Below are 72,089 nucleotides of genomic sequence, written 5' to 3' on the forward strand. Positions count from 1 at the left end.
CGGCAGACCCCAACGCCGGCCACGAGGCACAGAGCCGCGAACCGAGGCGCCTCCCTCAGCCCTCCCCCGGGCCGCGAAGCAGCCAATCGGATCGCACACCAGCCGCCAACAGCAGCAGGGCCAGGAGCCCTTTAAATCCCCCGCGGCGACAGGAAATCACCCTCTTACCTGCTCCAGCAGCTCCGATCGTGAGAGGCCTGCGCAGCCGGCGCCGAGACCCACCGGGGTAAGGCCTAGATCGAACCCTTGCCCCCGGCAGACCCCAACGCCGGCCACGAGGCACAGAGCCGCGAACCGAGGCGCCTCCCTCAGCCCTCCCCCGGGCCGCGAAGCAGCCAATCGGATCGCACACCAGCCGCCAATAGCAGCAGGGCCAGGAGCCCTTTAAATCCCCCACGGCGCCTAGGCGTCGCACGCCGAGCGTCGCACGCCGAAGGAGCACGCCAAAGGGGCTGGCCCCTTTGTGCGCTCCTTCGTGCAGCCCTGAAGCCAGGTCACATACCAGCTTGCTCTTCAAGGTAAGACCGACAGTCTACTCCGTCAGCGCCAGCGACAACAGCGCCCTTTCAGCGTTCTAGCCTGCTAGCTCTTGACGAACGCACAGTTCTAGGTCGGAGTCTACCACCCTCTCCTGGACTCCCTAGCCTAGAGGGTACTCCAACCTGCTGCCTACACTCCCACTTCCTGCCACCATGCCTCCATTTTCTATCCCCATCATCTACAACCAAAGGTGGAGAGCTCCCAAGCTCCCTACACCCCACCTTAACCGCCAACAGAGAATCAAGCCCATCATGCTGACACCCATAACCCAATGTCTTGGCCTGGCTCTCCTTTCACTTACACTGTTCAATGCGCAATCCTTATCCAAAAAAACCGCCATACTCAATGACATCTTATCCGACTCAAAACCTGATATTTGCGCTATAACAGAAACCTGGTTACAACCCACCGACATTGCACTAATTAACCAGCTTCCTATCCAGAACTACGATATACTATCCATACCCAGACGTAAGAAAAAAGGAGGAGGCCTTCTCCTAGCAGCCAAGAAACCACTAGGCCTGACATTGCAGACATCCAATTCCACAGCAAACATAGAATTCGCACTATTCAACTCTAAACATCTGATCATTGCACTAATCTACGCTCCCCCCGGAATTCTTGAATCAAACCCTTCCCCTATCATAGAGCTAACAGCAAAACACTTGAACTCCGGAAAACCAGCCATCTTGATGGGCGACTTCAACCTCCATGTGGATGCCCAACCTCAATCCTCAAACTGTAAAACTCTCCTCTCCTCCCTCAACCATATGGGCTTCAGACAAATAGTAAAAGATCCTACCCACCAAGCAGGTCACACCTTAGACCTTATCTTTATAAATGAAGCTCTCTCATCTCACTCCACTCCTACCTGTTCCACAGTACCTTGGTCTGATCACAGCATCATCACATCTATGTTAGAGATATCAGATCCTCCCCCCCATACAACACAAACAATCTCCATTTCGGTTAGAAAACAATGCTCAGGAGACTACCTCAGCAAACACTTGACCAAGGAACTAAGGAATCTAGACCTCATAGACTCCAACTCAGCTATATCTTCATGGCTCAACATCACTAAAAAGGTAGCCGACCAGCTATGTCCCATGAAAACAAAGATCATCAACCCAGACAAAGACAACAGGAAGCCTTGGTTCACTACAGAGCTGAAGTCACGCAAACACGAACTTAGAAGCAAAGAAAACCAATGGCGAAAAAACCCAACTAAGGCATCCCTCCTTAACTACAAATCATGTCTCAACACATACAGAAACGAAATCAACAAAACAAAGAAAGATTTCTTCTCCAAAAAAATACACCACTTCTCATTTGATTCTAGAGCACTCTTCGCCTATGTCTCAGCCCTCACAACACCTCCTGGTCCGCGCATCCCTGATGACCAAGCTCACAAAAAAGCCAATGATCTAGCCATCTACTTTGATAATAAAATTACCACACTCATTGCCCCTCTCAAAGGGACACCCCCGCATACAAACAGCACCAGCCTCCACAGCTCGCAAGCATCTATAGCCCCAGCTCCTCAACCCAACACTTACACTGCAGAGCTTACTTCGCTCGAACCGACATCCGCCTTGGAAATAGCAAACATTCTCAAAAAGATAAAACCGTCCTCTCACCCCCTAGACCATATCCCATCAAACCTGCTGAGTTCCATCCCTGACACCGTGGCCAAGCCACTTGCAGATATCATTAACCGCGCTCTTGCCCAAGGACAAGTTCCCGATCAACTCAAATCTGCAAGGCTCAAACCTCTCCTCAAAAAACCTAACCTTCCCACGACAGATCCTGCCAACTACAGACCGATAGCAAACCTTCCTATGTTAGCCAAAATTATGGAGAAAGTGGTTAACCGACAACTTTCTGAATTCCTAGATGACAACAATATCCTCACCAATAACCAATTTGGATTCCGGAAGAAAAAGAACACCGAATCACTATTAGCTACCCTAGCTGACACCATTATCTTCAATCTTGAAAAAGGCCATCCTTGCCTTCTCGCACTCCTAGATCTATCAGCAGCATTCGACACCGTGAATCACACCAGCTTACTACAACGACTCACAGATATCGGCATCACAGGAGCAGCGTTCAATTGGTTTAAATCCTTCCTGGAGAACAGAACATACAGAGTAAAAATAAATAACAAGGAATCTCATCCCATACAAGCCAAAATGGGGGTACCACAGGGATCCTCACTCTCCCCCACCCTTTTCAACATATATCTTCTCCCACTCTGCCACCTGCTCACCAACCTCAAGCTTAACCATTTCATATACGCGGATGACATTCAAATCATCATCCCCATAACGGACACCTTACACAAGACCATGTCCTACTGGAATAAATGCCTCTCCACCATAAAAGAGCTTCTGACCAGCCTCAACCTGGTTCTGAACACTAACAAAACGGAAATCCTGATAATAGCACCGGAAAAATCTACCCTGCTGACCACAAACAACTCTCCAGTCACCTTAGGATACACCACCTCACCGCAAGTCAGAGATCTGGGTGTAATACTAGACGACAGATTCAGCCTCAATAATTTCATCAACAACACCACCAAAGAATGCTTCTTTAAATTACAAGTTTTAAAGAAACTAAAGCCACTTCTACGCTACAGAGATTTCCGTACAGTACTCCAAGCCATCATTCTCCCGAAACTGGACTATTGCAACTCTCTTTTGCTGGGACTCCCCGCCTGCTCCACCAAACCCCTCCAGATGGTACTAAACTCCACAGCAAGAATACTCACCAACGCCAAAAAAAAAGACCACATCACCCCGATCCTCCAGCACCTCCACTGGCTCCCCATTAAATACAGGATACAGTTCAAAAGCAGCATGATGATGCATAAGGCACTTCACAGCTTATCCCCACTCAACTTAACCTTCAAACTGCAACTACATACTTCAGATAAGCCGACCAGAAGAGCATATCAAAATAGAATGATTACCCAGCCCGCAAAATCCTCCCTAAGAAAACGCGCTCTATCAACTGCGGGCCCGTCCCTCTGGAATTCCCTACCACCAGACCTCCGCCTTGAGCCGTGCCACACTACTTTTAAGGCGAAACTAAAGACTTGGCTCTTCCTGCAAGCATTCCCAGAGAGCTAAGAACTAGAAGATATAACAACCCCTGCCCTTTGGTTCTAATGTACTTATCCAAGATTATAAATTGCCCTATTTATATGTTTAAAGTTGAGACTAATTAGTTTCTGTCTTCTTATTACTTAGATTGAGTATTCTGATTTGTTCCATGCAAATGGCCATGTTAACTGTTCCTCGTAAACTGTTCCTTGTAAACTGTTCCATGTAAACTGCCACCCGGCAGTAATTATTACTGTTCTCTGTGAACCGGAGCGATATGTATTGTATACAGGAGCTCCGGTATATAAAAACCATAAATAAATAAATAAATAAATAAATAAGTCACCTTCCGCGTTTGCCTTAAGTGGTTTCAGGAGACGGTTGGCACAGTTACTGCCTGAGTAAGACGGAGAGCCGAGATAACCATAGAAAGGGCAAGGACTCATTCATAGTGCTGCCCTGTCGCAATGAGATTAGAGGTACAATGAAGCAGTGGATAAGCGTCTGTCATTCACTGACCCTCTTTCCTGAACTGAGGGCGACCTGGGTGGACTTTCCCCCAGCATAATGTCCCTGGTGACAGCTGTCTGACGATGCATATTGCAGAAACCTGGGTTGAGTCAGGCTCAAGCTAGAGTTTCACAGGACCACTGTCCTTGACTGCTGGTGTCGGAGGATCCTTCAGTAAACTGGAGTTCAATGCTAGATATGATACCAGGGAGTCATCCTGAGATGATAGCGCTTTCGTAGGCTGACACGCCCTGTCCGATGCAGTTGCCCTTCTTGCACGGCATGGGAGAGAAAATCTTCTCCACGCTTCCTGGGTAGCAGAGAAGGTTCGATCAGTGTTCTCCACGCCACCTTGCGTGCTTGGCACAGTTACTATGGTAGTCCTTCCAGGCAAAGTACTTACTGGAAGGCCCCCTATGCTGTGCTTCCGGATCGGTAGGTTCAATTATGTTGATGTGTCCAACCTCCCTAATGTTGGATGCTAGCAGGAGTGCATCAGGTGGAGGAAGGATCACCCTTCCTGACAGCAAATCTCGTATATGTCCATGGGCATTAGCTTCCCAATGTGTTTGCGAACCAGGTAAGCGTTCTATGGTCTCTATGGACCATCGAGGTCCTGAGTGTGATACCAATCCAATTCAAGCTTCGTCTGAGTGGTTCTCGTATGTGGGATATGAGGAAATTATACGGTAGTCTCTTCGTCTCTGGGAAGAGGGAATCATCTTGTACTAGGCGAAGCTCATGTGGGCAGACAGGGGAGCCTGGATTCCCTATTGCTTTTGATGACCAAGGCATACTAGGGCAGCCCCCCGCCTGACGAGGTAACCTGCCACTGCGTGGCTAGATTCACATTCTCAGGAGTAAGGTGTCACCGCATCCGTCTACTGTGGAATCCCTGCACAGGCTGTGGCTATTCAGAGTGTGAGGCCTGGGCTCCTGTTTACTGCCAGACGAGTCTCACTTCTTGGCGGCCATCTGTGGAGTCGATTCTCCTCCTTCGTCTGTATAGGAGATCATCCTCTGGCCACCCGTGCGGGCCACAATTACCGCCCTCACCAGAATCGCTTGGATTTGAATCTGATGTGCATGCCCCCCCGGTCTTTTTTGGAGGCTTGGTACATCCGTTGGCAGATGGCCCTCCTTTGGGTCACCATGGAGGACGACTAGCACCAGAGTTACCACATCTTACATATGTTGATCTGGCCTGGTGAGTGGGGTAGGCACTGCATCCCCGTGTTGCCTGCCTCAGTTATTAGCTGGTTATGTATAAATCACATGGCTGACGCCGCTATCATTTTCCGACTGGTTAACACTTGCTGGCTGGGCATTGCACCCTGCCACTAATCCAGCCGCAGACTATGGTCCTTGGATTTGGGTAGTCACATTTTGTTTTTCTTTATGCCAACTGTTGCCCAGGGCCGCCAAAGAAATTTCATGAATTTGGCTCTTCGTTTTCCTGGTCTGTAACACATTCTCCAATGAATTGAAGGGTTTGGGCCCCATGTGACTGAGAGAAAGTCCAGCTTCCTCAGTGCTGTGGCAGGATCACTGGTGCCCCAGTCACAACTAACACTGCTTCATTGATATTCGAAGCAGCAACCTCAATCGACCTGACCGATGCACTGGACAGGAGAAACAATCTTCCTCCTTAGGCAAGAGGATGGTTCAACCCCAAGTGTTTAAGCAAGATGGACTGACAGCAGTGCAGAAAGAACAAGACTGAGGCAGGATGGGAGTCACATGGGAGATACTCCCACACGGGCACAAAGAGCATAGTTCTGTGTGCTTTGAGAAAGGTCCGCCACCTAGAGGACCGGAGGATGTTCCCCCAAAGTCATGGCTAATTCAGCCTGCTTATCTGTGGAAAACCTTTTCATACCAAAAGGGTATCAGGCTTAAAATAAGTCTCTCTCAGGCCGATACAGTAAAGCGTGGCTGCAGTTACCCTGTTTTTAACCCGCTTTGGACGCACATTTTGGACGCGTAAGGCTAACCCGCGATTCAGTATCTGGTGTTATGCATCCTTACCGCTTGCCGAAATAGATGCGCATCCGTCTCTGCCCGCCGCATGTATATGATATGTTAATGATCGATTTAGCTATTCCCTCCGATACAGTAACGTGCGCCCAGATTATCACCTTTTTAACCAGCTTATTTGCTGCGTCTTTAACCTGCATATTTACTGCCTACCCTGACCCTGGCATTAGTGTGGTGTTCGGTCAGCTTCGTACTAGACAGCGCCTTGGACAACATGTATATTATTGCTCTGGCACTATTTTTCATTCGGTTGAGAAGCAGAATGAGAAATGCTCGAATGAGAAACGCTCAAAATGCTCGGCAGATTGGAGAGGCGAACAGGGGAGCCCAGCAGCAAGGAGAACCCATCCGACCGGAGAACCCAGCAGCAAGATCGGAGGAGGTATGTAATATGTTTTAGTTGAACTGTACCATCCATCCATCTCTGGGCGTCTCTGAGGCTCTGGACATGGACACCTCTATGGACGCCGGAGAGATGGTTATCCGCTAGGCGTCCTGAGGCTCCGGGTCCAGCGGAGACATGGACGCCTCTATGGACGCCTATACGGAGTCTCTATGGACGCCTATACGGAGCCTCTACAGAAGGCTATACAGAGCCTTCCTCCTGCGTCTAGAATAAGGCTGTAGTAGATGCTGAAATAAGAACACATAGCTGATTTAAGACTACAAACTTGAGAGTACAGTATTGCAGATCCATGTATGTACATCTCCTCCTAACTCATGTCCATGCTTCTTTTTTCAATCTGTATATATTTTCTGTTTTAAAATGTCACTGATTATGTTTCACTTATATCTACACTGAAATCTATTTAAAAATAATTGAATAACATTGCTGTGAGTAAAGTTTGATAGTTAACTCTGAACAGTGGAGGAGGTTTATCTTTCCCTTTCTTGCCCCATTGCTCTGTTAAATAATTTTTATGTACTGCCATTCAAACTGTACACCAGAGAGTCCACAGTGTGGCATATCCATGTATGTACTGGGAAACTTTTTCTATTTGCCTGCTATTAAATCTTGGTGCACCTGAGAATCCACAGCGTTGCATATCCATGTATGTGTTGTTAAAGGATTTATATGTGTTCATCTATTAATTTGAATTTCATGTGTTTGCCTCTGTTGTATTCCATGCAGGCAGAGCACCGTGCCATCGGCAGGCCAGGCCATCAGCAGGCCATCGGCAGGCCAGGACGTTTCATTCGCACACGGACAACTCTGTTTGGCATGTGTGAGCGAGATGTTGTCCGAACCTACCGGCTGAGCTCACGGGCACTCTTGTTCCTCTATGAAGATCTGTGCTGCGACCTAGACCCCCAGACCAATCGCCACCATGCTGTGCCAGGGTTGACTAAACTTCTCGGTGCCTTAAATTTGTTTTGTACAGGAAGTTTTCAAAACCCCGTGAGTGTCGTTGCAGGTATAACGTAAGCCTCCGTTTCACAGCATCTGTCACAGGTGTTGAAGGCCATGATGAAGCGGATGAGGAAGTACATTGCCTATCCTACGGATGCAGCTGGGCTGCAACAGATTCACAGTCGGTTCATGGGTATTGCGGGGATGCCGAACGTGTTGGGTGCTATCGACTGCATTCATATTGCATTTACCCCCAAGTTGGATGAAGAGAGTGCGTTCCGGAATCACAAGCACTTCCATTCCATGAATGTGCAAGTGGTTTGCGATGCACACCTTTGGATTCTAAATGTTGTAGCGAAGTATCCTGGAAGCTGCCATGACGCTTACATTCTCGCACATTCATCTCTGGGGACCCAATTCCCAGAAGGAAAGTATGGTGAGGGTTGGATACTTGGTAAGTGACAATGGCTACTGCCTGGGATTCTATCTGTGATGTGTTCAGGTCTGGGGATGTTCTGGATGATCGGTATACAGTTATGTTTATGATGTCATGTTATGTTTATGATGTTTGGTACTGCGAAGTTGTTTTTTATGCATTCCGGATTATTGATCCTATAGGTGATGGCGGCTATGGCTGCAAGCCCTGGTTGCTAACTCCACTCCAGACCCCATGCACAGCAGCCGAAAAACGCTACAATGAGGCTCATGGCAGCACCAGAAATGTGATTGAGTGCACTTTTGGAGTTCTGAAGGGGCATTTCCGATGTCTGGATCGCTCAGGGGGAGCCCTGCAGTACAGTGCAGAAAAGGAGGAAGCATAATTGTTGTTTGCTGCATGCTACACAACATTTGTCAGAGATTTGGTGTGGATGTAGAGGTAGCCGAAAACTTGCCACCAGATCCACCTGTGGAACTGGCAGCTGTAGCAGGCAACACTGCATGGGGTCATGAAGTCCAACGAAGGATCATCAAAAGTTATTTCTCTTGTAAGTTATTAAATGTCATACATTCGTTTCCTAACTGCTCTTATAGCACCACTCTTGTCTACAGTGCCCCATAATGATGTGGCGCTTTCATTGTAGTTCATTGCTGTGATTAATTGTAGATATTTATCATTTCTCTACCTGTACGGCCTATTTACTCTTGTCTTGCTTTTGGTTTTGTTTCAGAAGCTGAGATGGATGTATTTAACAATTCACCCCTCAGAACAGAGCATAACACAGGAAGATGACCCCTCCATCAAACTCTTTACAATTCACAAAGGTTTTCATTCTATCCATATTATTTTTATTGGTATTTGTCGAGGTATGAAATGTAAAAATGTTAAAACTTTGTCAACCCATTGAAACCTGATTTTATTTCTTTTCTCTTGTATGGATATCTAGTCGCTTTCCAGCAATCAAAATATAATTCATTGTCTTCTGTTTATTAGGCTTTTTCTTGAAGTATGAAATCTAAATCCTTTGTCAACCCAGTTTTCTTTCTTGATTCCTGTATGAACATCTAGGCCTTTTCCAGCCACCAAAATATTAACAATAGTCTAGGGTTTTTAATGGTGGAATTTATATCCCTTGATGTGTTAAATCGATATAAAGTTTATAAACATTTAACCGACATCTATTTTTCCTTGTATGAATATGAAAGCTTTTCCCAGCAATAAAAACATAATTGTGTTCTGTTTTTCAAGGTTCCATTTACATTTCGTGAAGTATTACATCAATAATGTGTGTCTACCCATTGTATACAACTTTCTTGTCTTTCCCTGTCTTTTATACTCTGGCATGTGGAGCGCCCCTCCAGTGCCAAGGATTAACCCCCCCCCCACACACACACACACACCACTACCACCACCACCCCCAGGCCCTACTCCTGCCATCTGTGAATTCATGCCAGACCTAGGGGATAGGGTGACATCGACATTGACATTATGAACACAGTATGTCCCCCTGCCAACTGCAATGACAATGATGCTCTTATTCCCCCATACTGCAGGGTCTATTCCCTTGCCATACCCATCCTATCCCCCATGTATAAACCTCTAACAATTTTAAAATTTGCTATTATGCTATGTTGTAATATTGTCATCTTTGATTACTTAACCCTTTTCGTACATATTCAGTGATGGATGTGACATTAAAGGATATGAAGGTAAATTGCCAAAAATAACTTATATTGAACATTTTAAGATTGGTTGGCGGAACTATAAGCTGAGGCTAGTTCTTGAATTGTGCCTATCAATTCCGCCATAGTTTCTCTAATTGCAGTAACTTGAGCAGCCATCCCAGACTTGACGTCGGATCTCAGCAACCGCACTTCCTGGAGGAGATGTTCATTATGTCGATCCTGATGCAAGGTTATTCCACTCAAAAATTGCTCGCTCAGGCGATCATTGCCAAAAAGTGACAGTTTGAGGTCCTGCGCCACTGCTTCAGTTTCCGGGATCAGCAGAGCATCAGCCAATAGCCGGGATGGTTGCGAATCCAGAAATGTTTGCAGGGGTGCTGAATCCTGGGGGTCCAGGGGAACTTCTGGTGCTTGGCTGAGAGAAGACACATCAAACAGGTTTAGTGTTACCACGTCCTCTATTGACATGTGTTGGCTGGGGGAGTCTGTGCTCGACATCGGGAAGATGAATTCATCAGGGGTGGGGATGGATTCATCACTGGTAACATTTCCATCATCCACTGTATCTGTGGATAAAGATATAGAAAGAGGTTGCAGTCATTGTAAGAGTGCATCGGAATTTATAGCAGTACCGTTGTCATATTCCCAACATTTGGCTCATTGAATCATGTCTTAACTGTATCCCAATTTTCAATGCATGGAACAAAACAAAATACTAAATTTCGATATATATGTTATCGAACAAGAATTCTTATAACAGGAAAAGCCTAGAGAGACATGACATATTAGCAAAATTCTATCAGATAGTATTACCATAAGTATGGTGACGGTAGGGCAATCAATCACGCACATCTCCCAAGAACTGCTGGAAAAAAGTGAAAACCAAGGAAAGAGAAAGAGTGATCACACATCAGTCGACCACTCGTGACCCATAAAGTTAACATGCAACACTAACCAGATTTATGTACATGCATACCTCCACATGCTGCCGAGTCAGCACCATACTGCGTCTGCACACCTACCACGACCTCCGGCCTGACAGTTCGGAGAACCAGCTCCTCCACAGGTGTGAGCACGATGTTACATGGTGGCCTTCCACCGGTCCTTTTTGCAGAGGCGTCGATTTTAGCGGCCTTCTCTTTGACCTCTTTTCTGGTGTCACGCCACCGATGCTGCACCTGTTTTACATCCCTGGGCATGACAGAAAGGGAGCTCACATCCTGAGCGATCTTTTCCCAAATCCTTTTCTTGCTGGACCACGAAACCTTCGACTGGAAAAGAACTTTATATTTCTCACAGATGGCATGGCACAATAGTTATTTCTCTTCATCTGTAAAGCAAGCATTACGGGTTCGCTTTCTGGATGCCCGGCTCGCACTTGTGCGAGAATTAGAATGTATAGAAGTGAATGATGACATAAACTTGGCATCTCAGAGACATGGTGGAAAGAGGATAACCAATGGGACAGTGCTATACCGGGGTACAAATTATATCGCAATGACAGAGAGGAGCACCCGGGAGGAGGTGTGGCACTTTATGTCCGGGATGGCAGAGTCCAACAGGATAAACATCCTGCATGAGACTAAATACAAAATTGAATCTTTATGGGTAGAAATCCCTTGTGTGTTCGGGAAGACTATAGTGATAAGGGTATACTACCATCACCTGGTCAAGATGGTGAGACGGACAGTGAAATGCTAAGAGAAATTAGGGAAGCTAACCAAATTGGTAGTGCAGTAATAATGGGAAACTTCAATTACCCCAATATTGACTGGGTAAATGTATCATTGGGACACGCTAGAGAGATAACGTTCCTGGATGGAATAAATGATAGCTTTATGGAGCAATTGGTTCAGGAACCAACGAGAGAGGGAGCAATTTTAGATCTAATTCTCAGTGGAACACAGGACTTGGTGATAAAGATAACGGTGGTGGGGCCGCTTGGCAATAGTGATCATAATATGATCAAATTTGATTTAATGACTGGAAGAGGAACAGTGTGCAAATCCAAGACTCTCATGCTAAACTTTCAAAAGGGAAACTTTGATAAAATGAGAAAAATTGTTAGAAAAAAACTGAAAGGAGCAGCTACAAAAGTAAAAAATATCCAAGAGGCGTGGTCATTGTTAAAAAATACCATTCTAGAAGCACAGTCTAGATGTATTCCACACATTAAGAAAGGTGGAAAGAAGGCAAAATGATTACCGGCATGGTTAAAAGGGGAAGTAAAAGGCTATTTTAGCCAAAAGATCTTCATTCAAAAATTGGAAGAAGGATCCAACAGAAGAAAATAGGATAAAGCATAAATCTTGGCAAGTTAAATGTAAGACATTGATAAGACAGACTAAGAAAGAATTTGAAAAGAAGTTGGCTGTAGAGGCAAAAACTCACATAAAAAACTTTTTTAAATATATCCGAAGCAGAAAGCCTGTGATGGAGTCAGTTGGACCATTAGATGATCGAGGGGTTAAAGGGGCACTTAGAGAAGATAAGGCCATCGCAGAAAGATTAAAAGATTTCTTTGCTTCAGTGTTTACTGAAGAGGATGTTGAGGAGGTACCCGTAATGGAGAAGGTTTTCATGGGTAAGGATTCAGATAGACTGAATCAAATCATGGTGAACCTAGAAGATATGGTAGGCCCGATTGACAAACTGAAGAGTAGTAAATCACCTGGACCAGATGGTATACACCCCAGAGTTCTGAAGGAACTAAAAAATGAAATTTCAGACCTATTAGTAAAAATTTGTAACCTATCATTAAAATCATCCATTGTACCTGAAGACTGGAGGATAGCAAATGTAACCCCAATATTTAAAAATGGCTCCAGGGGGCGATCCGGGAAACTACAGACCGGTTAGCCTGACTTCAGTGCCAGAAAAATAGTGGAAAGTGTTCTAAACATCAAAATCACAGAACATTTAGAAAGACATGGTTTAATGAAACAAAGTCAGCATGGCTTTACCCAGGGCAAGTCTTGCCTCACAAATCTACTTCACTTTTTTGAAGGAGTTAATAATCATGTGGATAAAGGTGAACTGGTAGATGTAGTATACTTGGATTTTCAGAAGGCGTTTGACAAAGTTCCTCATGAGAGGTTTCTAGGAAAAGTAAAAAGTCATGGGATAGGTGGCGATGTCCTTTCTTGGATTGCAAACTGGCTAAAAGACAGGAAACAGAGAGTAGGATTAAATGGACAATTTTCTCAGGGAAAGGGAGTGGACAGTCGAGTGCCTCAGGGATCTGTATTGGGACCCTTACTTTTCAATATATTTATAAATGATCTGGAAAGAAATACGACAAGTGAGAAACTCAGATTTGCAGATGACACAAAATTGTTCAGAGTAGTTAAATCACAAGCAGATTGTGATAAATTGCAGGAAGACCTTGTGAGACTGGAAAATTGGGCATCCAAATGGCAGATGAAATTTAATGTGGATAAGTGCAAGATGATGCATATAGGGAAAAATAACCCATGCTATAATTACACAATGTTGGGTTCCATATTAGGTGCTACAACCCAAGAAAGAGATCTAGGCTTCATAGTGGATAACACATTGAAATCGTCGGTTCAGTGTGCTGCGGCAGTCAAAAAAGCAAATAGAATGTTAGGAATTATTAGAAAGGGAATGGGTGAATAAAACGGAAAATGTCATAATGCCTCTGTATCGCTCCATGGTGAGACTGCACCTTGAATACTGTGTACAATTCTGGTCATCACATCTCAAAAAAGATATAATTGCGATGGAGAAGGTACAGAGAAGGGCTACCAAAATGATAAGGGGAATGGAACAGCTCCCCTATGAGGAAAGACTACAGAGGTTAGGACTTTTCAGCTTGGAGAAGAGATGGCTGAGGGGGGATATGATAGAGATGTTTAAAATCATGAGAGGTCTAGAACGGGTAGATGTGAATCGGTTATTTACTCTTTCAGATAGTAGAAAGACTAGGGGGCACTCCATGAAGTTAGCATGGGGCACATTTAAAACTAATCAGAGAAAGTTCTTTTTTACTCAACGCACAATTAAACTCTGGAATTTGTTCCCAGAGGATGTGGTTAGTGCAGTTAGTATAGCTGTGTTTAAAAAAGGATTGGATAAGTTCTTGGAGGAGAAGTCCATTACCTGCTATTAAGTTCACTTAGAGAATAGCCACTGCCATTAGCAATGGTAACATGGAATAGACTTAATTTTTGGGTACTTGCCAAGTTCTAATGGCCTGGATTAGCCTCTGTTGGAAACAGGATGCTGGGCTTGATGGACCCTTGGTCTGACCCAGTATGGCATTTTTTTATGTTCTTATGTTCCTGTTGTTCCAGCTATGCTGGAACAACAGGAACATAAGAACAACAGCTGTGCTGCAGCATGCTCCTCTACCTCAGCGATTGTGCGCTTTCCTGGCATATTTATACTGAACGGTAAAAAAAGAGCCCGTGATTAATGAACAACATGACGGAAATTAACTAAATCAGTACTAATAAAATATACTAGAAAATATTGAGGCCCATGTATGGCATCAAGCAACAGCCAGAAGAGCCTTCCACTACTGGTTGCCGGTCTGCGGGCTCCACCTCTACCTGTGCAATGCAATGTTTTCCGGGCATCATTGCCTGAATCGGAGAAAATAACAAGGGGAAAAGGGGTTAATGACAGTGATGAAAATGTACCAAATGACAGCAAAGGTACAGGACACAATGGAGAGCATACAGCCAAGAGTCTAAACCTAAACATCAAAAACAGAATAAATGCAAAGAAGAGGGTTACATACACAGGTACTGAAAATAACAAACATAAAAAATAGAATAAATGCAAAGAAGAGGGTAACATATACAGGTAACAGTGAAAATAACAAACATCAAAAACAGAATATCTGCTAAGAAGAGAGGCACGTATACAGCAGACACTCACCGTGCAAATCATAAACAAACAAATAATTACCGGAAAGAAGAGGTGAACATACATTGCAAACAGGAAAATGAAAAACAGACCTGACACCATGTTGGATAGCGAGGCCGTGGAGGGTAGCGAGAAAAAGGCGGGAACGTCCATGTTTGCCGGCCATGTTACCAATACCTTCCAACGTCCATGGCCAGTGGCGGAACCAAAGGGACGCCTAATTCTAGGCTTCATCCATTCGCTCATAAACAAACAAATAATTACAGGAAAAAAGAGGTGAACATATATTGCAAACAGGAAAATTAAAAACAGAGCAGCCACCATGGATAGCGAGGCCGTGGAGGGTAGCGAGAAAAAGGCGGGAACACCCATGTTCGCCGACCATGTTACCTTCCAATGTCCATGGCCAGCGGCGGAACCAAAGGGATGCCTAATTCTAGGCTTCATCCATGAGCGCCCAAGCCTAAGTGCATAGAAAAATAGCATAGGCACATGGAGCAGTACAAGGAACGCCTAATTCTAGGCTTCAGCGTACACCAGAAAGAAAGAAGCGTGCATTGCTATGCTTACCTGCTGAAAGCCTTGCCAATCTCCAGATAGATATCCGACGGAACAGTTGTACACGGTGTGTCCTAGTCCAAAACAAATTCAAAAAGGACTTTTTCATTCAGAGAAGCGACTTATATACACATTCATGGTAGGATTATGACAGTTTGCTGATGTCACCAATTGGAAACTCCATTTCCAAAAAGGCGGGAAAAATGGCGGGAACGTCCATGTTCAGCCTTGAATGCCTGAAAAGTTAAGCTGTAGGAAAATGGCGGATCCATAGGGTTGCCTAATTCTAGGCTTCAGCTTTGATCACCTGAAAAGCTTGTTGCAGTACGTCCCTATGGATCCGCCATTTCCCTACAGCTACCAACTTTTCTGTTCGCTTAGGCGGATCCAAAGGGACGCCCAATTGTAGGCTCGATCCTTGAGCACCCGAGCCTAAGTGAACAGTAAAGTTGGTAGCTGTAGGGAAATGGCGGATCCATAGGGACGCCTAATTCTAGGCTTCAGCCTTGAGCGCCCTGAAAAGTGTGTAGCAGAACGCACATGGCGGAACCAAAGGGACGCCTAATTCTAGGCTTCAGCCTTGTGCGCCTGAAAAGTTTGTTGCAGTATGTCCCTTTGGATCTGCCATTTCCCTACAGCTATCAACTTTTCTGTATGCTTAGGCTCGGGCGCTCAAGGATCGAGCCTACAATTGGGCGTCCCTTTGGTTCATCTATGTGCGTACTAGAGATGTGCATCGTTGTTAGGTATCGGGTTGGGCTTCGATCAGCCGCTTCGTTTTAAAATTTAGTTTTCCCACGTGTCGTTTTTTTTTTTTTTTTAACGAACGGAGTTAGTGCGCACTAACGGGCTGACTGCGCACTATCGGGGCGTTAGTGCGCACTACCAAAAACTGCAACGTAAAAGTTAAAACGTATCAATTTATAAGGAGTTCGTTTGCTAGAGGTATGGTTCTGGGTTCCCACTGGTTCACACCACCTTGAAAACAGCCAATGGGAATGTAGAACCATTACTTTAACTCATCTGTAGGTAGTGCGCACTAATGCGAGTTAGTGCGCACAAGGGAAGACTGTGTGCGCACTAACTAAAGTTAGTGCGCACTACCTTGAGCATGCTCTGTGGGGTCCCCAGGGGCCATTTTGCTTCAAATACACGCACTAAGTAAGAAACACGCACTTACTAATTGGACAGAGACTGTGAGTGATTGACACTGAGTGACTGTGACTACTACTACAGACAGACTACAGAGACTCTCATCATCAACTTCTCTCTCTACCACTGTAAGTGTATATTATATATAAATATATAAGGTTTTGTTTTAGTTTTTATACAGTATTACTTTACTAGTTACTTAGTTGGTTAAGTTAAATAGTTAATGCACTTTTTTTCGGTAAAGTAGCATAAAATAATATAAAAATAATATTAAATGAAGTTACATTAGGGGAAATTAAAAATTTAACACACAAAGTACTTCATTTTATTTTATGCTAATTTCGTGAAAAAAAAGTTTAACACAGAGATTGTCAGTGTCAGACAGCTCCCTCCCTGCATTACTAGTGAGAGGCTGGCTTCACAGACAGGGGGGGAGCTGCCTGACCCTCACTCCTCCCCTCCCCCATGTCCCAGCCAGTGAATGGTGTGTGGTTGAGGTGTGAAGGCTGAGACAGCTCCCTCCCTGAGAGGATGGCTTCACAGACAGGGGGGGAGCTGCCCGACCCTCACTCTTCCCCTCCCCCATGTCCCAGCCAGTGAATGGTGTGTGGGTGAGGGGTGAAGGCTGAGACAGCTCCCTCCCTGCATTACTAGTGAGAGGCTGGCTTCACAGACAGGGGGGGAGCTGCCCGACCCTCACTCCTCCCCTCCCCCATGTCCCAGCCAGTGAATGGTGTGTGTGGTTGAGGGGTGAAGGCTGAGACAGCTCCCTCCCTGAGAGGCTGGCTTCACAGACAGGGGGGGAGCTGCCCGACCCTCACTCTTCCCCTCCCCCATGTCCCAGCCAGTGAATGCTGTGTGTGGGTGAGGGGTGAAGGCTGAGACAGCTCCCTCCCTGCATTACTAGTGAGAGGCTGGCTTCACAGACAGGGGGGGAGCTGCCTGACCCTCACTCCTCCCCTCCCCCATGTCCCAGCCAGTGAATGGTGTGTGGTTGAGGGGTGAATGCTGATACAGCTCCCTCCCTGAGAGGCTGGCTTCACAGACAGGGGGGGAGCTGCCCGATCCTCACTCTTCCCCTCCCCCATGTCCCAGCCAGTGTATGGTGTGTGGGTGAGGGGTGAAGGCTGAGACAGCTCCCTCCCTGCATTACTAGTGAGAGGCTGGCTTCACAGACAGGGGGGGAGCTGCCCGACCTTCACTCCTCCCCTTCCCCATGTCCCAGCCAGTGAATGGTGTGTGGGTGAGGGGTGAAGGCTGAGACAGCTCCCTCCCTGCATTACTAGTGAGAGGCTGGCTTCACAGACAGGGGGGGGGAGCTGCCCGACCCTCACTCCTCCCCTCCCCCATGTCCCAGCCAGTGAATGGTGTGTGTGGTTGAGGGGTGAAGGCTGAGACAGCTCCCTCCCTGAGAGGCTGGCTTCACAGACAGGGGGGGAGCTGCCCGACCCTCACTCTTCCCCTCCCCCATGTCCCAGCCAGTGAATGGTGTGTGGGTGAGGGGTGAAGGTTGAGACAGCTCCCTCCCTGCATTACCAGTGAGAGGCTGGCTTCACAAACAGGGGGGGAACTGCCCGTCCCTCACTCCTCCCCTCCCCCATGTCCCAGCCAGTGAATGGTGTGTGGGTGAGGGGTGAAGGCTGAGACAGCTCCCTCCCTGCATTACTAGTGAGAGGCTGGCTTCACAGGGGGGGAGCTTCCCGACCCTCCCTGCATTAGTGTGTGAGCTTCTGAACAAACAGATGTCCTATAGCACATACTTTTTTTCATCTTCTTTTTTATTTTCTCATGGTAGGATGGAATATGAAAGGGAGTCCGGAGATGACAGGGAGAGGGAGTCAGACTCCTCCCCACCGTCCTCCTCCAAGGTGGCAGCAAGGTCCAGGAAGCCCCACTTTACCCAGGAAGATGTGGACCTCCTGGCTCGGCTCATCCTCCTGGATGAGAGGAACCTCTACACCCCCCCAGGCAGCAAGCCAAATCTTGAAATGGAGACTGCTGCCTGGGCCTCTCTCCAGGAGGAGTTTTGCCGGTGGGCCTCCTACCCTCATGAGGTTGAAGACCTAAAAAAGGTGAGAAATAATAATGTTGATCATATTATTTAATTATAAATTATGTATATTATTTTGTCATTGAAAATTGAATAGAGTATGATAGTAATACTAGCTACAGTAGCTAGTAGCATAGAGTGAGTTATATAATTATAAAGTAATAATTAACTACTATAAGTAATAAAAGTTATAATGTTAAGTAAATATATTTTAAAAAAACAGAAATACTAGTAGCTACTAGCTAGCTAGCTACTAGTGTACCACCCTTATCCTATACTATACTAGTATTAATACTTAATAACTAGACTACAAAGGAAATACAATTATCTGTGGTATATTATTGATATTTATATTTATCGTTTTGAAATGGTGGTATTTGGGATGTTTTTGAAAGCCACATTGAAATATAAATTAAATAGTATTTTGTTATTACTAACTTTTGTATGTTGCATAAAAAATAATCTATTAGGTCAAGGCAAAACATGGGCATGTTGTAATAATTAATCAATGTTATTCTTTTTCCTGTATATTCCTCTAATTTTCAGGTCGCCATTTGCGATTGCACGAGGGTAGGTGGCTCGATGAGATCCGCCGAACCTTGCCCCGTTCCTTGCCTGGTAGGTTGTTTTCAGAATACTACACAAGAACAACACATTACACAACTATTCAATTAATTGTAATGGAATTTGTGTTTAATTATGTTTGTTTACTATAACAGTGAATGAATCATTGTGTCTCATCTCATTCTTGTTTTTAAAATTTTAACTGTTGTTCTCTGAATTTTGATTTGTCTTGTACAGAACCACACCCAGGCAGGGACGAGGAGGGGCTTCCTGGGCCTAGCAGGAGGCAGAACTGCCACCAGAGGAGGATGGAGGCACCAGCGCCGATGACTAGTGGTCTAGGTAATAATATATCTTGGCCAGTACAGTAGTAAATTATTTGAGGCTGAAAAACAAAATCTTTTTTTTTTACATCAGTCAGTTATAGTGGCTGGGGAATGGGGGGATGTGTGTATTTATTTATTTATTTATTTGTATATATTAAATGACACTGAGTGGCTATGAGAGTAAACTAAAGAATTGAAGGTGAAAGAAAAGAAGAGGTTTGTAGTGTACCTCCTACCATCATATTCTGTGTAACCTGAGAGTGACTATTATTTCTCCTTCCAATCCTTCAACTTATGTATTATCTCTAATCTATGTTGATTGATTTGATATCCCTTCACTCTCCCCCTCCCTCCTTCTCCCCTGCGATGGACTCCTCATTTTTCTATAACCCTCAAGGTCAATAAACTAAGTAAGGGGTAGATTATTTTATAAACTTGCTCGCACGCATCCAGTATTTGCTTATTTATTTGTCATATCTGACTATGTAATGTATGTAATGTATTGTTCTGTGTCTCATGTTGAATTATTTTTTTTTTACATTTCTTTACAGGACAAGAGGAAACTCCGGTGGCCCGGCGGCCCAGCAGCGCCAGCACCAGCACCAGCACTACTACTGCCGTACTTCCTCCAGGATCTCCTTCTAGCTGTAAATGCTGTGCACAGTTTTCAAAGCTGGAGGAGATCCTGCAGGAAGTACGGCAGTTCAAGGCGAAATATGATGCCGACTTCATGATGTTGCAGCAGAAGGTCTCTGACGTTCAAGAGAGTGTCAGCAATGTGGAGAGGAGGTTGTCAGCCCTGGAGGAGGCCCCACAGGAGCAGAGGGAAATGGCTTCTCCTCCTCACGAGATGCCTCATGAGGAGGAGGTGCCAGTTCCCTCTGCTCCAGAGCAGGCTCCTCCGGTGGCGGCACCCTCCTCTCCACATGAGTCTGACCCTGCTGCAACATCATGAAGTCAAGGCATCATATTTCGCCTTGGCCTGGGCTCCTCCACTCATTTTTTTTTTTAAACAAAATAAAGGAAAATACATTATATTTTATTTATAATTGAAAAAATAAATATTATACATTTTTTAAAATGTAATTATTCCAAAATTAAATAGTATGGTTCTACTAAATTACAGAGAGCAGACATGTACGGATGTACGTCTATTATAATCCAACACATTTCAGTGTTTTAGTAGTAACTAAGTTAGTCATACACTTCCATAAAACATTCAGTCTGGCTGAATTAGCACAAGTTGTATACTTGTGAGCAGTAGCGCCAACGTCAAGGCTTCAACCATGGCTACTGACCATTCACACATCTTTCAACCTGGCCAATGCAATATTGTGCAGTGTGCACTGTGCACTGCAGCACTCAAGCTAGTGGCTACTGCAATGACTCACATGTCGATGCCAAAAATTGCTGCATGACCAAGACAGCCATTTGAAGCAAACAATGTAATGCTTGTGATACTAAAGTAGGAGTAAGAAGAAAGCAGAATCATGAACATAGAAACATAGAAACATAGAAATGACGGCAGAAGAAGACCAAACGGCCCATCCAGTCTGCCCAGCAAGCTTCACACATTTTTTCTCTCATACTTATCTGTTTCTCTTAGCTCTTGGTTCTATTTCCCTTCCACCCCCACCATTAATGTAGAGAGCAGTGATGGAGCTGTATCCAAGTGAAATATGTAGCTTCATTAGTTAGGGGCAGTAGGGGTAGTAACCGCCGCAATAAGCAAGCTACACCCATGCTTATTTGTTGTACCCAGACTATGTTATACAGCCCTTATTGGTTGTTTTTTCTTCTCCCCTGCCGTTGAAGCAGAGAGCTCTGCTGGATGTGTGAAGTATCAGTTATTCTTCTCCCCTGCCGTTGAAGCAGAGAGCTATGCTGGATATGCATTGAAAGTGATCGGAGGCCGCGCTGCCTTGTGCGCCCGGCTGGACATCCAAGGTCGTGGCTTGGACATCCGGCCGGGCACTCAAGGTAGCGTCCGTTCATGGACCTTTGCGCCTGTATCCTGGAGTCCATGATTGGGCGCCCGGCCGGATGGATGGGGCACCCGGCCGGACGTCCAAGCAGATGTCCGATCGGGCGCCCGGCCGGACGTCCAAGGTCGCGGCATGGAAGTCTGGCTGGGTGCTCAAGGTAGCAGGGTCTGTAGAAAAGAACCATCCACTTACCTGGTGGAATGACATTTCAAATGACATTCCAAATGACATTTGAAATGACAGGTACCAGCGCACCCTGGATACTGTATAGGCGCTGCCTACCGCTCTATACAGTAAAATGGATTGCGAGCGCTTATCGCTTCATTGACGCGCTTTGGACGCCGCTTGGATTTGCGTCTAATTTGAATACTGAATTCAGCGGCTTGTGAAGCAAGATGTGCGCGTGGCAAACAAGGGTGCGCCCGGCTCTGCCGCACTGTTTCTTACGCATCCTTACTGTATTGGTCCATCTGTAAATTAGTAGGCGAGGGACCATCTGGCAGGGAGTGTACAATGACCTATCACTTCTAAAAGAAACTCCTTCTGGGTGAAGCTGGGAGGCCTCACCAGAACATAAGAACATAAGAACATAAGAACATGCCATACTGGGTCAGACCAAAGGTCCATCAAGCCCAGCATCCTGTTTCCAACAGTGGCCTATCCAGGCCATAAGAACCTGGCAAGTACCCAAAAACTAAGTCCATTCCATGTTACAGTTGCTTGTAATAGCAGTGGCTATTTTCTAAGTCAACTTAATTAATAGCAGGTAATGGACTTATCCTCCAAGAACTTATCCAATCCTTTTTTAAACACAGCTATACTAACTGCACTAACCACATCCTCTGGCAACAAATTCCAAAGTAATTCTGCGTTGAGTGAAAAAGAATTTTCTCCGATTACTTTTAAATGTGCCACATGCTAACTTTGTGGAGTGCCCCCTAGTCTTTCTATTAACCGAAAGAGTAAATAACTGATTCACATCTACCCGTTCTAGACTTCTCATGATTTTAAACACTTCTATCATATCCCCTCTCAGCCATCTCTTCTACAAGCTGAAAAGTCCTAACTTCTTCAGTCTTTCCTCATAGGGGAGCTGTTCCATTCCCCTTATAATTTTGGTAGCCCTTCTCTGTACCTTCTCCATCGCAATGATATCTTTTTTGAGATGCGGTGACCAGAATCGTACACAGTATTCAAGGTGCAGTCTCACCATGGAGCAATACAGAGGCATTATGACATTTTCCGTTTTATTCACCCATTCCCTTTTTAATAATTCCCAACATTCTGTTTGCTTTTTTGACTGCCGCAGCACACTGAAATGACGATTTCAATGTGTTATCCACTATGATGCCTAGATCTCTTTCTTGGGTTGTAGCACCTAATATGGAACCTAACATTGTATAACTATAGCATGGGTTATTTTTCCCTATATGCATCACCTTGCACTTATCCACATTAAATTTCATCTGCCATTTTGATGCCCAATTTTCCAGTCTCACAAGTTCTTCCTGCAATTTTTCACAATCTGCTTGTGATTTAACTACTCTGAACAATTTTGTATCATCTGCAAATTTGATTATCTCACTCGTCGTATTTCTTTCCAGATCATTTATAAATATATTGAAAAGTAAGGTTCGCAGTACAGATCCCTGAGGCACTCCACTGCCCACTCCCTTCCACTGAGAAAATTGTCCATTTAATCCTACTCTCTGTTTCCTGTCTTTTAGCCAGTTTGCAATCCACGAAAGGATATCATCTAACGGTCCAACTGACTCCCTCACAGGCTTTCTGCTTCGGATATATTTTTAAAAGTTTTTACTGTGAGTTTTTGCCTCTACAGCCAACTTCATTTCAAATTCTCTCTTAGTCTGCCTTATTTATTTATTTTTATTTATTTAGGTTTTTTATATACCGACATTCATGACAACAGTCACATCAGTCTTATCAATGTCTTACATTTAACTTGCCATCATTTATGCATTATCCTAGTTTCTTCTGTTGGATCCTTCTTCCAATTTTTGAATGAAGATCTTTTGGCTAAAATAGCTTCTTTCACCTCCCCTTTTAACCATGCCGGTAATCGTTTTGCCTTCTTTCCACCTTTCTTAATGTGTGGAATACATCTGGACTGTACTTCTAGAATGGTATTTTTTAATGATGCCCACGCCTCTTGCACACTTTTTACTTTTGTTGCTGATTTTTTCAGTTTTTTTCTAACAGTTTTCTCATTTTATCAAAGTTTCCCTTTTGAAAGTTTAGCACGAGACCGTGGATTTGCTTACTGTTCCTCTTCTAGTCGTTAATTCAAATTTGATCATATTATGATCACTATTGCCAAGCAGCCCCACCACCGTTACCTCTCTCACCAAATACTGTGATCCTCTGAGAATTAGATCTAAAATTGTTTCCTTTCTCATCGGTTCCTGAACGTACGAGGAGAGATTGAAGAATCTAAATATGTACACCCTGGAGGAAAGGAGGAGCAGAGGTGATATGATACAGACTTTCAGATACTTGAAAGGTTTTAATGATCCAAAAACAATGACAAACCTCTTCCGTAGGAAAATAATCAGCAGAACCAGGGGTCACGATTTGAGGCTCCAGGGAGGAAGATTCAGAACCAATGTCAGGAAGTATTTCTTCACGGAGAGGGTGGTGGATGCCTGGAATGCCCTTCCGGAGGAAGTGGTGAAGACCAGAACTGTGAAAGACTTCAAAGGGGCGTGCGATAAACACTGCGGATCCATAAAGTCAAGAGGCCGCCAATGAAGAGTGGGTGACTCGCCAGAATGATGGCTATTGACACAATACCCTTATTAAATAAACATACACATGCTTACTGTGACTCCTACATCGCTCTAAGCTTCAACAACAAGAGGTAATGGAAAAAAGGATTTGCACTCACAAAGAGGGGAGTAGCTGGCTTGTTACGGCGGTTACTACCCCAAACCAAATATGCCTGATACTTCACTTTCAATGCATATACAGCATAGCTCTCTGCTTCAATGACAGGGGAGAAGAATAACTGACAGGGGAGAAGAATAACTGATACTTCACACATCCAGCAGAGCTCTCTGCTATAACGGCAAGGGAGAAGAAAAAGGGTTCGCACTCAAAAAGCGGGGAGTAGCTGGCTTGTTACGGCGGTTACTACCCCAAACCAAATGTGCCTGATACTTCACTTTCCATGCATATCCAGCATGGTTCTCTGCTTCATCGGCATGGGAGAAAGACTGATACATCACGCATTTCCAGCATAGCTCTCTGCTTCAACGGCAGGGGAAAAAAAAACAAAAACAAAAAACTGATGCTTCACGCATATCCTGCATAGCTTCAACGACAGGGGTGAAGAAAAAAAGGATTCGCAATCACAAAGCGAAGAGTAGCTGGCTTGTTACGGCGGTTACTACCCCAAACCAAATGTGCCTGATACTTCACTTTCAATGCATATCCAGCATGGCTCTCTGCTTCAACGGCAGGGGAGAAGAAAAAAAAAAACCAACAAGGGCTGTACAACATAGTCTAGGTAAAACAAATAAGCATGGGTGTAGCTTGCTTATCGCAGCAGTTACTGCCCCTACTACCCCTAACTAATCAAGCTAGATATTTCACTTGGATGCAGCTCCATCACTGCTCTCTACATTAATGGTGGGGGTGGAAGGGGAATAGAACAAGGAGCTAAGAGAAACAGATAAGAATGAGAGAAAAAATGTGTGAGGCTTGCTGGGCAGACTGGATGGGCCATTCGGTCTTCTTCTGCCGTCATTTCTATGTTTCTATGTTTCTATGTTTCAATTGCTCCATAAAGCTATCATTTATTCCATCCAGGAACATTATCTCTCTAGCGTATCCCAATAATACATTTACCCAGTCAATATTGGGGTAATTGAAGTCTCCCATTATTACCACACTACCAATTTGGTTAGCTTCCCTAATTTCTCCTAGCATTTCACTGTCCGTCTCAACATCTTGACCAGGTGGACGGTAGTATACTCATATCACTATAGTCTTCTCCAACACACAAGGGATTTCTACCCATAAAGATTCAATTTTGCATTTAGTCTCATGCAGGATGTTTATCCTGTTGGACTCTATGCCATCCTGGACATAAAGCACCACACCGCCTCCCGGGTGCTCCTCTCTATCATTGCGATATAATTTGTACCCCGGTATAGCAATGTACCATTGGTTATCCTCCTTCCACCATATCTATGAGATGCCAATTAAGTCTATGTCATCATTCACTGCTATACATTCTAATTCTCCCATCTTATTTCTTAGACTTCTGGCATTAGCATACAAACATTTCAAAGTTTGGTTTTTGTTTGTATTTTCATTCTGCTTTTTAATTGATAGAGATAAGTTGGAATTTTTTAGCTCAGGTGGCAGTTGGACTACTTTTCTAATTATTGGAACCTCACTGTCGGGATGCCCTAATCCTAATGCATCATTAGTATCCTTTGAAGATACCTCTCCCTGAACCATGCACTGCTGAGCGACTGTCAGCTTTCCCCTTTGTTCTAGTTTAAAAGCTGCTCTATCTCCTTTTTAAAGGTTAACGCCAGCAGTCTGGTTCCACCCTGGTTAAGGTGGAGCCCATCCCTTCGGAAGAGACTCCCCCTTCCCCAAAAGGTTTCCCAGTTTCTAACAAAACTGAATCCCTCTTCCTTGCACCATCGTCTCATCTACGCATTGAGACTCCGGAGCTCTGCCTGTCTCTGGTGACCTGCGCGTGGTACAGGGAGCATTTCAGAGAATGCTACCCTGGAGGTTCTGGATTTAAGCTTTCTACCTAAGAGCCTAAATTTGGCTTCCAGAACCTCCGTCCCACATTTTCCTGTGTCGTTGGTGCCCACATGTACCACGACAGCTGGCTCCTCCCCAGCACTGTCTAAAATCCTATCTAGGTGACGCGTAAAGTCTGCCACCTTCGCACCAGGTAGGCATGTTACCAGGCGATCCTCACACCCACCAGCCACCCAGCTATCTACATTCCTAATAATTGAATCACCAACTATGACAGCCAACCTAACCCTTCCCTCCTGGGCAGTAGGCCTTGGGGAGATATCCTCAGTGCGAAAGGACAATGCACCTGGAGAGCAGGTCCTTGCTACAGGATCCTTTCCTGCTGCACCCGGTTGATGCTCTCCAATCATGAGACCTTCTTCCTCCAAGGCAGCAACAGGGCTGCCAGTCTGAAGTTGGGACTTGGCTACTATGTCCCCGAAGGTCTCATCTATATACCTCTCTGTCTGCCTCAGCTCCTCCAGGTCTGCCACTCTAGCCTCCAGAGATCGGACTCGTTCTCTGAGAGCCAGGAGCTCTTTGCATTGCATGCACATGTACAACTTCTCACCGACAGGTAAAAAATCATACATGTGACACTCGATGCAAAAGACTAGGAATCCCCCCTCTTGCTGCTGGGCTGCTGCCTTTATCTCAATTTTGTTCAGTTCCTAGTTAAGTTTTAGGTTGCTATGGGAGTAGGAATGTGTCTAATTAACGTCCTTGAAATGTATTAGTGAATTCACTATGGGGTAGATTTTTTTAAAAAGCGCGTTCGCGTACTTTTGTTTGCGCACCAGGCGCAAACAAAAGTACGCTGGATTTTATAAGATACGCGCGTAGCCGCGCGTATCTTCTAAAATCCTGGATTGGTGCGCGCAAGGCTGCCGATTTTGGGCAGCCGGCGTGCGCCGAGCCGCGCAGCCTGTCACCGTTCCCTCCGAGGCCGCTCCGAAATCGGAGCGGCCTTGGAGGGAACTCTCTTTCGCCCTCCCCTCACCTTCCCCTCCCTTCCTCTACCTAACCCACCCCCCCCCGGCCCTATCTAAACCCCCCCCTTACCTTTGTCCGTATATTTACGCCTGCGAGAAGCAGACGTAAATCTACGCGCGCCAGTGGACTGCTGGCGCGCCGTGCTCCGACCCGGGGGCTGGTCCGAAGGCCTGGACCACGCCCCCGGGCCGGCACCACGCCCTTGGTCCCACCCCCGAAACGCTGCATCATCGGGTCCCGCCCCCACGAAACGCCCCCGACACGCCCCCTTCGACAAACCCCAGGACCTACACGCGTCCCAGGGCTCTGCGCACGCCGGCGGCCTATGGAAAATAGGCGCGCCGGCGCGCAAGGCCCTACTCGCATAAATCCGGGCGGATTTACACGAGCAGGGCTTTTAAAATCCGCCTGTATATGTCTGGTAGTGGCCTACAAATGACTGATCAAACTCTCAATAAAGTTTTTGTTGGGTTTTTTTTTTTTTTTTTTAATGAAAGTGGCACCTGCCTATAAATTAAAGGATGAGCTAGGGGTGGGTGGGCAAGGGGTGGGAAGGTTGGGAAATCCAAACAGTCTAACTTCAGTTAGTCAGCCAGAGTGACTCACTGCTCTCTTGATTATCAAATGTTGGTACCTAATCAAACCTTACCTCAACACCTTTCCAAGGTGAGTGACTGACCTGAACTTTTCAACCTTTTTACTTAGGTATACACTGCTCCTAGCTTATTTCTAGCTTCTGGCTACTTTTTTTTTTTTTTTTAAATACAAACACTCAGTTCTGCTTCCTAGTTGCCTTACAGACTTTTAAAAATAAACACACTAACTACTGCTTACTAGCTGCCTTACTGACTGACCATTGAAAAATATAGTCTAACTTGTTTATTCACTGCCTTACTGACTATTAAAAGCACAAACACACTAAATAATATTCCCAAATAGTTAACTTTGCCCCAATACGTTTGAAAAAGACAATGTTCCAAGCAAAAACTTACTGATTCCTTTCAGCCACCAGCAAGATGATCCTCTCCTCTCAGTGCTCCCAGAGTGAAGAACTTATACATCCTTATTCTTCCCTTGCTTACTCAAACTGAACCCACAGTGTATTACCATGCTGGGCTAAATAGTCTTCAGGCATCCAATCTAGACCATCCAAGTGGGAGGGACTGAGGAGTATGCATGGCTTCTTACTAGAGTGTTATAATACGGGCAGGTGACATCTGGTAGCCAGACTGGGTCTGCCACACATGTTATGAGCTTTGCTAGATACCTGGGCCTTTCCTGGACTCAGGGAATGGGGAACCCTGTGATTTGGATGTCTAGGGATAAGGAAGACCTGCCCTCGGAGGTGGTGTCCCACTGCAAGGAACAACTGCAGTGTTAGTATTTTGGGGGGATGACTTTTGGTTAATTGCCCAAAGGGAAAATTTTTGCCCTCCTTCCTGCCTGGAGCAAAGAAACAGCCCAAGCCACTGTTTGGACTTCATATCCCATTCCCATTGGGATCCCCACAGAAAAGGAACAGGGAAAAGATCAAGAATAAAGGTCTTAAAGAGCTACTAATGTTGAGTAAGAGACTATCTACATCTTTAGGGATACCCATCAGGCGTTTCACTCCCTGGGGAGAGAGAGGATTTACTCTCAGTGCATGGACAGGATTTAGGCCATCTTTGGAAGGGATTTTCCTGACCATCATAGGGTTACCCTGCCCACTGGGACCACCACTTTATCTAATCCATGAGGGTGGATGGATCCCTTGCTTATTTATAAGCTTTCCTGAACAGATAGAGGAGAGAAACTGTAACAAAAAATGTCTGTGGTGCTGGATTCATATTTATTGTGCCATTATCCACCTAACTTCTGAACAGTAAAGTTTTATTTTGGAAACTAACCCAGTGTATCCTGCGTGGATTTTGGCACGTAGCACACAGGGAAGAAGTTACCCATCTACAAGGGAAAATATAGTAAAGAGAATGTTACTCCTGCACTGGACCATGAAAGTAAAACTTTCCCCCTAACAAAAAGGGGAAAGGGGCACAAAGAAGAGCTAGCAAGGGTTCCTGTCCTGAAGAGTTATAGATTCTTTTATGGCCCTACCCATGCAGGACAGGCACTCTGGGGTAGGGTTTCATTTACTACTGCTATAGAGCAGGTGTGAGTTACAAAACAAAGAAAAGTAGGCAGGGGGCAGAAGGAGGAGTTTTGCTACGTGGGATTTCTCCCATTGGTTTAACCCCACCTTTTGGGGGGTACAGGCTTCGGTGGAGTATAAAGTCCCCTGGAGCAGGTTCAGGGATTTAGTGGGTTGGCGAGAGAGCTAGAGATTCCTCCAGGATTTCAAAGTCATTGGATTGGAGAGTTAGAGATTTCTTCAAGATCTCAAAGCAAGTTGGTTGAAGAGCTGTAGATTCCCCCAGGATCTCAAAGAGGCAATTTAAGCATTTCAACTTTTTGAAAGGACATTGAATTTGTTTGGCCAGTGCTAGAAGGAAGGGCATACGCCCGCCATCCCAAAGGACTGGATCAAAGAACGTTTTGCCCAGGCAGCCAGTAAATAGCTTCGGGTGAAGAGAAAGAATAAGGCTTTTGAGCCAATAATTCGAGAGGCTTGGATTGTTGAGAATTTGGATTACAGTTTGAGTTTGTGAATGGTTTTTACTTTTTCAAACCCAGTTTGATAGTTTTGTTTGGGGATACTTTTTTTTTCCATCTGACCGGTTTATGCCAGAACTGAAGCCACACTCTAGTTATCCTACTCCTCACTGGTGAGGTTATATTTTCTATGAATGAAGATGCAAGGAGTAGGAGAGCTGTGAGAACATCTACAATGGACACGGAAATAATCTGCTTTATTCTGGTGATCTGTTGTGTGCTGATTTTGGGGGTTTTTTTTTAACTGTTTTGGATCCTTTCAGTTACAGTAAAGATTTTATTTTGAATACCATTTTGGGACTCCTGCTTGATTTTTCCTATTGCTTCTAGTGAAAGAGCTGTATGGTTAGTCTTGATATTTACCCCCCTTAAATTGTGATGCCCCTTTGATTGCTTATTTTGCGGGGCATTCCTGGGTCTGTGACCAACCTGGCAGGAGCCCCCCTAGGGCAGACTAAGTCAGCCCTCACATTCTTGGTGCCTGGTGCCTCCACCTGGAGAAGAAGGTGTTAGTGGGTGGGATTTCCCTCCCTTCACCCCAGGAAAAAAAATAGGTCTATGAACAAGGCTGGTAGTATGTATAAATATATACAGGTTTATTAGACTATCAAGTATATACATTTCTACATGACTGTGCATTGCAAATAGGATGTCAAGCAGCACACTTATCTACTCGTAGTTAGTACTCTTAGTCTATACAACTATATACATTTCTACAAGGTAGCAAGAACATTTAATATTTGTCAATTTGGGGTTGTTGGCCCCCACAGTATACCGCAATGTAGAATAGAAGGGACCACTTGCATTTGTGCTTTCTCAAGTATTATTATTATCCTCCCCCCTTTATCTCAAGACTCACCCATGTGAAAAGATGGAACTGGGCTGGTGAGCAGTGTTGGCCGGGGGGGGGGGGGGGGGGGGTTTCATGGTATCTAAACAGTTTCCTTCTGCTCCACTGAGAGACCCACCACCTGGTCCATCGCCAGGGTCCATGCCCTCCTGGGGGACCAGATTCCACCTCCTAGTCTGCAGCGGGGTCCATACCCTCCTGGGGGGCCCAACTCCACCTCCCAGCCTGCCACTGGAGTTCCCTTGCTCACGGGGGACTGCTTGATTTCCTGATCTACCACTGGGGTCCCCTCACTCAAACAGGGAGACCACTGCCATCCTTTGGTTCTCTTCCCTTGGTAGGAAGGTTTTCCGTGGCTTGGGTTTACAGCTCCACCAAGCTCATGGTTGTTTTAGTGTGCAGTGGTTCTGGCCCTCCGCAGTCTCAGCTTTCAGTGATTTTAACTCCACTAAGCTCATGGCCAGTCACCTTCTCTCATCCTGGCTTTTGCTTTTATCTGTTGTCTCACCCAATATGGGTCACCACTCAGCCAAAAGGCCAAGCCCCAGGCAGAACCACAGAGAGACCATTTGCATACCTCTCTATCCTGCCTGGTCATCCCCCTGTTGTCTGGGAACTCAGTACTCACGTGTCTGAATACCCTTGTTAGGGTGAAAATCTGTTTGCTTCCTAGGACTGTTTGCTTTCATAAATCCCCTCCCTAGTCATGGTTATGTAATTTAGGAGTTTGAATCCTCTGATTTTTTAGTGATATTTCCTACAAATTTTCCAGAAGTCCAGAGGGCTGTGACATGCAAATCTCCTACCTGAATATCTGACTAATCTATTCAGTGGTCAGTTAAATACCTTCCACTAAGGGGTCTGATGACCTTTTCAATTTCATTCTGTGGTTCCTGGAATGGCGGCTCATGTTACACAGCTGCATTGTCCTCCCCTTTTTTTTCTACATTTCACTTAAATGGTAGCATATTCAAACCTCCATCTCTTGTGTGTGTGTGGGGGGGGGGGGGGTCATAATGGTTTCTGCTTCCTTGTTCCTAATCTGGACAATTTGGTACCTACTGGAAATGCTATACTTACAGTTTGAGTTATAATGGAGACTGTGACTGATAGCATAAAAGGCCCCGAAAAAAATTGCATTCTCCCCATCCAGACATGGCCCTGGACCCATAGAATCCCTGCTTGAGGCTAACAACCAACATGGAGGACCGGCTACATATAGCAGAGAGATTAACACTTGCATAAAGTAGCCAGGACAAGGAGAGAGAGAAAAAGACCATTCAGAGTCCTGCCAGAAATTAAAGGGTTTTATAGCTACAGCCATGAAGACCCAAATAGGATGAGGTACGAGATGGGGGGTTGGGGTGGGGAGCTAGCACAGTGACTCTCCCTATTTAACCTTGGGCCCCCTCAGTTCTGGCTATACCCCAGCTTAACTGGCTTTCTTTCATGAGCTTTCCAGACCATACAGGATCCTTCTTCAGATTCAGTCAAAAGGCGACACATCCAATGATAAATATCTGGTAAAGCTTGCAATAACTTGGTCACATCTGAAGAAGGGACCTAAGTGGTTTCAGGAGCTCGTGTACAGCATCTTACATTGCTCTAATGAAAGAGCTTTCAAGCCTGCAATGAATCCAAATTTCTCCAGGACCGATGCAGCTCCCAAAATTGTCTTTCTACATAAAGCCCTTTATTTATTATGTTCTGTTGGGCTTCCCTGGAATCAGAGCTGGGATTTGGAGCCCTGAGCCTACCTTCACAGTTACTGATGATTTTCCCTCCTATTTTACAGGTCTTTATCGGTTTAGTGACATATCAACCGGGAACTGTGCACAAATTCTGCCTCCAGAATCCTACAATCATGGGTCTTAAATCTGGCCACTGTGTGTCACCATTTCATGACAACTGGCTCTCTCCCCACCAGGAAGCTCTGAATGCTTCCTCTATAGTATCCACTAGTCCGGCTGACTCAGGTAGCCCAGGACTTGACCAGGGACTCGAACCCAGGTCCCTCTGAATAGCAACATATGGCACTACCACCAGGCCATTCCTCTTTTGCCTTTCTGAAGTTCAGCTGTATCAGTTTCTGCCTCAATAACTTGGTTCCCCTCCTAGTTCTCCTTTTCATTGAGGTTAGAAATTCTGGGTAATGGAAAGATGAGCTGGCCTCTGTCCAAGCCACTATATAAAAATGAAAACAAAGAAACAAAGTCAGAGACTGCCTCTAACATGGATTTGAAAGTTGTTAGCTTTAGCTCTGTACAACCCCTTCGGTTTAAGGAGACCTTTAGGAGAGTATTGAATGAGAGAAGCACTAAGGCACAATTTCAAAGGAATTTCAAAGGAATTCAGCCATGAAAATGGACCAGACATCAAAACTTGTAAACCAGCCCAAAAAATAAAGCTGCAGCTTCAGGTCAGTAAAAGATTTTCATTGTGCAATAAAGCAATGGATGAACTAATTTAAACTTCCTATAGGTGAGCTGTGATAAGGGTACCCTATATGAGTATTGTTAAGATACGATGCCAATGACTTATGGACCTGGGAAACCAGATTCATGATGACTAGAAATCAGGATTGATTCCAAGCTCCAGTAATTATCTCTTGTTTCTCTGCACTGCAGTTTCAATTTCTCTAAGATACTATGGGAGTAAAACCACAGCCTTTCCCTGATGAGGAAAGGATAAAGAGGTTAGGGCTGTTCAGCTTGGAGAAAAGACAGCTGAGAGGGGATTTGATAAAAGTCTATAAAATCATGAAAGGACTTGAAGGGTAAATGTGAATTGGTTATTTACTCTTTCAGTTAGTACAAGAACTAGAGAGCACTCCATGAAGTTAGCAAGTAGCACATTAAAAGCAAATTAGTGAAATTATTTTTCACTTAATGCACAGTGAAGCTCTGGAATTCATTGCTAGATAATGTGATTAAGGCAATTAGTGTAAATGGGTTTAAAAAGGTTTGGGCAAGTTCTTGGAATGAGAAATCCATAAACTATTGATCAAATTGATTTAGGGAATAGCCACTGCTTATTACTGGTATTAGTAGCAAGGGATCTGTTTAATATTTGGCTACTTGCCAGCTACTTGTGACCTGGATTGCCACTGTTGGAAACAGGATGCTGGACTTGATGGAGTCTCGGTCTGACCGAGTATGGCAAGTTCTTATGTTATGTTATTATTAGCTCATCCTATCTCTACTCTAATGATATAGAGCTTGTTGGCAACCCTATTGGGAATGACTGATCAGGGTGTGACAATACTACAACTCTGGGAGGAATGGGAGGTATGTAACTTTAAAAGAACTTCTATTTATTCTTTCTGTTCTGTTGCAGAACTATGGCTTCATACAATGGGACATTGACTTTTGTCCCAGTGACCTTGCTGGACAATGGAACTGCACACAGTTCTTCAGAAGGTTCAACTGTGGTCAATATCCTACAGGCTACCTTCCTTTTCATCACATTCATCGTAGGCCTCCCAGGAAACAGTTTGTATCTATGGATCCTGGGTTGGAAGATGAAACGGACAGTCATGATCATCTGGTTCAGCCATCTTATTGCTGCCTACTTGCTCTTCACCCTTACCATCCCGTTCCGCATAGTCTTCTTTCTGTTAGAGTCTCATTGGATGTTTGGACTAGTGGGCTGCAAGCTGGTGTCCTCGGGGATGACCCTGAGCATGTTTTCCTCTGTTTTTCTGCTCATGATCATTAGTGTGGACCGCTGTATGTTGGTGGTCCATCCATTGTGGTCCAGATTCTACAGAACCACCTATCGGGCATCAGCCATCTGTGTGACAGTCTGGATAACAGCTTTGTGTCTCAGTGTCCCTAACCTTATATTTACAGAGACATTTGTGACTCAAGAGGGGAAGACCATCTGCCGGAACAACTATGCTGTATCTGAAGAATGGAAAAGTTGGGAGATACAGTATGTAAGGAGGACTGTCCATTGGTCAATGTTCATTCTTATACTTGTGTTGGGTTTCCTGTTTCCGTTCTCTGTCATGACTGTGTCCTATATAATCCTGTCTGCCAAGATAAAGCAGAAACACTTAACAAAATCTGGCAAGTCAACAAGAGTCATCATCATGGCTGCAGGCTCTTTCTTTGTATGCTGGCTACCTTACCATATATTCCATGGTCTCCTTCTATATCAAACAGACATTGCAATGCTAGTTTTACACATCATGTCGGTGATCACTGTCATCCTTTGTTGTGTCAATGCCTGCTTTACCCCCATCTTTTACCTCTTCATTGGCGAAAACTTCAAACATGTTTTCAAGAAATCCATCCATTCCTGGTTCAGGATGGCTTTCAGCGAGAACCTTTACTCCATGGACTCTGACAGTGAGAAACATTTAGGTTTTCCAACATCTCATAAAAAAATGACTGAATCCTTTCAGCTGAGTTCTCCTGTTTGAAGTAAAAGATCTCTAAAGAAATAGATGCTTAAAGTGTGCTGAAAGAGAAGAACTGAGAAGAACCAGGGCAAGCTTCCCCTACCCACACCTCCTAATCACAGAACGGGTACAGCATGGGAAGTGGCAGTGCAACCTACCCTCACACCCACGCACACCGCCCCACCACAAAACTGGTACAGCACAGGCAGCAGCGAGCATGCTTTCCTCATATTCTTTCCAACAAATATCCCTCTGGACTGAGACCTCGTAACTTGTTTCACTGTAGTGGGAAGTAGCCTAGCGTTAAGAGCATTGAGGCAGTTTTCAATCTGTGCATAACAGCAGTGTTTGCCATTTGGTGCCAATACACATCTACTTTTATGGGGTTGAATCTAGGCAGGATAAGCACTTTTGCGTGAATATACATAATTTTGCTGGAAATAAGTGCAAGTCTATGTGCTTGCACTTTTTAAGATTTAGTTGCCAAAGGGAACTTTTTTCCTTTGAAAACATGCACAGCCTGCAGGTAAAAAGAAACCGCAGATTTGCACTCCTTGCACGGTTTGAAATTTTACCTCTCCAGCATCAACGCACATGTGATTGCTGCAGTTTCATTATTTTGGATGGGCTGATTCGCTGGTTTGTGCAGGTTTGCTCACATTAACGTTAGCATGGATTTACTGCGTTTTAGTGAACAGCCTTCTTAAAGGTCCTGTCCTTCAAACACAATGGTTTGTTGTTTTTCATTTCATGAGTTCTGTTCGCTGTTTACCTTTATAATATGTATGTTTTATTGTATACTGCCTAGACTTTTAGATAGTGTGGTCTATAAATATTTTATAAATAAAATTTAACACAAAATAAGAAAATAAATTTCTGAAATATAGAGCCTAGGATTCCGATTCCACCACCTTACCATGTGATCTTCAGTGAGCACCTTATATGCAGCCTTAATTGTGATTGTTGGCTGTTCATGCAGGGACCTACATCTAATTCCTCTTTTAAGATGCTGTATTGTATATAATGCAAGCTAATAGCACTATACAAATAATAATTTCTCATTGGCCATCAGGTGGGGGGTCTCAAAGCAATTTGACCACAGCTCCGAGAATGAGGTAAAAAAGTGAGCTGAAAAATTATTAGAAATATGGTACGACTAATTAATATGCAGGCAATGGTGACTCAGGAAAGTGGGGACAAAGGGAGGGAGGCGGAGTGGAGCAGAAGATTCCTTACAGGGGAAAAATAGGTTCATTGTAGCAGAAGATGATCTGTTTTATGCCAGAATGTTTGCTAATTTCTCTTTCAGGCTTTTACTCCTTCCCCTCCCAAAGTAAAAATTACTCAAATAAGACTTTCTTCAATTTCAGTGTCTTATTTCTGAGTTCTCCCCTTAGCCACAGGATTAGCTAACCTTCTGGTCTGACAGAAAGTGGCCAGCAGAGGCAGCAGTGCCCCTGAATATGCCGCTCACCCTCAAGAACTCCATTCCTTCAAGCAAAGCAGAGCAGCTCTCACGAGTCCTATGTGTCCTGGAACCTCTGCAGGGTGCAATACCATTTAATCGAGCCAATGTAAGAATTATACAAAAGATGCTGCGGTACACAAGCTTTTGCATCTATCGAAGGGAACTGTGTGGTCTCAAAAGCTCATGTGCAACATCATCTCTGGATCACTACCAAGTAATAGAATTTTAGAGGCGAGGATTTGAACAGAGTGAAGGTCAAGTGCAGCACTTGACCCTGAGACGATCATATCTGATGATCTCCAGGTAACACAACCCTGCCACAAAGCAGTGGCCAGAGCCAGAGAAATGACAGAGTGCAAAGGGGAGGCACAACCAGTGGAAACAAGATGATAACACCTCTGTACAGGTTATTAGCGAGACCTCACCTGAAGTAATGTGCCCAATTCTGGAGGCTAAACCTGTGGAGAGACAGACAGAGCGGAGGTGGTTCAGAGAAAGGCGTCCAAAATGGTCTGTGTAAAAAGCCCTGTGAGATGAGACTTAAGGACCTAAATATGTATACCCTATGGAAGAGGTGAGAGGCGGGATATGATAGACATTCAACATCTTAAAGATATAAATAATGCACAAGATGTCATTTTTCAGAGGAAATGAATTTCTAGAACCAGAGGTCATGATATATGGCTCCAAGGGGTTAGACTCAATGAAATATTTCTTTATGGGAAAAGGGCTGAATATATGGACCAGCCTCCCAGTGGAGGTGGTAGAGGCAAAAACAGTAGCAGAATTCTAGAAAGCCTGAAGTACACAGGATCCTTAGTTACAAAGGCATGAGGGAAAAATGAACTGAGGTTTATGGCAGAGGTTCCCAAACCTCTCCCGCAGGGATGCTCAGTTGATCAGGTTTTCAGGATATCCACAATAAATATATATGCAACATGTTTGCATAGGCAGCCCTGTGTCCAAGTAACAATATGCCACAGGAGCACTCCAGGGTTGTGACCCACATGGCTCGGGACATGGGGTGGGCTGTATTTTTGGGAACCAAAGTAACACTAAAGAGGTTGGGAAATAATATGGAAGCTGGTGAAAGTTTGCCCGGTGCAGTACAACACGTGGAGGTGGACAAAACTCACCACCACTAAGAATTTACTACACTGTTTTAATTGTATTTTAATAATAAGTTGAATGAGGCTTCATATTTCCTGTATTACTTTCTTTTATATTTTTCTTTTGCATTTAAAATTATTCAGTGCACTATTATTGTGAACTAATGTCCATAGCTTTAAGCATGCTAACTTGTAAAATCCACTTCGTTTCACTCTCTCTCTTTTGAAAAAAATGAGCAGGCTCACATTGTTGTTCTTACAATTTAAGATCGGCGGTATGATTATTCACTTGCATGCCGGTGAGTCCCCTTGCTCGCTGTACTTCGCCCGACACTGCCAGCGTTTTGACAGCACCCCGTCTGCTTCAGGGGCTCGACAGACTTTTTAGTCGTGATTCGCTCGGAGGACTGGGGTGCCCTTCCACCTTCCAAGTACCTGCCCTCTACATCTCCCCCTTCCCCAGCATTTCACATCACCAAGAGCGCCACGATTTCACCTGAGTAAACTCTCCAAAAGGAACCCCCAGCCCTCTCAGTTGTTTGAAATGTTCAACGTGCTCCCCCTCCCCCCTTGTCAAAAGTTTGGATATCCCTGCTATAGCTGATATCAGCAGATAAGTCATTGATGGTGTCAGCTAGTAATGTAGTAGCATCAGCTTTAAAAAGAATACATGCTGAGCTTTGTGTTCCATTGCCACTCTGCAGTAGGTGAGTGTTTAAAAGTGGGATTTGTAAACAGGACGAGACAAATTTGAGCTACCAATCATGGAGCAACTGTACTCGAAAGGATCAGCTTGTACAAAGTGGCTTATTCACCAGAAGACACAGCACTTCTGCGAATATATTTTTAGGTGTTTGGCACTTCCCTTGCAGGGAAAGCAGATGAGAAAGGGAGAAGGAAGAAAGATGGGGCATGGTTCTTATCTCCTGCAGAGTTCTGATCTGTGAAGGAGGAAGTGACATGCCTCTCTGACCTATGAGCGACCTGCTTTGTGCCACCAGCACTGAGAACATTGAAACTATAACTACAAGGTTAACCTTCACATTGCTACTTGTAATTTCCCAATTTAAAGTCTTGTACATAGCACTGATGATAGCAGCATAAACGAGCAGTTATTACTAAATAAAACACATTAGAGTCTTTGGTGGTTTCCAACGATACTATTTACTAATTGGTTGTAAAGTGATGTATTAAAGTCTTTACGGATATTTGATTTACCTTTAGATGGTACTGATACGCAGACAAGGGGAAAAGCATAGGGCTGTTTCTACGGCCATAAGCAAAGCACATCAAGAAAGCTCATTATCCAGTAAAAATGTTGCTAGCAGTCATTTTTGTAAGGGTTATTATAAAGCTTGGGGATAACTGCACGGAGCAGCAGTTACTACCCTTAACAGTAACATGGAGCTAACCTGTATGGTGTAGCAATTACTACACTGAGCGGCAGTTACTACTCTTAATAGTAACATGAGGGTAACTTGCATTGAATGGCAGTTACTACCGTTCACCATTAATCGCAACATGGGGGTAACCTGCATAGAGCGGCATTTACTACCCTTAATAGTAACATGGGGGTAATCTGCCCGTCAATTTCAGAATACTCTTCAAAGTGCTCTCATCAATACACAAAGCACTACACAACCTAGCCCCACTCATGCTCAAAACCCCTCTCCAACTCCACACCTCTACTAGACCAGTGAGACATGCCTACCGAAACAATCTCCAGATACCACCAATGAAATCAGCTTTAAGTAAAAGAGCATTCTCCACAGCTGGTCCGAAACTCTGGAATACGCTCCCGCCGGAACTCAAATCAGTGCAATGCCCCATTATTTTCAAAAAAAGGCTTAAAACTTGGCTCTTCCACCAAGCTTTTCCATAACAGACAGCGCAAGCTTCTCTGCCAAGGTCCCCCTTTAAATCATCTTCTATCAAACCATAAGAGAACTATATAAGAACATCAGCTATTGTCAACAACCTATAAGAGAACTACACAAGAACTAGACAAGTTCAATTCTAAAAACTCTTTGAACCCCTATTCAATACCCCATAGAACAACACAAAGAACTCCATAGATCATCACAAAGAATTCCCCAAAGAATTCTTCAACTTTAACTCCTTGGCAGCCCAAAAGTACAAAATGCAATTCCCAACCTCCTGACAGTCTTAAAAGCTATAATCAACCCCACACAGAAGTTATCTGCCTCTGCCTATATTAGGCTATGTATATTGTATTTCTTTGTTTAACCCCATATATTCATTTCCAAGTTATTCTTCCTGTTCTCTGTAAGACATTTGCTTGTCACTGTTATTGTTCAAAATGTAAACCGAATTGATCAATAATTCTGTTATTGGAAAGTCGGTATAGAAAAAACTTTAAATAAATAAATAAATAAATCTGTATGGAGTAGCAGTTACTACCGTTAACCATTAACCATAACATGAGGGTAGCCTGCACGAAACAGCAGTTACTACCATTAATGGAAACATGGGGGTAACCTGAAGGGAGCGGCAGTCACTACCATAAGAAGCTTGCTGGGAAACTGGATGAACCATTTGGTCCTTTTCTGCAGTCATTATTGTGCTACTATGTGTTTCCAAGTAAGCTTTGACTTCTCACAGTCTTTCTCAAGTTCAAGATGGTAAACCCATTTGATCCAGTTCTTTAGGTTATATACTTCTTCCCTCCCATTGGTACAGGGAAAGTTAATGGCTTCCCTCCCAAATTAGGTGAAGTAGCAAAGACGGAATTCATTTTACACCTTCATTTATCTCCTACCTCCTCCATGCTGCCTCCTCACAGTACCCGAATGGCACAAGTCCTCAACTCCTTTTCAGCATCCTTTTTCTCCTCTTTTCCAAATCTCCAGTCGATGTTCCTGGGCCCTTCTGTGGGTCGAGACCAACTCCTTTTCTCCTTCTCACCAGGATGGCTGAAAGTCATCCCTCTCCTTGGATCTTGATGATCTCAGGTTTATTCCTGGGGGAATTCTGCGCAAAAAAATGTAAAATTCTGCGCACAAAAACTGAAAATTCTGTGCACAAAAATTGAAAATTCTGCAAACTTTATATTGGTCAAAATAACACAATTTACATGACAGTCTTTAAGTAATTACATTTTAAATTATTAAAGAAAAAAGTTATTACTTAAAGTTGCAGAATTTTAAATATTTTGAGCAGAATCTCCCTAGAAATTCACTGTAAGTGTCCCTTTCAAATACCCACACCCTCATATTACAGGCTCCCTGACTCTCTCGCACACACACACACATCCCCTCATATAGGCTCCCTATCTGAAACCCACACTCAAGCATCCCCCACACTCCCCCTCTTACCAACCAAGCTGTCTCTCACCCTCCCCCACACCCCGTCTCCTCTCTCATACACACATTCTCTTTCACCGCCGCCGGAATCCCCTTTCCCCTCATATAGGCTTCCTTTCTCTGAAGTTCACACTCAAGCATCCCCCCACCCACCCTCTCTTACCTTCCATGCTCTCTCTCACACCCTCCTGCTCTCTCTCACCTTCCCCACCCCCCTTACCAAACAACCATGCTCTCTGTCACCCTCCCCTCTCTCACACTCATACTCTCTCTCACCGGCATCCCTCCCATGCTCTCTCTCACACCCTCCTACTCTCTCTCTCACCCTCCCCTCCCCTCTCTAGCACACATTCTCTCTCACCGGCATGCCACAGAACAGGCTCTGCTCGCGGCAAAGATGAAGGCCTGGCGCGCCGTTCGCGACAAAAAGGGAAGGCTCCCGTGTGCCGTGGAACTCATGCCGTTCGTAGTGCACGGGGGCCTTTCATTTTCGCCACAAACGGCGCGCCAGGCCTTCATCTTTGCTGCAAACGGAGTGTGTGCCACGGGACGTGCTCCATTCGTGGCGTGCTGGGGTCTCTGCTGCTATTTTCTGTGCAGAATTTGTCAATTCTGCGCAGGGGGGGAATTCTGCACAAATTCTGCATTCCGCAGTAGCGCATAATTCCCCCAGGAGTACAGGTTCCTCTTACTTGAAGGGAACCTCTCCCATTTCATGGTAGAGCATTTAGCAATTAGCTTAACTGAGTCCCAAGATATTGTGTACTCCAAACTTAAATATATCAGTCTACAAATACAATATTTATTTATTTATTTAACTTTTTTTATATACCGACATTCGTTTCCACATCACATTGGTTTACATTAAAACAATTGAACTAAGGAAGGAAATTACATTATAACAATTCGGTTAACTAAGGAGAAGGCAAAAGTGGAACACTCTGAACTCAGAAAGGGTGGAAAGGATGCAGGAACAAGAATAGAACAAAGTAATAAAGAAATAAACAAGTACATATAACTACTGACAATGTTGCAGCTTACATGTTGAATTGGGGGGGAAGAAATTCTATCATTAAATACTATTGGGGTAAAGGGGCGTGGAGGGGGGTAGGGTGAGTGGGTGATATTGGAAGGAATGAGGGTTATTGGTAGGCTTGTTTGAAGAGTCAGGTTTTCAGCTTTTTTTTTAAGTTAATAGTGTTAGATTCCAGTCTTTGGTCTAGAAGCATAGAGTTCCATATGGAGGGACGGACAATGGAGAAAGCACGTGCTCATGTCGATGAAAGATTAGTGAGTTTTGGGGAGGTTGTTGGTAGAGTGCCATTACTGGCTGATCTTGTGGGTCTTCGGATCTTGTGGGTCTTCGGGGAGGGTTTAAAGTGGAAGGATGTGTTGAACCAGATTATGTTTTGGTTGTATAAAGTTTTGTGTATTAGAGTGAGGCTTTTGAATTCTATTCTGAGGTGTATGGGCAGCCAGTGTAGGGTTTTTTTAGAATGGGGAAGATGTGATCATTTCTTCTGGAGTTTGTGAGGATTCTGGCAGCGGCTTTTTGGAGCATTTGTAGGGGTTTAATGGACGTGGTTGGGAGTCCTAAAAGTAAAGAGTTGCAGTAATCTAGCTTGGATAGGATGAGTACTTGTAATACTGTTCTGAAGTCACTTTGATGGAGGAGGGGGTCTAAGCTTTTTTAGGATGTGTAGTTTATAAAAGCTGTCTTTTATGGTTGAATTTATGAATTTCTTAAGGTTTAGTTCGTTATCTATTTTGACGCCTAATGTTACTGGTGGGGAAAATATTTGTGAGTTTAGTCACGTAGGAAAATAGGGTTTTCGGGTTATATTTGTAATAAAATGACCTTTTGTGGGCTTGATGTGGGGACGCCGTTTTTGCCGGCTTTGCCGGCCTGCATGGCACTTTGGGAATGCTCACTGAGTATGCGTGTTTGTGCATGGGACGTCTCGGGCACGCACGCGTTCGCGTGTCTTAACTGTGCTGAGAGGAAGCATTGGGGTTGCCTTGGCAACTTGGCAGCAACCGCAAACGCAGCATCTCAGCCTGTCTCTGTACTTATTTTTTAAAAGAAAAGTATCTGTAGCTTTGAAAATTCATTTTAAGTTTCTGGTAATGAAATTGGACTTGTTTTTAATGAACCTGCTTTGAATCCAATTGTCAACTTGCTTCAGCTGTGTTTTGTTATATACTGAGTGTTGGAATTACTCCGTTTATCTGCCTTGAAAACAAGTGTGTTATTAAAGAATTCTTTAAACTTCTTCTGGATACAAGTTTTGCTTCAATTCAAGGTCAGTGTTTGAAAGACTGTCTGTTAAAGATCCATATAAATTCTAAAATCTTAAATTTAATTAGAGTCCACAAAAATCAGTATAGACAGCTAACAGTTTGACAAGGCCATGGACTCCGTGGATCTTTCTGGTTTACAAGCCATTCCAGGATTGGCTCAAAGATTGCAACAGCAGCAGCATTGTCTAGATGTTTTAACTGCTACTGTAGATAGATTAGTTAATCGTCTTGAAGCAGCACCTTCTGTGGCTATGCCACCATCAGTTCCTCCACAGCAGGCCCACCGTTATGGAACTCCATCCCCCCAGATCTCAGAAATGAACCTTGCCTCCTAACCTTTCGGAAAAGACTCAAGACATGGCTTTTCAGGCAAGCCTTACCGAACTCCACCTAACACGCACCATCAATAAATTCTCTGCTCAGAAGCTGTATATATTGGACTGGACTCCATATTTATATTGTACTCTTGTATATTTATATTGTACACATGTATATAATTAACCTCCTCTATCTCTCTTTATTTCTTACACTCCCAGTTCATTAGCCCCTGTTAATTGTAACTGCATCTCTTCACCACGTGTATTTATGTTTTAGGTTGTTTTCTTTGCACCCCTGTTTTCTGTAAACCGACATCATGTGAACGATTTCATGAATGCCGTTTTAAAAAAACCTTAAATAAATAAAATAAATAAGTAAGTACCGCAAGGGAAAGTTGAAAACAACTTTGAAGAGGGAGTTCAAGAGGGCGTGAAATTGTAAAGAGGTAAATGGGTGGGGTCCGTGCAGTCTGCCCACAGGATTCAACCCGGCGGGTTCGGTCGGACCGGGGTTTCGGCGGATCCCCCACCCCCACCCCTTTCGCGGGGGGTGGGGGAGGGGCGGGGAACGCCTCCCGGACGACCCCGGCCCCCGCAGGGCGCATTTCCTCCGCGGCGGTGCGCCGCGACCGGCTCCGGGTCGGCTGGGAAGGCCCAGGGGGGGCAGGTGGCCCGCCGCTCCGGCGGCGCGTGTTATAGCCCCCCTGGCAGCAGCTTCGCCGTTTCCCCCACCGTTTCTTCCTTCCCCTTTGCCAACTGTTAACTAGTCTTAACCTCATTCACTACATCTATGCAGATGATGTTCAGATTCTTATTCCCATAACAGAATCTATTAACAAAGCCATCGCACTTTGGAACAACAGCTTATAAGCCATCACTAATCTCCTCAACAGTCTAAGCATGAGATCTTATTAAGAAACTCACATTATCCTCAACAATTTTTTACTCCTAGCAAAACCTCTACCAAGTACACAGGGGTCTGTATACTGATAGCCCAGCGCCTGCTGTTTGAATACCGCTCTTGCCGTACTGACCCGCAGTGTCGATATTTATATTATTACAGATAGCAATAGATGGAACGGTCAATCCCACCTAGGGACACAAGCCGCGTAGGAAAAGAAACTAACCAGGATTCCCTCAGTAACGGTGAGTGAAGAGGGAAGAGCCCAGCGCCGAATCTCCGCCACTCCGGGTTCGGGGATCTGAACCCGACTCCCTTTCGATCGTTCGAGGGTGACGGAGGCCATCGCCCGTCCCTTCCGAACGGCTCTCGCCTATCTCTTAGGACCGACTGACCCATGTTGAATTGCTGTTCACATGGAACCCTTCTCCACTTTTGCCTTCAAAGTTCTCGTTTGAATATTTGCTACTACCACCAAGATCTGCACCCGCGGCGGCTCCACCCGGGCCCTCGCCCTGGGCTTCCGTGCCCACCGCGGCGGCCCTCCTACTCGTCGTGGCTTAGCAACGTCGACCCATAAATATTCTGGGGTGGCTATCTTGATACAAAAAGATTTCCATTTTGAACTGAAACAGTCTTAATAAAAATGGTTAATATCAAAAACAAAAAACACTTGTGGAAACACAAGGCCTGGAGGAACAGGCACATCTTTCGAGGACAGAGGTCAATCCCAGCTAGGGACACAAGGCCTGGAGGAACAGGCACATCATTCGAGGACAGAGGTCAATCCCAGCTAGGGACACAAGGCCTGGAGGAACAGGCACATCATTCGAGGACAGAGGTCAATCCCCACTAGGGACACAAGGCCTGGATGAACAGGCACACAATCGATTTAAAACACTGGTAGCTCGCCAGCATCTTTCTGATGCATGCTAGAATATTGGCAGCGGTATTGGCATGGTCCATCAGGTGGGTGTGCAGTTAAGCCCACCTCCACCCTGATGCTTGTTCAGGGAAGGACTCCCTGGAACGGGTCCACCCATAGAGTTGGGTGTACCCGGTGTTTACATTGGCGTCCAGTGAATATCGTTGGTGTCTAGTGAATTCCGTTGGTGTCTAGTGAATTCAGACTGTACTTACGCACTTCAGCTGATGACAAAGGAAACTGAAGAAGATCTCTCAGAAATAAGAATACGTGTGGGAACACAAGGCCTGGATGAACAGGCACATCATTCGATGTGCATCATTCGATGTGCACAAAGTGACGGCGAGTGAAGAGGGAAGAGCACAGCCCGCGGACGGTGTTAGGCTGGTAGCGGCCCCCGGCGCGCCGGGACTGGGTCTTTTTGGAGTCGGGTTGTTTGGGAATGCAGCCCAAAGCGGGTGGTAAACTCCATCTAAGGGTAAATACCGGCTCCGGGTCGGGTGGGAAGGCCCAGGGGGGGCAGGTGGCCCTGCCGCTCCGGCGGCGAGTGTTATAGCCCCCACCCCCCCGGCAGCAGCTTCGCAGTTTCCCCCGGACAAGGGTCCACCTCCAAGTTCAACAATCTGTCGAGGCTTGACGTCTCTAAAAGGGTTTGACCTGGAATGCTGTGCATGTCCATCCAATATCGCATACAATATAAAGTGGCCTGTTTAATTCAAAATGTTGTACACGGGGAGATCTCAGAAATGAACCTCGCCTCCTAACCTTTCGGGAAAGACTCAAGACATGGCTTTTCAGGCAAGCCTTCCCGAACTCCACCTAACACGCACCATCAATAAATTCTCTGCTCAGAAGCTGTATATATTGTATATACAGGTGGCCCGCCGCTCCGGCGGCGCGTGTTATAGCCCCCCCTGGCAGCAGCTTCGCCGTTTCCCCCGCCGTTTCTTCCTTCCCCTTTGCCAACTGTTAACTAGTCTTAACCTCATTCACTACATCTATGCAGACGATGTTCAGATTCTTATTCCCATAACAGAATCTATTAACAAAGCCATCGTACTTTGGAACAACAGCTTACAAGCCATCACTAATCTCCTCAACAGTCTAAGCATGAGATCTTATTAAGAAACTCACATTATCCTCAACAAATTCTTACTCCTAGCAAAACCTCTACCAAGTACACAGGGGTCTGTATTTTGATAGCCCAGTGCTTGCTGTTTGAATACCGCTCTTGCCGTACCGACCCACAGGGACCACCTAGGGACACAAGCTGTGGAGGAAAAGAAACTAACCAGGATTCCCTCAGTAACGGCGAGTGAAGAGGGAAGAGCCCAGCGCCGAATCCCCGCCCGTCCAGCGGGCGCGGGAAATGTGGCGTATGGAAGACCGCCTCCCCGGCGCCGCTCGGGGGCCCAAGTCCTTCTGATGGAGGATCAGCCCGCGGACGGTGTTAGGCCGGTAGTGGCCCCCGGCGCGCCAGGACCGGGTCTTCTCTGAGTAGGGTTCTTTGGGAAATCAGCCCAAAGCGGGTGGTAAACTCCGTGTAAGGCTAAATACTGGCACGAGACCGATCAAACAGCTAGTAGCAATAGGAATCTCTGGATTGGCGCTCGCCTGGTTCAAATTGTTTCTAACCAACAGAGGTTATAAGGTAAAAATCCAGAACAAAGAATCACCACGCCACGACTCGCCCATCGGAGTCCCTCCTCTTTATCCCCTACACTCTTTAATATTTACCTCCTACCACTCTGCCGACTCCTTACCAACCTCAATTTAATACACTTTCTCTATGCAGACGACATCCAGATCCTGATCCCCATCAAAGAATCATACTCGAAAACCCTCGAATACTGGGATTCCTGTCACCTAGAAATCAAAAGCCTCCTCAACAGCCTAAATCTGGTACTAAACTCCTCTAAAACTGAAGTATTACTCATAACTCCTGACAACAATCTCACAGCTTGTCTCCCAACCAACCTACAAACTACTCATGTGAGGGATCTAGGTGTGCTAATCGACAATAAACTGAACTTCAAAGCCCACATCAATAAAACCACCAAAAGACTGCTTCTCTAAACTGCAAGTTTTAAAAAGGATAAGACCTCTCTTCCACGCCAAAGACTTCAGAACCATCCTCCAAGCCCTCATTTTCTCTAAATTAGACTACTACAACTCTACATTACTTGGACTCCCTTCCTCATACACAAAACCACTCCAAATGGTTCAAAACGCAGCAGCCCGTCTACTAACAAACACTAGGAAAAGAGACCACATTTCCCCAGTCCTAAAAGACCTCCACTGGTTACCAATTCAGTTCAGAGTCATTTACAAATCCATCACCTTGATATACAAAATCATTCACCAACACACCATAATCGACCTACAAATTCCTCTCCGTTTATTCAAATGCACAAGACCGACCAGGGAAGACTACAGAGGATGCAATGCCGGTATAAATAAATTAAATAAATAAATAAAATCAATAAGTACGTAAGGGAAAGTTGAAAGTAACTTTCAAGAGCGAGTTCAAAAGGGCGGGAAACCGTTAAGAGATAAACGGGTGGAGTGGGGTGCGTGCAGTCCGCCTGGAGGTTTCAACCCGGCGTGTTCAGTGGGACCGGGGTTTCGGCGGATCCCCCACCCCTTTCGCGGGGGGCGGGGAACGTCTCCCGGACGGCCCTGGCCCCGTCCAGGAATAAATAAATTAAATAAATAAATAAAATCAATAAGTACGTAAGGGAAAGTTGAAAGTAACTTTCAAGAGCGAGTTCAAAAGGGCGGGAAACCGTTAAGAGGTAAACGGGTGGGGTGGGGTGCGTGCAGTCCGCCTGGAGGATTCAACCCGGCGTGTTCGGTGGGACCGGGGTTTCGGCGGATCCCCCACCCCTTTCGCGGGGGGCAGGGGGGGCGGGGAACGCCTCCCGGACGGCCCCGGCCCCCGCAGGGCGCATTTCCTCCGCGGCGGTGCACCGCAACCGGCTCCGTGTCAGCTGGGAAGGCCCAGGGGGGGCAGGTGGCCCGCCGCTCCGGCGGCGCATGTTATAGCCCCCCCTGGCAGCAGCTTCGCCGTTTCCCCCGCCGTTTCCTCCTTCCCCTTTGCCAACTGTTAAGTTGTCTTAACCTCATTCACTACATCTATGCAGACGATGTTCAGATTCTTATTCCCATAACAGAATCTATTAACAAATCCATCGCACTTTGGAACAACAGCTTACAAGCCACCACTAATCTCCTCAACAGTCTAAACCTGGTCCTCAATGCCTCTAAGACTGAACTCCTCTTCATTTCCTCCAACCAAGAAAACCTCCCATCTCAGATCCATCACAAACACCTTCTCACCCACACTCATGTGAGAGACCTTGGAGTAATTATAGACAACCGTCTTCACCTAAAGAATATGATCCAAACCACAACTATAAGATATAAGATTATATCTTAATGGGCCTCGACAAAGGAAACTCTTTCCTATTGATCTTGTTAGACCTTTCCGCAGCGTTCGACACGGTCAACCACGCCATCCTCCTAAACCAGCTTTCGTCCATAGCAATCAGCGGCACCGTCCTATCCTGGTTCAAAACGTTTCTCAATAACAGAGGTTACAAAGTTAAACTCCAAAACAAGGAATCCTCAAGATTTGACTCTGTCATAGGAGTCCCTCAAGGTTCTTCATTATCTCCAACCCTATTTAATATCTATCTTCTTCCTCTCTGCCAACTTCTTACCGACCTCAATCTAAAGTACTTCCTTTACGCAGATGATATTCAAATCATCATCCCTATCAAAGACACATACTCTAAAACTCTTGACTACTGGGAAACATGCCACCAGAAAATCAAACAAGTACTAAACAACCTACACCTCATCTTAAACTCATCCAAGACAGAAATCCTACTCATCTCTCCTGAAAACAATATCTCCAACACTACTCTTCCCACCAACCTACCTACCACACAAGTTAGAGACTTAGGAGTGATAATAGACAACCGGCTAAACTTCAAGGCACATATCAACAAAACAACCAAAGACTGCTTCTATAAACTCCAGGTTCGGAAGAGGATAAGACCTCTTTTCCATGCTCAAGACTTCAGAACGATCATCCAAGCAGTCATTTTTGCAAAATTAGACTACTTCAATTCCCTATTGCTAGGTCTGCCCTCATCCTATTCCAAACCACTACAGATGGTTCAAAATTCAGCAGCCCGATTACTAACAGGCGCAAGAAAGAGAGACCACATATCTCCCATTCTGAAAGAGTTACATTGGCTACCCGTCCACTTCCGTATCATGTATAAAGCCATATGTGTCATCTTCAAAACTATTCATCAACGCATCTTATGCACTTCAGCTGATGACAAATGAATTGGAAAATCTCTCAGAAATAAGAATACGTGTGGGAACACAAGGTCTGGATGAACAGGCACATCATTCGAGGACAGAGGTCAATCCCACCTAGGGACACAAGCCGCGGAGTAAAAGGAAATAACTAACCAGGATTCCCTCAGTAACGGCGAGTGAAGAGGAAAGAGCCCAGCGCCGAATCTCCGCCACTCCGGGTTCGGGGATCTGAACCCGACTCCCTTTCGATCAGCCGAGGACGACGGAGGCCATCGCCCATCCCTTCCGAACGGCACTCGCCTATCTCTTAGGACCGATTGACCCATGTTGAACTGCTGTTCACATGGAACCCTTCTCCACTTCGGCCTTTAAGAAGAATGCTTAGTCTGTTTAAAAAAAGAAAATGAATGGACCCACTGGGGTAGATTTTAAGAGGCGCGCGAACAGCCTACTTTTGCTTGCGCATCAGACTCAAGCAAAAGTACACTGGATTTTAGTAGATACGCGCGGAGCCGCGCGTATCCACTAAAATCCTGGATCGGCGCGCGCAAGGCTATCGATTTTGTATAGCCTGCGCGCGCCGAGCCGCGCTGCCTCCCCCCGTTCCCTCCAAGGCCGCTCCGAAATCGGAGCGGCCTCGGAGGGAACTTTCCTTTGCCCTCCCCTCACCTTACCCTCCCTTCCCCTACCTAACCCACCCGCCCGGCCCTGTCTACAACCCCCCCCTTACCTTTGTCGGGGGATTTACGCCTCCCGGAGGGAGACGTAAATCCCCGCGTGCCAGCGGGCCTGCTGCGCGCCGGGGCCGCGACCGGGGGGCGGGTACGGGGGGCGCGGCCACGCCCCCGGGCCGTAGCCACGCCCCGTGCCCGCCCCCAAAACGCTGCCGACACGCCCCCGGAACGCCGCGACGACCGGGCCCGCCCCCCGACACGCCCCCCTCCGAGAACCCCGGGACTTACGCGAGTCCCGGGGCTCTGCGCGCGCCGGGAGGCCTATGTAAAATAGGCTTCCCGGCGCGCAGGGCCCTGCTCGCCTAAATCCGCCCGGTTTTGGGCGGATTTAGGCGAGCAGGGCTCTGAAAATCTACCCCACTGTGAAGGACAATGCTCACTCTGTTTAAAATAAGAAAATGAACGGACCCACTGTGAAGGACAATGCTCAGTCTGTTTAAAATAAGAAAATTGAACAGACCCACTCAAGGACAATGCTCAGTCTGTTTAAATTGCCGCCAAATTGAAAGATGGTTATTGGTTATTTTAAACTATTCACTTTAAGAAAGTTAAAGCCATTCTTCAATTTTAAAGATTTTAGATCTGTTTTACAGACCTTGATTTTTGCGAATTTAGATTAGCGACGGAGGCCATCGCCCGTCCCTTCCGAACGGCGCTCGCCTATCTTAGGACCGACTGACCCATGTTCAACTGCTGTTCACATGGAACCCTTCTCCACTTCGGCCTTCAAAGTTCTCGTTTGAATATTTGCTACTACCACCAAGATCCGCACCCGTGGCAGCTCCACCCAGGCCCTTGGCCCGGGCTTCCGTGCCCACCGCGGCAGCCCTCCTACTCGTCGCAGCTTAGTTATTATTATTAGTTATATTCTGGGGTGGGTATCTTGATACATAAAGATTTCCATTTTGAACTTAAACAGTGTGTGCCAGACCCGGAGGGGCGTTATCTTATGCTGCTCATCTCGGTGGGAGGGGAATTGCTCACCCTTGTATCAGTTTATGGACCCAAGTCGCATAAAGAGGAGTTTTATTCCTCGTTAAACACACGTTTAACTAATGTGCAGGAAGGCTTATGCATTATAGGGGGAGATTCCAATATTACTCTTCAGCCCAACCTGGACAACTTAGCTGGGTGAAGAACTGATTCTAAACAGGCCAGGAAATCCCTGAGGGCCCTTATGAATAGCCTGGGCCTCATGGATGCATGGCGCTCTAGATATCCATCTTGAAGAAACTATACGTTCTACTCTCACCCGCACGACTGCTACTCACGCATTGAATCGTTTTCGTACGGAAAATGGCGCCGGCAGGAGATCGACTGCAGGAGGTCGTTCAGCGGGGGTTCCGGACCGCCGCTGAACGACCTCCTGCACTCGATCTCCTGCCGGCGCCATTTTCCGTACGAAAATGATTCGCGGCGAGAAATCGCTCCCGGAACCCCGCTGGACTCCCAGGAAACTTTTGGCCAGCTTGGGGGGGCCTCCTGACCCCCACAAGACTTGCCAAAAGTCCAGCGGGGGTCCGGAACGACCTCCTCCGTCGAATCATTTTTGTCTATGGCCGCCGCCATTTTGCGGCGGCCATTTTGAAAAATGGCGCCGGCTGAAGACAACACGATTCTATTGAGGGGGCCGTTCCGGACCGCCGCCGTTCTGGACCACCGCCGGATCCCCAGGTAATTTAAAGCATTTGGGGGGGGGGTTCGGGAGGGTGGGGGATTTAATTTAAAGGGTCGGGGTGGGTTTTAGGGGGGTTTAGTGTGCCGGCTCACGATTTTAACGATTTTTCACGATAGTTTACACACCCAAACGGCAACAATACGATTCCCTCCCCCTCCCAGCCGAAATCGATCGTTAAGATGATCGAGGACACGATTCACATCTCTAATGTATATATTTGGTCTTAATAAAAAGGGTTAATATAAAAAAAAACAGCACTTGTGGGAACACAAGGCCTGGAGGAACAGGTACATCATTCGAGGACAGAGGTCAATCCCAGCTAGGGACACAAGGCCTGGATCAACAGGCTGGCACAGCAATGGAGTTAAAACACAAGTAGGAACACAAGGCCTGGATGAACAGGCAGGCACAGCAATGGAGTTAAAACACTTTTGGGAACACAAGGCCTGGATGAACAGGCACAGCAACTAGGTTAAAACACTTGGGGGAACACAAGCCCTGGATGAACAGGCAGGCACATCAATGGAGTTAAAACACCAGTAGGAACACAAGGCCTGGATGAACAGGCACATGAACTAGGTTAAAACACCTGTGGGAACACAAGGCCTGGATGAACGGGCACAGCAATGGAGGTATAACACTTGTAGGAACACAAGGGCTGGATGAACAGGCACATGTGTGGTGAAGAGTTTCTCAGATGACATCAGGGTGACATTTGGCTTAGGACCAATATGCTAAATCAACTTTCCTTAAAGGAAAATTAAGTAAAACTGAAAACATCTCCTTGGCTGGAGATTGCAATACAAAGGAACTGGAGCAGGAAGGTGAATTTAAATTTCTAGGAGCAGAGGTTGGTGGAAACATTCAGCATAATACTATAGGAGAGTAAAGTTGATATTGAAGAGTACCTTAACAGTGCCAGCTTGCAATCCCCGCATTATCATACAGTTTTGGATTAGTAGACTAACCTAATATATATCTTGAAGAATTGGATGTAAAAGCGAGAAAGCTCCTCCATGCCCATCAGGAAACTTATAAGAACCAGTGTATGCTGAGATTGTTCATATCTAGGGCTGAAGGTGTTATGGGTCTTATTGAAATTGATTACACCTATAGAGCTACATAATATCATCCATGGACCCAAATACTAAAATAGTTCAGAAGTACAAAAACTAGCAACCATCCTCAGTCTCAGTCTTTAAGCTAGGACAATCATTCTGGGGTATAGAGGGAATGACTAAAGATCCACAGTACACAAAGGTAAAGAAGCTACAGAATTGGCAAGACAAGAAACTCTTTTTAAAGAATTGGACCAGCAAACAAGAAAGGATAGTTGGCAGAAGCATAAGTACAGTGGGAAGTACAGAGACCTACTTCAGTAATCCCATGTGAATCAAGATTTGACACAGCAATGGTCGAGAAGAGGTGAATTGAAACCTATGGATGAGAGACTGGTAACTATAGCACAGGATAGTAGACTGCAGATGAGATGGTTTAGCCAGCATCGAAAAGAATGATAAAATGGACAAATGCAGATTCTGCAGAGCAGACTACACATCTCGTTGCCGGATGTGATGTCAGAAGGCCTGTATACAGAGAGGCACAACAAAGTAGCATGGCTTATTCATTGGAAGCTGTGTAAACTTAAGACTTGGCTTTTCCTTCAAGCCTCCCCCTAATTTTTCTAAACCGTCAATATACCTCCGAATCAGACTACGCTTACCTGACTAGACGCCTCGCCTAGTCTCAGCGTTACGTTTTTCACACTTAGTTATGCTGTCCTTTGTTTTCCGGCTTCCCTAGCCCCCCTTGTTATATGTAATTTTTGCTTCTTGTTAAATGGTTTACCCCATGTTCCATGTAAACCGATTTGATATGAATCTATTCATGAATGTCGGTATAGAAAAGTGTTAAATAAATAAATAAATAAGGGCTGCACAGTAGACGCTGGTCAGGCACAGTGATTCATGTCAAGAACATGTGCTGCAGTGCTTACATTATCTTGAGCATAGGAGGCAATTGGAGCTGCTGCAAGGCTTTCAATAGCTTTTATTCATCTTGCCATTCACAAGGAAAATCTGGAAAGCCAAGCAATGGCAGGTTTACTTTCAAGAACACTAGCATTTCCATCAAGTCTGGTGACAGCCTTGAGCGGTGAGGGCTCATGATATCCCCTGTCATTGAAAAGACACGTTCACTGGGCACGCTGGTTGGTGGACATGACAGATATCCTTCAGCCACTTTGGCTAGGTGTGGCCAGACAGTGGACTTGTGTGCCCAATATGCCAGCGGATCTGTCTGCGTGTTCTCTATCGGCTCTGAGAGATACCGTGTCACTGACAGCTGTGCTGCTGTCTCCTCCTGTGCTTGGGAGGGCTGAGAGTCACTCAATCCAGTTACTTTCTCTCTCGCCTGTTGCACAACTGATGAATCTTTATGGCCGACATGCCTTGGGCGTTCTGACGTGGAGGAGGAGGTACTAATAATAGTATCTGTCGCTGACACAGTGCTTCTCCTGCCAGGGCTAGCAGCAGCACAACTCTGTGACGTGCCTGCTGTTTCCACCTCTGCTTGAAGCCTAATCTGTCTCCGCCTATGGCGCTCCTCATCACGGACCTTTGCTAACAACAGCTCCTTCACAAATGACAGACAATTGGTCTGTAGGGCGAGTTTACCTTTCACACGGGGATCACAGACAGAGGCGAGCATGTATGTGCTGTCCTCTGTTAAAGGCCTTAATCTGTCTTTCACCTGCTGCTGCAAAACGTCCACACACTGCACCACCTCAGCAGTCATTCCCTCTTTGCATTTAAAGCCCTCCAAATGGTCATCCAGGAATTTCACTATAGGGATGATGTCAGCCAAGGTGGCACTTCTGGAACTCAGCTCCTCCGTGACATCCTTGAAGGGCTGCAGGATTTGTACCAGCTGACTCATGACTAACCAATCGTGATGCCCTAGGGGATTCTGCACACCTATGTCTATTGCACCAGAAAGTTCATGAAGGGGTGTCTGCAGCTCCAGTAACCTCTCCAGCATCATAAAGGTGGAATTCCACCGGGTGGCAACGTCTTGAATGAGACGCTTCTGAGGCATATCCAAATCAGTCTGCTTTTCTCGGAGAACCTGCCCCGCCCTGACACTTCTGTGGAAGTGTGCTGCTATGTTCCTGCACTTGTGTATTAACCTACGCAGGTATTCAGTCTCCTTGTCCTTGGACTCCAAGCCCAGACCTGACTTCACTACCAGATGCAGAGTGTGTGCAAAACATCGGATGTTCTTAAACCGCCCATCGCTTATTGCCTTAACCATGTTTGCACCGTTGTCTGTGACAAAAAAGCCTGCCTGCATTTTACTTTCTCGCTGGTGTACTTGCCAGCTCGCCAGCATCTTTCTGATGCATGCTGGAATATTGGCAGCGGTATGGGCATGGTCCGTCAGGTGGGTGTGCAGTAAAGCTCACCTCCACCCTGATGCTTGTTCAGTAATAGAGCTGCTGGCTGCCCCTGCCTCTGCCATGTCCCACCAGTGTGCTGTCAGAGAGAGGTAAGAGTGTGCAGCGTTCATGGCGGTCCAGATATCGCAGGTGAAATGCACTCTTCCGTCTGCCTTACCTAGCAGTGCTTGCAAGCGACTGAGACAGTGCTTGTACAGGCTGGGGATGACCTTTCTACTAAATGTGGTTCTGGAGGGGACTTTGTAATTTGGAAGTACGACCTTCAAAAAACGTTTGAAACCCACATTCTCCACTAACTGCAGGGGCTGGTCATCAAGGGCAATCATTTCCCCAATGCTCCTGGTTACAACTTTTGAGGCTGCCTGCCTCCTACCCCGGGATAGCGTTAGCGCACTCCACCCCATTTCCTCCATGGTGCATTGTCGCTTCTGCCACATGTCAGTGGGTTGCTGGCCTGCCGCCTGACTGCTAGAAGGGTATGAGGGCGTGGGCTGACTCTGCTGCTTTCCTACCACTGCACCCAGGTTGGAAGGGGAAGGGGTCCCCCGACGGAAACTGGCACCATCCCCAGATGGCAGTAATCTTGTTGGGTGTTGCCTCTTTATATGATGCTCCATGCCAAAATTTGACAGATGTCCCAGTTGCTTGCCTCTGCTAATATCCCTGGCACAGTAATTACACCGAGCATAACGCGGGTCTTCCGTCACTTTAAAATGTGCCCAGATCGCAGATTTCTTTTGTGATCCTCCTCTCTTTCCCACCCTGGGGGTGGATGGTGGCACTGGAGTTGAGGTACTACTGGGTGTGGGTGGTGCACCCACTGCACCCGGCGAAGCAATGCCAGCAGGGGCAACAGTCACCCTCTGTCTCCCTTCTGACAGCTCTTCCTCCTCCTCGATATCAGTGGAATGTCTCCCCTGCCGCAGAATTCTGGAGGTGGAGGCTAAAACAGGACTAACTGACAATTCTACCGAAGATTGCTCAGGTATTACATCTTCCGTTTCTGATGAGAATCCCATCCAAGAAGATTCTTCTTCTGAATCAGAAGCTAACAGTGCCAGTGCTACCTTGTCACCGCGAAGTTTTGCAGGACACTTCTGTCCCCTGGCTGCTCTTGGGTGTGTAACTTTTGTCTGGCTAGACTCTGCCTCCTCTTCACTCTCCTCCAAAACTACAGTGCCAGAAACACGTGGTGGCAATTGCAAAGTTTCATGGTCTGATTTCTTTTTTTTTGCCATTGAACTGCCATCCCCTACAAAGACGTTTGATTGTGACAGTTGCCTTTTTAGCTGTACTGGTGGTGTTGCGCTGGTGTCTTTTGCGGTGCCTCCGCTGCCATTCCCACTAAGTCGCTTGCATCTCTCTTTCCCTGACATTATGGATTTAATGTCAATGAGTACTAGTGGTAACACTGCCCACTGTCCCACAATAATAATGTTCAGTCTGTTTAAAATAACAAAATGAACAGACCCACTCAAGAATGCTCAGTCTGTTTAAAATAACAAAATTTAAAAGAACCACTCAAGGACAATGTTAAGTCTGTTTAACAATAGCAAATTCAACAGACTGGCTGAAGGCCAATGTTCACTGTTTACAACGCCCACTGCCTGCCTGGCAATGCACGGAATGTCTCTGTCTGTGTGCAGTCCACACACAGGTCACGTAGATATGAGGCAGAGTACTGCCAGCCCTGGCACTGCCCACCCAGCTCAGAACCACTCAAGGACAATGCTAAGTCTGTTTAACAATAGCAAATTCAACAGACTGGCTGAAGGCCAATGTACACTGTTTACAACGCCCACTGCCTGCCTGGCAATGCACGGAATGTCTCTGTCTGTGTGCAGTCCACACACAGGTCACGTAGATATGAGGCAGAGTACTGCCAGCCCTGGCACTGCCCACCCAGCTCAGAACCACTCAAGGACAATGCTAAGTCTGTTTAACAATAGCAAATTCAACAGACTGGCTGAAGGCCAATGTACACTGTTTACAACGCCCACTGCCTGCCTGGCAATGCACGGAATGTCTCTGTCTGTGTGCAGTCCACACACAGGTCACGTAGATATGAGGCAGAGTACTGCCAGCCCTGGCACTGCCCACCCAGCTCAGAACCACTCAAGGACAATGCTAAGTCTGTTTAAAAATAGCAAATTCAACAGACTGGCTGAAGGCCAATGTTCACTGTTTACAACACCCACTGCCTGCCTGGCAATGCACGGAATGTCTCTGTCTGTGTGCAGTCCACACACAGGTCACGTAGATATGAGGCAGAGTACTGCCAGCCCTGGCACTGCCCACCCAGCTCAGAACCACTCAAGGACAATGCTAAGTCTGTTTAAAAATAGCAAATTCAACAGACTGGCTGAAGGCCAATGTTCACTGTTTACAACACCCACTGCCTGCCTGGCAATGCACGGAATGTCTCTGTTTGTGTGCAGTCCACACACAGGTCACGTAGATATGAGGCAGAGTACTGCCAGCCCTGGCACTGCCCACCCAGCTCAGAACCACTCAAGGACAATGCTAAGTCTGTTTAACAATAGCAAATTCAACAGACTGGCTGAAGGCCAATGTTCACTGTTTACAACGCCCACTGCCTACCTGGCAATGCACGGAATGTCTCTGTCTGTGTGCAGTCCACACACAGGTCACGTAGATATGAGGCAGAGTACTGCCAGCCCTGGCACTGCCCACCCAGCTCAGAACCACTCAAGGACAATGCTAAGTCTGTTTAACAATAGCAAATTCAACAGACTGGCTGAAGGCCAATGTTCACTGTTTACAACGCCCACCGCCTGCCTGGCAATGCACGGAATGTCTCTGTCTGTGTGCAGTCCACACACAGGTCACGTAGATATGAGGCAGAGTACTGCCAGCCCTGGCACTGCCCACCCAGCTCAGAACCACTCAAGGACAATGCTAAGTCTGTTTAACAATAGCAAATTCAACAGACTGGCTGAAGGCCAATGTTCACTGTTTACAATGCCCACTGCCTGCCTGGCAATGCATGGAATGTCTCTGTCTGTGTGCAGTCCACACACAGGTCACGTAGATATGAGGCAGAGTACTGCCAGCCCTGGCACTGCCCACCCAGCTCAGAACCACTCAAGGACAATGCTAAGTCTGTTTAACAATAGCAAATTCAACAGACTGGCTGAAGGCCAATGTTCACTGTTTACAACGCCCACTGCCTGCCTGGCAATGCACGGAATGTCTCTGTCTGTGTGCAGTCCACACACAGGTCACGTAGATATGAGGCAGAGTACTGCCAGCCCTGGCACTGCCCACCCAGCTCAGAACCACTCAAGGACAATGTCAAGTCTGTTTAAAAATAGCAAATTCAACAGACTGGCTGAAGGCCAATGTTCACTGTTTACAACGCCCACTGCCTGCCTGGCAATGCACGGAATGTCTCTGTCTGTGTGCAGTCCACACACAGGTCACGTAGATATGAGGCAGAGTACTGCCAGCCCTGGCACTGCCCACCCAGCTCAGAACCACTCAAGGACAATGTTAAGTCTGTTTAAAAATAGCAAATTCAACAGACTGGCTGAAGGCCAATGTTCACTGTTTACAATGCCCACTGCCTGCCTGGCAATGCATGGAATGTCTCTGTCTGTGTGCAGTCCACACACAGGTCACGTAGCTATGAGGCAGAGTACTGCCAGCCCTGGCACTGCCCACCCAGCTCAGAACCACTCAAGGACAATGCTAAGTCTGTTTAACAATAGCAAATTCAACAGACTGGCTGAAGGCCAATGTTCACTGTTTACAATGCCCACTGCCTCACTGCCTGCCTGCCAATGCACTGAATGTCTCTGTTTGTGTGCAGTGCACACAGAAGTAGCTTGCTTTTACGTAGATATGAGGCAGAGTACTGCCAGCCCTAGCAGCACTGCACACCCAGCACAGAACCAGTCAAGGACGTTTTTTTTTTTTTTTTTGCCTAACACAAAATCCGTTATGTGTTGTCTATCAAATCTGGTTCTCTTTCTGGTTCAGTTCTGTGTTGTCTATCAAATCTGGTTCTGGTTCTGCTTCTATTTCTGCTTGCCTGCACCTGCCACCCAGCCCACCTCCCCACAGAATCGCTGACAATGTCCGTCAGCCCTCGTGCTGCTGCTGCTTTTATAGTGCTGGCTCGTCAGGAAATCCTCAGAGAAGCACTGAATGACAGCGCGATTCGCTGCATTCAGTGCTTCTCTGAAAACGTGAATGCAGATTCGCTGCGTTCCGGTATCCATGCCCACCTGTCCAACCCTTACCTGTGAGTCACTGCGACTCACAGGGAGGGGTCAGACAGGTTGGCATGGTTACCGCAGGGGCGCCGCCATTTTGAGGTAAGCCGGGGCTTTGAGCTCGCAGCTAATGGCGGCGAGAAAGCGCGCGCATGGCGGTTCGCCGTATCCAACATAGCTATGTTGAATATGTTGGAAATCCGCTCGTATACGCCCCATCACTTTTTTAAGTTAAAAAAAAAATATGCGTAGCGTTTTACATATGCGGTCAATACGAATGCACACCCCTACTCTCCAACCTACACAGTTCCCGTCTGATCAAGTAAAGACAGCGTTTATACTGTCCTTATTGGATGGAAGAGCCTTGGCATGGGCTTCTCCATTGTGGGAGAGAGGAGATCCACTATTGGGAGATCTTCAGCAATTTTTACATAATTTTAAGTTAGTATTTGATGAACCTGCTCGACAATCAACTGCAGCTTCAGAATTGTTACACCTTCGTCAGGGTTCATGACCCTTGGTTGAATATGCGGTGGAATTTCGTACATTGGCATCGGAACTTGGATGGCGTGAGGATAGTCTTCATAGTATATTTTTAGAAGGACTATCACCTCGAATTAAGGATGAGTTAGCAGCAAGAGATCTACCAGATGATCTTGAGGAGCTTATAAATTTGGCTGGAAGAGTTGATCGCAGACTTCAACAATGAGTTCGAGAACTTAAATCAGTTCGAAGGCCTGTTACCCTTGCTCCTTCTTTCTCTCAACCATTGACAGTATCTTCGGAGCATCAGTCATCTCAGAGTACAGAACCCATGCAATTGGGTCGTGCTCCTCTTACTCCAGAAGAGAGGAAGCGTAGGCGCATCTTAGGACTGTGTTTATATTGTGGAGGCAAGGGCCATATGTTAGCACAATGCAAGGATTGTCCGGAAAACTGTCAAGCCTAGGTATTACAGGGGGGCTAATCCTAGGTTATGCGAGTTCTGCTCCCCGAGAATGTACTATTCCGGTTACTTTAGAATATCCTGAAGGAACTTTCTCTACACAAGCTTTTATTGATTCTGGAGCAGGAGGAAATTTTATTCTTGCGGATATAGTACAACAGTTACGACTGTCAGAGTTTCCTCATAGTCCACCACTTCGAGTGTCTTCCATTCATGGGACTCCTTTACCAGGAAGTATTTCTTCCATTACAGCTCCATTGACATTATATACAGGAATTCTTCATAAGGAGGAGATTTCTTTTTATATTTTACATAAATCAATTCACCCAATAGTATTGGGAATGCCGTGGCTTCAAAAACACTCACCAAGCATAGATTGGAGGTCGTTACAAATCACATCTTGGAGTACAACTTGTTTTTCTAATTGTTTAAGCAAATTACCACATCCTAGAATATCTTTGGCTGTTACTCTTATGTCATTACCATCCCAGTACAAGGAGTATGCCGATGTGTTTTCTAAAGAAAAGGCGGAACTGTTACCTGAACATCGAAGATTTGACTGTGCTATTGATTTATTACCTGGAACAATTCCACCACCAGGAAGGGTTTATCCTTTATCCTTACCAGAGACTCAAGCTATGTCACTATATATTCAGGAAAATCTTGAAAAAGGATTTATTAGGCCATCTACTTCTCCAGCAGGAGCTGGATTTTTCTTCGTGGCAAAGAAGGATGGAACTCTCAGACCCTGCATAGATTATAGAGGTCGTAATTCCATCACTCGTAGAGATCGATATCCTTTGCCTCTCATTTCAGAATTGTTAGATCGTCTGCAGGGAGCTAGGATATTCACAAAATTGGATCTTCGTGGAGCATATAATTTGATTCGTATTAGACCTGGTGATGAATGGAAGACAGCCTTTAATATGCGAGATGGGCATTATGAATATCTAGTTATGCCTTTTGGACTATGCAATGCACCGGCAATTTTTCCAAATTTAATGAATGAAATTTTTAGAGACATGCTTCATACAACAGTAGTTGTGTATCTTGATGATGTTCTAATTTTTTCCAAAGATATATTCTCTTATCGACGGTATGTACGCTTAGTATTACAATGACTTCGAGAAAATTGTTTATTTGCCAAATTGGAAAAATGTTTATTTGAACAAACTTCTGTACCATTTTTAGGATATATAGTCTCCACTTCTGGATTCCATATGGATCCAGATAAAGTATTAGCGATAAAAGAATGGCCTCAACCTGTAGGAATAAAGGCTCTCCAGCGCTTTTTGGGATTTGCTAATTTTTATAGACATTTTATTCCACATTACTCTCAAAAAGTAGCACCATTGACTACATTGACTAAAAGAGGAGCTAATACTAAAGAATGGTCTATGGAGGCTGTACAAGCGTTTGAGAATTTAAAACAAGCGTTTCTAAAAGATACTTGTTTACATCATCCGGATCCGACACGACCTTTTATAGTGGAAGTAGATGCATCGGATATAGCGGTTGGGGCTCACGTAGGAAAATAGGGTTTTCGGGTTATATTTGTAATAAAATTACCTTTTGTGGGCTTGATGTGGGGACACCGTTTTCGCTGGCTTTGCCGGCCTGCACGGCGCTTTGCGAATGCTCACTGAGTATGCGTGTTTGTGCATGGGACGTCTCGGGCACGCACGCGTTCGCGTGTCTTAACTGTGCTGAGAGGAAGCGTTGGGGTTGCCTTGGCAACTTGGCAGCAACCGCAAACGCAGCATCTCAGCCTGTCTCTGTATTTACTGTTTAGAATGTTTAGAAAGGTATGTCATCTATTGTTGTTATAACTGTGCTGAGAGGAAGCGTTGGGGTTGCCTTGGCAACTTGACAGCAACCGCAAACGCAGCATCTCAGCCTGTCTCTGTACTTATTTTTTAAAAGAAAAGTATCTGTAGCTTTGAAAATTCATTTTAAGTTTCTGGTAATGAAATTGGACTTGTTTTTAATGAACCTGCTTTGAATCCAATTGTCAACTTGCTTCAGCTGTGTTTTGTTATATACTGAGTGTTGGAATTACTCCGTTTATCTGCCTTGAAAACAAGTGTGTTATTAAAGAATTCTTTAAACTTCTTCTGGATACAAGTTTTGCTTCAATTCAAGGTCAGTGTTTGAAAGACTGTCTGTTAAAGATCCATATAAATTCTAAAATCTTAAATTTAATTAGAGTCCACAAAAATCAGTATAGACAGCTAACAATATTGGAATTCATGTATTCTCTTTGAGTAGTAATCACATTTTGCTTTGAGGATTTCTGTTCGGTAGTTGTGGAGACAAGTTCTATAATAGATCAGAAGGTTGGGGGCATGGGAGTTTCGCCATTGTTTTTAGGTTTTTCGAAGGTTTTGTTTGAGTTTTTTTTAGTTCTGGGGAGTACCAGGGGTTTTTATTATGCCTGGTTGGATTTATTTCTTTGGTTATTAGTGGACATATTTGGTTAGCAATGTTTACTGCTATACATTCTAATTCTCCCATCTTACTTCTTAGACTTCTGGCATTAGCTTACAAACATTTCAAAGTTTGTTTTTTGTTTGTATTTTCATTCTGCTTTTTAATTGATAGGGATAAGTTAGAGTTTTTTAGCTCAGGTGAGCTTTTAGTTACAGGCACTTGGACTACTTTTCTTATTATTGGAACCTCACTGTCGGGATGCCCTAATTCTAATGCATCATTAGTATCCTTTAAAGATACCTCTGTCCGAACCATGCGCTGCTGAGCGACTGTCGGCTTTCCCCTTTGTTCTAGTTTAAAAGCTGCTCTATCTCCTTTTTAAAGGTTAGCGTCAGCAGTCTGGTTCCACCCTGGTTAAGGTGGAGCCCATCCCTTCGGAAGAGACTCCCCCTTCCCCAAAAGGTTCCCCAGTTCCTAACAAAACTGAATCCCTCTTCCTTGCACGCATTGAGACTCCGGAGCTCTGCCTGCCTCTGGTGACCTGCACGTGGAACAGGGAGCATTTCAGAGAACGCTACCCTGGAGGTTCTGGATTTAAGCTTTCAGGAGGCCCTGCCTCTTGAGGCAAGGGCCGTATAACTGGGCAGACGTGCTGTAGGCAAGAGGGGGGGGGGGGGGCACAGCCCAAGGGCTGGGCTAGGTGGGGAAAGGGGCGGACAATAGGATTAGTGGGGCCAGTTCAAACCTGAGCATGAGCCAAGGAGACAAAGAAGGCGGCGTCTCTGAGCTCAGGTACTTAGAGGTAGTGCTGGGTGGGGGGAGCACATTTGCAGCCTGGAATCGAGAGCAACAGTGAAGAGGAAGCAGAGCTCCACGTGGCGATCCCAGTACAGGAAAGCAGCCAGAAGAATTCTTCTCTCCGATTCACCGAATCCGATTCCAGTGCAGGAGAAGCAGCGGCATAAGAGACTAGATCGAGTCCAGCGCTGGTGAAGCAGAGACAGAGGATTCTCCGATTGCAGCTTCCAAGTGGACTACCATTGCTGAAAACTTTGCTAGCAGAGCTACCAAGTAAGGTATGCATGCTTTTCGCAGTTGATATGCCCTGCTCATTCCCCCCCCCCCCCCCCTTTTTGCTGCCCTCTTGTTCTTTTCCTTCTTCACTATATATAATTTTTCCTGGCAGGCCCCTGCCGCCCCCTGCCTCCGAGCCATGCGGCCCCCCTACCCCCTTCCCTGCCTTCCAGCTTTGCCCTTTCCGGGAGCCTGCAGGCCACCCCCCCACGCGGCCGCCTTCCTTGCGAGTGTTCTCCCCCCCCCTGCATCCCCCGCCGCTCCGGACCCCCCCCAATTCAAATCCGCCGCTTCACCCTGCACCCCCGCCCCCGCCCAGATTGCCGCCGAGCCCCGGTTCCCTCCACGCGCGGCCCCAGCCCCGATATTACCCCCCCCCCCAAGTAACCCTCCTATGCCTCCGCCTCTCCATGACTCCACCCCCCCCCCCCCCCCCCCCCCGCGGCCGCCGGCCTGTGTTTCATCCACGTGGTCGGCCGCCCCCCCAGCCCCCTTTATTTGCCCGCCCCCCCCCCCTTGCGTTTTTTCCCGGGAGGCCCCTTCTCGCCTGCACCCCTGCCCGGTGCTATCGTATCCCACATGGTCCGCGCCCCCCCCCCCCCCCCCAGCAGCAATATTGCACCTCCAGCTCCCGCCCCGCCCCCAGGTTTCCCTCTGCACTCCTGTTTTCGCCCCCTCCTGTTTCCTCCGCGTTCCCCTCGCCCCCCCCCCCCCCCCCGCGGCCCCTTCAATATATCCCGATGCCCCCCCGGTCGCCCCTTTCAAATACCACGTTGTGGCCCATGCTCGCCTGGAGCCCCGCCCGGCACCGTTTCGCCGGCAGTGCTGCCCACGTGGCCCGCAGTTTTTTGCCAGCCAAAGGGCCCCCGCCCCCTGGCTGCCCTGACGCGCCCGCGGCCCTGCGCAGTTGCCCGATGGCGGCCCGGCACACTTGGTCCTCGCCCCCCCCCCCACCACCACCACCCCCGATTGCTCCCGCGCAACTGCCCGCCTAGAGCCCCGCCCGGCGCCATTTTGCCGCCAGCCCTGGTCCCTTCCCCCCCCCCCCCCCCCCCCGGGCCCCATCATTATTTCCTTGCGGGACAGGGCCTTCAGAGCTGAGCACAGTGACCCTGCCAGGTCGCTGTTGCCCCCCCCCCCCCTTTTATCCACTAGTATGCCTCTTCCTATTGGCGGTTTTTTCTTCCTGCATGCAGATTGACAGCCTTCAGGTCACTTGTGGTAAGCGTTTGTGGGGGTTTTTTCTCTTGCTGGATTGCTGGTTCTGGGGGCTTGTGATTTTGGTTCTCCTAGCTGATGTGGGGCTGGTGAATTTTCATGTCATGTGTGCTTTGATCCTGCTCCGGGCACCCCCCCCCCCCCCCCCCCTTTTTGTGTTTTTGCCCATTGGTGTTTTTTACTGCCCCGGCCCGCCCCCCCCCCCCCCTCTCCGTCCTCCTGCTTCCAGTCCTTTGTTCCGGTGCCGTTGCAGAGCCCTATGCTATCCCTGCCATGCTCCCTGCCAGGTATTCCTCTCGGCCATGCCCGACATGTATTTCTCCACTATGCCGCTTCTCCTACGGGCTCTGAGACCGGCCCTGCCGCCACAACCGGTCTACAACGCAGGAGCCGAAAGAGAGCTACGTCAGCTCATGGACCAAACCTTGGCACCGGCTGCTATCCATGGCACTGACAGGGTGAAGTCATTGCTAGCGGGGTTAATGCATGCCAATAACCCATCTCACCAGCAGTACGGTTCAGTACCTGTCGGTCCACACCAAGGTTCATCAGGCAGCGCCAATAGTTCAGCTGGCAGCACCCAGCCACCATCACATCACGAGACCGCTAATGAACTAAACTGGCACCCACAAGGACAGAACTGTGAGTACCTTGCTGTAAACACGGGCCAGGCTAATGTGCAGGTTCCCCAAACACAGCCCAGTTACGCACCGCTAATGAATGGCAGCGAAGTGTGGCTGGGGCCACAAGGCGCTCCAAGCGATATTTTCTCTGCTATGAAAGCATTTTTGATAACTTTCAGGGACAGGGTAATTTTAACACAAGACCACCACAAAACCCTGTTACACAGGATCCAGGGCAGTCAGGACAACACAGGGGGGAGGCCTTAACGGTGACACAAACCCAAGCTACAGCTGGTGGAACAACGGAGGGTCAGTTGGGGACAAATGGGCATAATCTCACTGGTAGCTCAGCCACGAAAGTGAATAACGCTACACAATACACATGTACCGTGGGCTCCCTAACCGCGCATGTTTCAGAAGCAATAAAATAGAAAATATGGCGCATCGAATATGTAGATATATTCGAGTTGCTCAGGAGAGAGGGGGAGGGATCTGATCCCAAATGCCACGAAGCGTGCAAACTATCAGCTAGGGAGAAACCCTTCATCGCTAGAACGCTAGCAAACTGGTCAGCAGGTTTTAGAATTCTGTCAACTATCATAGGTCAGAAATACCCTGAAAAGTGTTGCTCCCTATTCGCTTACCAGGACGTCATTTGTGGTGCGTATCGCACTTAGGGTACTGCTTGGTTAGAGTATGATGAGCAGTTCAGAAGGAATATGGCGGTGAACCCTAGTTTAGACTGGAACTGCAAAGATATTGATCTCTGGCTCTCAAAAATCACCCCGTACAGACCGGTTCAGGAGGTCATCCCTGGCTTCGCTGGTAATGCATACCATCCAAGTACATGGTCAGCACCTCGCCAACACACTTTTCCTGGAAGATTCCCATTTCGGCATAGGTTCGGTCAACCCACTAGATTCAGGGGCGGGGGGGCTCCCATCTGTCGGCTGTTCAACTCCGGTTTTTGCAGATTTGCTGCTGCCTGCAAATTCAGGCACGCCTGCATGGGATGTGGTGCAGGCCACCCTCAAACAAAATGCACAAGGGGTGGTAACATCCCACATACAGAGCACAACTAAATTCAATAGAGCTCCTACCCCCATTAATATACATAGCTTATATAACTGTTTACAGGGTTATCAGCCCAAGGAGGCAAGCTGGTTATACGAAGGCTTTTCCCAAGGTTTCCGCATACTTTTCATGGGGCCAGAAACCGACACTGAGGCTAAGAATCTGTTATCTGCAAGGAGTAATGAAGAGGTCATAGCGCAAAAAATTAAAAAAAAAAAAAAAAAGAAGGCGACATGGGTAGGGTGGAAGGCCCATTCAATGATAAGCCACTACCCCATTTTAGGATTTCCCTTCTTGGGGTGGTACCCAAAAAAAAAACAAAAAAAAAAGAGCCAGGGGAATTCCGAATGATTCACCAGTTATCCTTCCCAGAGGGTGGTTCAGTGAATGATTACTTGGACCCCGACGCATGCTCTGTCGCCTACGCATCATTCGACCAGGCATTAGACATGGTGAGGCATTGGGGACAAGGCGCATGGTTGGCAAAAGCCGACATTGAATCAGCCTTCCGCTTGCTTCCAATACATCCCAGCTGCTTCCATCTGTTAGGGTTTCAATTCCGAGGTAAATATTACTTCGATAAATGCCTCCCGATGGGCTGCTCCGTATCTTGTGCCTACTTTGAGAGGTTTAGCACATTTGTACAATGGGCGGTGGGCGGTAGAGCAGGACATCGGGAGGGGAAAAATCATACACTATTTGGATGATTTTTATTTACCGGCCATAGGGACACACAGGCCTGTGCACAAGCCCTTGAAGCATTCACGCGGAAAAGCGGACGAATTAGGTATTCCGCTAGCCAAGCACAAATCAGAAGGACCGTCACAAAAATTGTCATTTCTGGGAATCGAAATCGATACCCTGCAAATGGTCACACGCCTACCGCCCGCAAAGCTGAAAGCGTTACGCGCCAACATATCTATTACCAAACACTCACGCAAAATCACGCTAAAACAAATGCAGTCACTCATTGGTCATCTCAATTTCGCATGCAAAATCATGCCCATGGGTCGCCCTTTCATTAGAAGATTGTCCCAAGCCACAGCATCCGCAAGAGCCATCATTTCATTAGAATCACCAAGGAGCTCAGGGAGGACCTCATAGTATTGAAGACATTCCTGGGGTATTATAATGGCCGGACGGTTTGGAGGGACCCACTCATGACCAATAGGGAGTTACAGCTCTACACCGACGCAGCGGGGAGCGTTGGATTTGGGGCCTATCTGGCTGGGAAATGGTGTGCTGAACGACGGCCAGTGCAGTGGGAAGCCAAGGGTGTGCTCAGAGACATCACTTTTCTCGAATTGTTCCCCATTGTTGCAGTGATACACATGTGGAAAGCATGTTTCCAGAATAGAAGAGTAGTTTTTTGGTCGGACAACATGGCGGTTGTACAGGCTATAAATTCTCTCACCGCCCATGCCCACAGGGCATTAGGCTGTTGCAGGATTTAGTACTGCTCTGCCTGCGCGTTAACCTGGTCTTTAAGGCTAAGTACGTACCGGGGGAGTTTAACTGCATTGCTGATGCACTGTCTCGTTGTCAGTGGTCTCGTTTCAGATTCCTGGCCCTGGAAGCAGAACATCAACCATATCGCATCCCACCTTGGATCTGGGAATTAGGGTGCCCGGGATCGACTCCTTATTGAGATCGGCTCTGGCAGAGAGTACTTGGAGAGCATATTCACGCGGATGGAGCTTATTCCAACAATTTGCCAATCAAAAAACACACCCATTCAGGGGACAATGACAGAGAAAAATGTAACAGAGTTCTTACTTTACCTCAAGAACGCGGGTGTATCCAGAGCACAGGCAGGGCAGCACGTAGCGGCTATTGTTTTTGTTGCCAAATTATGGGGTATAAGCGCCATTAGCAACTCCTTTCTCATAAAGAAGATATTAGAGGGTTGGCGGAGACAAGAACCAGGTAGAATGGACGCCAGAAATCCTATCACACCGATGCTGCTTCAAGCACTGGTAAAGGAGCTCCCTAGCCTAGTTTGGGACAATTACGAGGTAAAGCTATGGACCGTGGCCTTTTCACTAATGTTCTTTGGGGGCATTTAGAAACAGCGAGCTTATCCCGAGGGCAAAGGTGACCACCAGGCCATCTGATGGGGGTCTCCCGATAGAAAACATAAGGATGGTTAAGGAGGCAGTACAGATCTTTATTAGGCGAGCAAAAAATGATCAGCGGGCATGCCCTGTAAGGGCCGCGAGAGAATACCTTAAAGTACGCCCGCCCGGGGGGGGGGGGGGGGTCCGTTACTAAAACACAAAGATGGCAACGCACTATCGCGTTACCAGTTTATCAGCATACTGTGCAAAGGATTAGAAAAGATAGGGGAAGACGCGGGAGGTTATCACACACATTCATTCCGAATAGGCGCAGCATCCTTTGCCAGCAGCAGCGGTTTAAGCGAAGATCAAATTAAAGCTGTAGGGCGGTGGAAATCCGGTAAATTCAGATCTTACATACGGCCCAATAAACAGTTTCACTAGGAAATCTAAACGGCATATAATTAACATCCTGTTCCCCTTAACCGTTCCTATTTTGTCTATCATAGACTCGTCAGCCGAGAGCGCGAAAGTGATATGGATCATGGGGCACTCGTACATTTATTGGGCGCACGTACATTTATTGGGCGCACATTAGAACCAAGAAAAAGACCTCCAGTGATCAGATGGGCATACCTCGTAGCAAGGCCAGCATATTCTGGCTGGGCAACCGAGGGATGAGGTGGGGCCAACTAAGGCCTTGCATCCTCCAATACGCCAGGCAATTGCCACGGCCTGATATTATCATCTGTCAGTTAGGAGGTAACGATTTGGTCACAGTCAAAAACATTGATCTAATAATCAATATCAAGAAGGACTTGACTGCAATTAAGGCTATATGGCCATCCGTGGTATTTAGTGTGGTCCCACATTATCCTTATCCACCGATTGGGATGGCGGGACGCGAGGTCGCATAAAGCCATCGAAAAAAGCAGGCGCAAATTAAATAAAGAAGTGGGGACGTGGTTGAGAGCAATAGGGGGCTATGTCATCAAACATGATGATATTTCGCTCTCATGTTCAGGCATGTATAGGCCAGATGGGGTTCACTTATCAGACGTTGGGGTAGATATCTTCATTCCCGCCCTGCAAACGGCCACAGCAGCTTAGTTAATTAGTGGGGGTAGGAAACAAATAAGGTTTTACTGTTTCCTACTTTGGCGGGGGTCCTCACCGGAGCATAAGGGGATGTGTCGCTGCATAGGGGGGAAGTTTTTGGTGTTGGGGGAGGGGGAAGGGGAGGAGCACAGCACCAAGGACTTTGCATAGAGGGAAAGCGGGGGCATGGATATAACTAAGCATGGCGGAGACCGAGATAATGGCCGGTCTGGGGGTGGCCCAATGAAGGCCTGGCATAAGCAATAACCGCGGCCCGCAAGGCCAGGGGTGGGAGGAGGCGGCAGAATACTGCACGGAGCGGCAGTAGCCACGGAGGCGTTCACGGAGCGGGATGACAGTGGCGGGTGTTCCCCTTCACGGAGCGGAAGGCGGGATTGGCATTCACAGAGCGGGGTGCCAATGGTGTACCACCTTCACGGAGCGGAAGGATGGAGGGCTGCCGTCTCCAAAAAACAGAGGGGTGGGAAGAACAAGGAAGGTACCGGTGAGGGTGTTGGCTTTAGTTAATGCCAATTGCGTTTAAGCTGCTGCAATATAAAGTAATAATGTTTTAATGCTATTTTTGGCTGTGGCCGTTTCTTCCACTCAATAAAGGTTATCTTGGTTTACCTACTCTGTTGTCGTGTGGTCAAGGGTGGGAGGGGCGGTCGTCCGTAAGCTACGGCGTGCCCGAGATAAGGAGGCCCTGCCTCTTGAGGCAAGGGCCGTATAATTGGGCAGACGTGCTGTAGGCAAGAGGGGGAGGGGGCAAAGCCCAAGGGCTGGGCTAGGTGGGGAAAGGGGCGGACAATAGGATTAGTGGGGCCAGTTCAAAGCTGAGAATGAGCAAAGGAGACAAAGAAGGCGGCGTCTCTGAGCTCAGGTACTTAGAGGTAGTGCTGGGTGGGGGGAGCACATTTGCAGCCTGGAATCGAGAGCAACCCTCCCACCACCCCACAGCGCAAGGGGGCACTGGGATTGGGGGGATAAGTCGTCACAGCCATAACAAAAGGAGAAGCGGGGGCCCTCACCGGAGCATAAGGGGATGTGTCGCTGCATAGGGGGGAAGTTTTTGGTGTTGGGGGAGGGGGAAGGGGAAGGGGAAGGGGAGGAGCACAGCACCAAGGACTTTGCATAGGGGGAAAGCGGGGGCATGGATATAACTAAGCATGGCGGAGACCGAGATAATGGCCGGTCTGGGGGTGGCCCAATGAAGGCCTGGCATAAGCAATAACCGCGGCCCGCAAGGCCAGGGGTGGGAGGAGGCGGCAGAATACTGCACGGAGCGGCAGTAGCCACGGAGGCATTCATGGAGCGGGATGCCAGTGGCGGGTGTTCCCCTTCACGGAGCGGAAGGCGGGATTGGCATTCACAGAGCGGGGTGCCAATGGTGTACCACCTTCACGGAGCGGAAGGATGGAGGGCTGCCGTCTCCAAAAAACAGAGGGGTGGGAAGAACAAGGAAGGTACCGGTGAGGGCGTTGGCTTTAGTTAATGCCAATTGTGTTTAAGCTGCTGCAATATAAAGTAATAATGTTTTAATGCTATTTTTGGCTGTGGCCGTTTCTTCCACTCAATAAAGGTTATCTTGGTTTACCTACTCTGTTGTCGTGTGGTCAAGGGTGGGAGGGGCGGTCGTCCGTAAGCTACGGCGTGCCCGAGTTATACCTAAGAGCCTAAATTTGGCTTCCAGAACCTCCCTCCCACATTTTCCTATGTCGTTGGGGCCCACATGTACCACGACAGCCGGCTCCTCCCCAGCACTGTCTAAAATCCACCCACACAGCCCCCAACTATGAAATCGCCTACCTCAAATCCAATCAACCTCAAATCTGCCTAGTTTACAACCCTCCAGGTATTCTAGAATGTGATGCTTCCCCCCTAATCGAATTCATCACGGAAAA

General features: G+C 46.5%; 2 protein-coding genes and 1 long non-coding RNA gene across 3 annotated transcripts; 1 reads left to right on the forward strand and 2 right to left on the reverse strand.

Moving 5' to 3' along the window:
- Window positions 1-8,838: 8,838 nt before the first annotated feature.
- On the reverse strand, window positions 8,839-11,166 carry LOC115076288. The gene is made up of 3 exons (XR_003852720.1): window positions 10,646-11,166; window positions 10,483-10,534; window positions 8,839-10,235 (listed from the first exon to the last, which is right to left on the reverse strand). It is a non-coding gene; the product is annotated as an uncharacterized LOC115076288 (long non-coding RNA).
- Window positions 11,167-13,875: 2,709 nt separating this feature from the next.
- LOC115076166 lies at window positions 13,876-40,463 on the reverse strand. The gene is made up of 3 exons (XM_029577301.1): window positions 40,236-40,463; window positions 15,133-15,194; window positions 13,876-15,025 (listed from the first exon to the last, which is right to left on the reverse strand). Exons 1-3 carry the CDS (start codon window positions 40,242-40,244, stop codon window positions 14,104-14,106), a joined length of 993 nt encoding a protein of 330 aa, XP_029433161.1. The 5' UTR covers window positions 40,245-40,463; the 3' UTR covers window positions 13,876-14,103.
- LOC115076165 (probable G-protein coupled receptor 33) lies at window positions 32,708-36,244 on the forward strand. Its single transcript, XM_029577300.1, has 2 exons — window positions 32,708-32,893; window positions 33,811-36,244. Exon 2 carries the CDS (start codon window positions 33,815-33,817, stop codon window positions 34,898-34,900), a length of 1,086 nt encoding a protein of 361 aa, XP_029433160.1. The 5' UTR covers window positions 32,708-32,893; window positions 33,811-33,814; the 3' UTR covers window positions 34,901-36,244.
- Window positions 40,464-72,089: the final 31,626 nt, after the last annotated feature.

Source organism: Rhinatrema bivittatum, chromosome 14 (assembly GCF_901001135.1).
Source record: "Rhinatrema bivittatum chromosome 14, aRhiBiv1.1, whole genome shotgun sequence".
In the NCBI taxonomy this organism is placed as follows: Eukaryota; Metazoa; Chordata; class Amphibia; order Gymnophiona; family Rhinatrematidae; genus Rhinatrema; species Rhinatrema bivittatum.

Excerpts from the sequence above, each read along its gene's own strand:
- LOC115076165 (XM_029577300.1), top strand. The coding sequence starts at position 33,815 with ATGGCTTCATACAATGGGACATTGACTTTTGTCCCAGTGACCTTGCTG.
- LOC115076166 (XM_029577301.1), bottom strand. Across the intron at positions 15,026-15,132 it reads ATTGGCAAGGCTTTCAGCAG|GCTTGGGCGCTCATGGATGA; the intron begins GTAAGCATAGCA and ends CTATGCACTTAG.